This window comes from Sardina pilchardus, chromosome 3 (assembly GCF_963854185.1).
Source record: "Sardina pilchardus chromosome 3, fSarPil1.1, whole genome shotgun sequence".
NCBI lineage: Eukaryota > Metazoa > Chordata > Actinopteri > Clupeiformes > Clupeidae > Sardina > Sardina pilchardus.
Window position 1 is genome coordinate 22133752 of NC_084996.1, and position 70700 is coordinate 22204451.

General features: G+C 43.8%; 5 protein-coding genes and 1 pseudogene across 6 annotated transcripts; all 6 read right to left on the reverse strand.

The window, feature by feature from the left end:
* Positions 1-475: 475 nt before the first annotated feature.
* On the reverse strand, positions 476-9994 carry LOC134077066 (keratin, type I cytoskeletal 13-like). 2 transcript variants are annotated; one of them, XM_062532450.1, is made up of 8 exons: positions 9937-9994; positions 5741-6322; positions 5316-5398; positions 3955-4111; positions 3429-3590; positions 1558-1683; positions 1084-1304; positions 476-631 (listed from the first exon to the last, which is right to left on the reverse strand). In XM_062532450.1, exons 1-8 carry the CDS (start codon positions 9937-9939, stop codon positions 511-513), a joined length of 1455 nt encoding a protein of 484 aa, XP_062388434.1. In that variant the 5' UTR covers positions 9940-9994; the 3' UTR covers positions 476-510. The 2 variants fall into 2 exon arrangements, with proteins under 2 accessions (XP_062388434.1, XP_062388435.1); XM_062532451.1 differs by lacking the exon at positions 9937-9994 and adding an exon at positions 7233-7323.
* Positions 9995-13880: 3886 nt separating this feature from the next.
* Positions 13881-17540, reverse strand: LOC134077068 (keratin, type I cytoskeletal 13-like). Its single transcript, XM_062532454.1, has 7 exons — positions 16902-17540; positions 16564-16646; positions 16115-16271; positions 15509-15670; positions 15215-15340; positions 14569-14789; positions 13881-14072 (listed from the first exon to the last, which is right to left on the reverse strand). The coding sequence occupies exons 1-7, from the start codon at positions 17409-17411 to the stop codon at positions 13949-13951; spliced, it is 1383 nt and encodes a 460-aa protein (XP_062388438.1). The 5' UTR covers positions 17412-17540; the 3' UTR covers positions 13881-13948.
* Positions 17541-21668: 4128 nt separating this feature from the next.
* On the reverse strand, positions 21669-26246 carry LOC134077065 (keratin, type I cytoskeletal 13-like). The gene is made up of 7 exons (XM_062532449.1): positions 25679-26246; positions 24885-24967; positions 24169-24325; positions 23190-23351; positions 22902-23027; positions 22247-22578; positions 21669-22017 (listed from the first exon to the last, which is right to left on the reverse strand). The coding sequence occupies exons 1-7, from the start codon at positions 26201-26203 to the stop codon at positions 21909-21911; spliced, it is 1494 nt and encodes a 497-aa protein (XP_062388433.1). The 5' UTR covers positions 26204-26246; the 3' UTR covers positions 21669-21908.
* Positions 26247-34218: 7972 nt separating this feature from the next.
* Positions 34219-38745, reverse strand: LOC134077067 (keratin, type I cytoskeletal 13-like). The gene is made up of 7 exons (XM_062532453.1): positions 38186-38745; positions 37520-37602; positions 36225-36381; positions 35675-35836; positions 35363-35488; positions 34735-35012; positions 34219-34562 (listed from the first exon to the last, which is right to left on the reverse strand). The coding sequence occupies exons 1-7, from the start codon at positions 38702-38704 to the stop codon at positions 34454-34456; spliced, it is 1434 nt and encodes a 477-aa protein (XP_062388437.1). The 5' UTR covers positions 38705-38745; the 3' UTR covers positions 34219-34453.
* Positions 38746-54699: 15954 nt separating this feature from the next.
* LOC134077070 (keratin, type I cytoskeletal 13-like) lies at positions 54700-59596 on the reverse strand (annotated as a pseudogene).
* Positions 59597-63845: 4249 nt separating this feature from the next.
* LOC134077071 (keratin, type I cytoskeletal 13-like) lies at positions 63846-66993 on the reverse strand. Its single transcript, XM_062532456.1, has 7 exons — positions 66444-66993; positions 65953-66035; positions 65622-65778; positions 65282-65443; positions 65030-65155; positions 64532-64752; positions 63846-64105 (listed from the first exon to the last, which is right to left on the reverse strand). Exons 1-7 carry the CDS (start codon positions 66903-66905, stop codon positions 63976-63978), a joined length of 1341 nt encoding a protein of 446 aa, XP_062388440.1. The 5' UTR covers positions 66906-66993; the 3' UTR covers positions 63846-63975.
* Between the last annotated feature and the right edge of the window lie 3707 nt (positions 66994-70700).

Sequence of the window (70700 nt, forward strand, 5' to 3'; positions counted from 1 at the left end):
GTATTTGCATTGCCATGCATATAGGCCTACTTATCAAAAGTGAATCAACATTTAGTTAGTATATCAGTTCAAGCGTCTGTATCAGGAATTCAAATATGTAACTGAATCAGCTTTTCATCCCTTCAGCCCTAATCAAATTACAAATGACGTATTATATTTCAAACTTAAACTGTAGTGCCACAGATGATATTTATTTTACAATACTGCTTTTTTAATGCTTTAAGTCTAATGTTAGCACCTAGTCAAGTCATGAATCTATTAATCTATTGATTTATGACCATATAGTTTATGACCATCAGTGTCATTACTCTTACACAGTTCAGCAACACTGAACTCTACTGCTCTAACACTAGCCCAATGTTTTGATCTGAATTGATTGTTTTACATCTGTGAGTCCAAGGCATGTGATCAATAACTAGTGATCAATGAAAAATCACAATTAGTTTTTTTTCCAAAACCTTTATTTTGTCTCCATTCTCAAACAGTTGGCAAGAGGCAACAGCTGGGCAATTAGGCGATGCGGCCCAAGTAATTGGAACTGGACGACGAGGATGACACAACCTTCCCATCAACCACCTCTTCCACAACAGTGACGTATTTGGTCCTGGTGGAGGAGGAGGAGGAGGAGGAGCTGGTGGAGAGAGGACGCAGACCAGGTGGTCAGTTTCGACCAATCACAGACAACACTTCAGCTAGATGTTTCTCTCACAGTTGTCCCACACAGATACACAACTCCTAAATTATGACTAATGCTACACAAACCTATTAAGGTACAAATGTTCTCGTGTGCTGTATGAGGTGTGTTGCTAGTCTGGCTTTCACCATACTAAGTTCAATCTTTAAGGATTGATCATTAGTCTGGCGAGGCTGCGCTTTGTTTCTACTGCACTTCGCATCGCTTAAGTTTCGTTTTCGTCACGTCACCGGCCAATAGCGTGCCAGGACTAGAGTATGGCCATTTCTGATTGGAGCCAAAGGTTCTGGCAGTGAACAGAGGAAAAAGATCTGCTGGTTTCCAGGGTTCACCCAGCCTATAGTGTGTTGCTGTTGTTTTTGTTTTTCTAGGACATTTGTGTCACCTACCTGCTAAATTGACCATCCAGCAGTCTCCTGTACTCGGCGATCTCCAGCTCCAGCCTGGTCTTGATGTCCAGGAGTATCTTGTACTCTGAGCTCTGGCTCTCCAGGTTGATACGCAGCTGGGCTAGCTGGGCCTCCAGGCTGCTCACCTGAGACTGGAACCCAGAAATCATGCCTGCGTACTGGGTCTTTGTCTCAGCAAGAGTGGACTCCAAAGAGGCTTTCTGTAAACACACACACACACACACACAAAGATACACATAACATGAGGGAAATGAATACATGCACATAAATATGTGCGCACAACACACACACACACACACACACACACACACACACACACACACACACACACACACACACACACACACACACACACACACACACACACACACACACACACACACACACACACACACACACACACACAATGCTTTGCATCCCCCCATTTGACTGGGCTAAGATGTGTGGCCGTACCATGCTGGAGATGGACATGAGCTCAATCTGCAGGGCCTGGACAGTGCTCTTCATGGAGGTCACTTCAGAGCTGCTGACCTGCAGGGTGCTGGTGCTGGTGGTGACCTCCTTCTTCAAGCCCTCCGTCTGCAACAGGAGTTTGTGTCATGACATGAATCATCAGTTAAAAGCGCTCCACTACTGTAACCTGACAGTGTAATCTTATTAGGGGTAAAAATACCGTCCTGTTAGAAATGGCATAACAATAACATAAGCAATATGGCACGAGCGAGAGTGGTGTTGGTGGTAGATAAAGCGATGGCTGTGACACATGGGATGACTCATGGAATACCTCTCAACCAATCAGAAATGAATAAAATGTAATGTACTGTGCAGCACACTACCGAACGCAAGTACCGTAATTTCCAACTATTAGCCACAGCTTATTCATTCATTTGCTACATTTCTTCAGCTATGAGGTCAGTGCATAGGGATATTTATCAATATGGTTTTGCTTCTTTTAACTTCCATAAAACACTGTGCTGCGGCTTATACACAATGCAGCTTATACACAGGAAATTACTGTAGAAATTATTTTATGTAACCGGCAGAGTCATGAGGTGATGTTGAAAAAAACAGGGGCCGGTTTCCCGATAACGTTCACTCTTAGCGAGCTACGAAGACTCCAAAGGTATAACTTACCAAAGTTGTTTACCTTTCTAGTCGTGGTTCCCGAACTTTCACTTAGGAGTCTTCTTACGAAAAGCTCCTTACGTCCGACGTATAAGGCACTGTCCACCATGAAGGTGCTGAATTAGGTGACATCGATTGCTCAGAAATCGATTTTTTTTTTCACGCGGAGGCTTGACAGACTTATGAAAGCGTTCTTTGCACCAAAACCATTGCTTATAATAGCCTATCGCCCCCACAACATTCACGCAACTTCAACGTGGATGAACTTATTAGCACACAATGATAAAAAAACGTAGCCTAGTCTAGAAATTAAATGATCTACGTAGGTAAGTAGGTTATGTTTTCATCTGGGTTTGTTTGTTGGTGTGTTAGTTTGTTTCCCGCATGGATAAAAAGATTCGAACGCTTCATGTTTGAAAGCAGAGGTCTGCGCTCTCTGAGTGCTTTTCTAGTTTGTTTGTTTGTTTGTTTGTTTGTTTGTCCGTTTGTTTGCAAGATAGGCTAACTCTAAAAGTTAAAGATGGATTTCGATTAAATTTCCAGGGAAGATCTGAAATGACCCAAGGAAGAAACTATTTAATTTTGTGAGTGATTCGTATCACCGTCTGGATGCAGGAGGCGTAGGCTACATGTGTTTGCTTGGGGGAGATTTGTGCTTTTCTAGTTGAAATAGGCTATGTAGACTTTTTTTTAATCACAGCTGATTGACCAACATCCTCATTCAGTATTGTGTGCCTTTGGTTAACATTAAACATGACAGCAAGCCCGCACATTAGGCCTAAACATTGTAGGACGGTGGGGGGAAGCAAAGAATAAAGCGCTTTAACTATTTTCAAATGCGTGCACGTTTCATATTTGCATGAAAACATTTCCAGAAACTGTTTTCTAAATTAGCATACTTAAAATCATTGGCGAACCAAAATAGTGATTTTGTATCATATGAGTTGCATGCGTAACGGAAATTGCTGTAGGGTACAGTGGCGGCGACTAGCGTCGCGAGTCGAAACATTGCTAAGGTGCAGCTAAGAGAGGTCTGGGAGTGCTCCAGACCACTCGTACCAACGAACGACGTGCGAAAGACATTCGTAGCAAAGAATGTTTCTGGAAATGCGTGAGGTACTTAAGGTAGAGCTTAAGATAGAGGTTACGAACTACGTAGCGTTAAGAAGGCTTCGGGAAACCGGCCCCAGGTCTCTAACCTTGGCATGGAACCACGCCTCGAGCTCCTGCTTGTTCTTGGCGGCCACGGCTTCGTAATGCTGGCGGACTCCTGCCAGGACAACAGAGAGGTCCTGCTGGGGTGCAGCGTCCACGTCCACCTTGACCTGGTGCCCGACTTGGGCGCGCAGGGCGAGCAGGTCCTTTCAGAGTGGGAAAATTAAATGAACATAAGCTGAATGAACATCAAATCAAAGCAATCTATAGGCTTTATCTGAATCTATCCACTACAACAAGCAACAGCTACTGCTAGCATGTAGGCTACAATACTTACGACTACTTCTACAATTACACTGCTGCTGCTGCTGCTGCTGCTACTGCTACTACGAGGCCTACTACTGATACAGTTCAGTTTTCACGCCACACGATGACCTAAAATCAGCCATTCCAGCAGAATATAGCAGAAACATGGTTTCCTTTGCTCCATTGTCCAAAAGGTAAACTGATATGCTAGACGTCTACATAGGTGAAGCTGAGTCCTATTATGGGCTGTTTCATGTATAGTACCTCCGCGTGGTTCTTCTTGACGACGCCCAGGTCTTCTACCAGGCCAGTCAAACGGGCAGTGAGGTCCGACTTGGCGAAGGTGATGTCCGCCAGTACATTTTTCAAGCCGGCGACATCAGCCTCGATGGTCTGGCGAATGGCGACCTCGTTCTCATACCTGCAGTTCAGACAAGAATTCATCAAAGTCCTCTCAGACAGTGCTGGACAGTTTGATCAAGTTCATCTGTCGATCAACTAGCATGGCGACTGTTAGTGGAACAGGTGGACACTACAGGTATGACATCCTCACATGGACTCCATAGAATCAAGCATTTTGCAGTTCTGGCAGGCCGCGTAGCCAAGCCCGCTGTCAGCTGTCAGTTTCTTATTGGCTATGCCAAACCCATCTCCTCCCCAGCTCCACCTCATAGTGGTTTCACTTGCGATAATGACATACTGTTGTCATTGTTGCTTGCTCTGTTCTAGTGGGGACTAGAGTTACTCTCCCAGTTTAAAGTGGGAGAGTAGTTTCCTGAGGGTGCTGCTTGTTTCCTGTCTAGACTTTTCCATGGGAACTTCCTCTGAACAGATACCGCCGAATACAAAATAGTATTGCTTCTAAAGATATTTATCTCTTGTTTTTGACTTAAGTGGTCCTGACAGAATCACGTTTTAATAGTTGTGGAGGTACAGAACAGTACACTGCAATTTGCTATAGTTTCAACGAGCTTCGATCTTCAAATGTACAGTTGTGATGATAAGTTTATGAACCTATGCTCAAGTCTAAGAGGAGCAAAAACCCATGCTAGAGTCTAAGAGGAATAAAAATCCATCTTTTGGAAATTGATCTTAATGCCTTAAGTAAAAAGAATAAAAATAAAAATAGGATAACTCCAACCTAGCCTGATTACCATCGACTTTCAAAGGCTCTGCGAGACTTTAGTCTGACCAACAGCCTGTGCTAAAACGGTTTCTTGCAAGCGCTGGTTGACCCGCCTCCTTTCAGTGCCTCGATTTGCTACTGGTAGATGTCAGAAAGCGGTTTGCCGAGTTTAAACCAATAACAACACTCTTTCCTCTGCCTTGAACACGCCTCTACCCAGAGCCGTTGGAGCCGCTCAAAGTTGATTGGTTCTCGACCAAAGGGGGCAGTTCCGCAGATTTCGGGAACTCAGAAATCCTTCTCAATGAGCAGTTGACCAGACCAGCAGCAAAAGCCTGAAGGCGTTGCGTCACTGGGAGGGCATGCCAGGCTAACTCCAACCTGCTCTCTCTCACAGTCTCTCACAGTAAGGACACCAGTTTTCTTTGTGAATGATTGATCTAACATGAATAAATAAATAAACAAATACAAAATACAAGGGGCACATCTGAAATCTCACTTGAGTTTGTAGTCATCGAGAGCCAGATTAGCATTGTCAATGCCCAGGTGCATGCTTCCTTTGGAGTTGATGAAGCCATTGATCTGAATAAACAATAGACAACAACCACCTTAACATGAAGCAGCCAGTAAACATTCAAAAGAACACACTGAGTCAGTTACCATGATTACATTGCATTTAGCAGACACTTTTTTTGTCGAAAGAGACAAGAGTCAATTTAAGTCAACTATTTTACAAGGGATTACATTGTGCCTTGAGGTTAAATACTTTACTCAAGGGCACACTGGTGGAAGCTGGGAATCGAGCCGACAACTTTCAGGCTATTACACACTAGCCCAGCTGACTGTAACACCACCACTGCCCCATGGGAACCCCTATGTCTTGTGGTTCAAGCACAACGGCTGAGTGTGCTCTGTATAACACACCTTTGTCTGCAGGTCTGCGATGACAGTAAGGAAGCCCCTGTAGTCGTGAGCCTCAGGGGTGGCCCTGGTGTCCAGGAACTGCCTGATCTTCAGCTCCAGCTCGGCGTTGGCCTTCTCCAGGGTGCGCACCTTGACCAGGTAGGCGGCCAGACGGTCGTTGAGGTTCTGCATGGTGAATTTCCCGTTGCTGCTCACGACGCCTCCCTGCAACGCCGCCAGGCTGAAGCCGCCCCCAGCTCCTCTGGCGAAGCCGAAACCGCCACCGCCTCCACCTCCCATGGACAGCAGGCGGGACGAACCGGAGACGCGCACCCCGGAGCCGCCGGCGCCACCGTACACACTACCAGCACCGCCGCCGTACAGGCTACCGGCCCTCATGATGCTCAGACGGGCACCACCGCCAAGGGAGACGCGAGAGGATCCTCCGCTGATGGATCCAGCGCTGATGGATGCGCCGCTGATGGACCCTCTGCTGACGGATCCCCTGCTGACGGATGCCTTGGAGACCGACATGGAGAGAGTAGCCATGGTGATGTTGAGGAGAGGTGAGAAGCTTCTGTCAAGGATGTCCACGCCAGGGAGCTGTGAGAGAGACAGTCGGATCCACCAATATTTAAACAGGTGCAGAATCAGCATTAGCATAATTACTGTCTCAAAATTTGAATATTTGCCAACTCTAATCCTCTGAGATATTTTCGAGAAAGTGTCGAAAAGGTCAAGTTTAATGTCATTAGCCTTTTACAGTCCTGGTTCACATGAGGATGTCCTCAAAAAAACCCTACTTAACCAGTGGCTAATCCGTAAATCACTTTTAGATCATGGCATGCAGGTAAGCTAAATGCAAAAGGCTATTTGAAATATCTGAAAACAACATGAGCAAGGATGTAGCACAATGATTTATTCCTACCAGACAAATGGGAAAAAGTAGAAAAAGTAAAACATCAAATGAAAAGGTGAGGGTAAATAGCAGTAAACAAATGCTTGAATGGGCTTATAGGAGAGAGAAAGTGCTGGGACAGTTAAGCATTCCTGGCCTAAATGGCTTGGGGAAAGAAGCTTCTTCTTAGTCTTGCAGTTCTGGCTTTGAGACACAGACAGACAGACAGACAGACAGACAGATAGATAGATAGATAGATAGATAGATAGATAGATAGATAGATAGATAGATAGATAGATAGATAGATAGATAGATAGATAGATAGATAGATAGATAGATACTGTAGATAGATAGATAGACAGACAGACAGATAGACAGACAGACAGACAAATATACAGATACAGTAGATAGATAGATAGATAGATACTTAATTAATCCCCAATGGGAAATTCAAGAGGACTGGCGCTCTCCAGAGAGGGCATCCATATTGAGACTGTGGCGGCCTTGGCACTGTAGATTTCCAGTGGAGTGTGATGGAATCTCTGCTTCTCTCATCTGATGTCTGCCACCAATTTCTTGGTTTTATAAACATTCAGGTCTAGGCTGTGTCCTTACACTATGATGTCAGCTCCTCAACTTCATTCAGATTGGCCGTCTCATCGTTGTTGGAGATGAGTCTTAACACTACCGCATCGTCCGCAAACTTACAATTTGCAATTTGTAGGCTGTGCAATCATGCGTGTATAGAGAGAAAAGCAGGGGACTCGGTACACATCCTTGGGGAACACCAGTGATGAGGGTGATTGTATTTGAGGTGAAATGCCCAATCGTTACCCCCTGAGGCCTATCTGACAGGAAGCTGAGAACACAGGAGCAAAGTGATGTGCTATGTCTAAGGTGCTTCAGCTTTTTGACTAACTTTGTGATGAAATGCCAAGCTAGTCAATGAACAACAGGCGTGCATAATTCACCCTTTCCTTTATGCAGGTGAGAGACAGTGGTGTGGAGCACATGGCATCATCTGAGGTGCGTTCAAATTTGGCAAACAGTGGCGAACGTTCGTGGTGAACATGTTTTCTTCGAACAGTTACATTTGAACGATTTGGTGTTAACATTCCATTCTAACAGTAATTGCCTTGTTGTGTTCGTCAAACTCACGTCCAGGTCCACTGTAGGTCCGCGGCGCACCACCTCCTCAGACTGTTTGCGATTGTTAGCAAATGTTCGCCAAAAACTGAAGGCTAAAGGAATACTGTTCGCAAACGTTCACCTATGTTCGTGAACTTGAACGCACCTCTGTACTCCTATTTGGTCTGTAGGCCAACTGGGGGAGGTCTAATGAGTCAGTTGTTGGTGAACAGGTAATGCTCTTCACAAGTCTCTCAAAACATTTCATCGCCACTGAGGCCAAGACAATAGGGCGGCAATCATTTACGCTGGCAGGGTAGGACTTCTTAGGCATAGGAATAATGGTGGATCTTTTTTGGGGCACCATGGGAACTACAGAGTGAGCTAGGGACAGATTGAAGATGGTTGTAAATAATGGTGCAAGCTGATGAGCGCATCATTTTTAACAGCTCCCCAGGAATGCGGTCTGGGCCAGAAGCCTTCCTGCTGTTCACTCCTCTGGGTGATCTTCTCACATCATGCTCACAAACGGAGATGATTGGAAGAGTTGTCAGAGTTACCGTGCTAATCCAGGCCAAACTTTAAAGCGCAACATTATCGTGACAGTTTCCTGAAGCAAAATGTGTCCTTTGAAATATTTGGAGGTTGCCGACAGAGGTTTCCTAACAGATCTCACATGTAGATGTTCCGTCATGCGATCTCAAATGTGTTCTCTATTAGCATTAACAATGCACTAAACCAGTCCGGTAATGACTGTGAGATGACATTTCTAGAGTCTTTGCACAAGAAGTTTTGCAAGTAGACAAATTGCTCTTTTTTTTTAAGTATATATTTTTGGGCTTTTTGCCTTTAATTGTATAGGACAGTGGAGAGAGACAGGAAGCAAGTGGGAGAGAGAGATGGGGTGGGATTGGTAAATGACCGCAGGTCGGACTCGAATCTGGGTCCCCATGGGCATTCGGACCCATACATGGCACGAGTGCTGTAGCCTGTTGCGCCACAGTGCCCCCGACAAATTGCCCTTTTACAGTAATCGCACCATTTCCATTTCACAGTCTAATAGTTTTATATCTCAAATGTCTTCTTCTATGTAGGCTACTGTATGTGTCGAGTCCCGAGGAAGACGCAGTGCATCCAAACGTCAGTCGATTGTGCACCACAATAAACTAAGTTCTAAAGTGATCTGAGTGCTCCAGTCATCTCTGGGTTTAGTCTCTTTGAAGTAGTCCAGCCAGCTTCTATGATTTATTATGCATAAAGTAGATGGATACATGTTTAGCAGTTTCATTGAAATTCTGCATCCAGATTCTATGAAAGTATGTGATTGTAGTCGTACACCTGTAGGGGGCTTAGTTGTTCCCTCAGGCGGTTGTGTTTGACCTTTCTAAAAAAAAGGAATGGGACCAGTACATACACAATCTCAAACAATCCCATGTGATCGGTTGTGGAAGTAGGCTTGTTCCTGCACTCACACACACAACTTTAGCCCACAAAAACAATCCTGGACAGGTGATTGCATATACCCAAATACACATATTATACACAAACCCACAGACCTCGACATGGGATGCAACAAACACACACACACACACACACACACACACACACACACACACACACACACACACACACACACACACACACACACACAAACACACACACACACACACACACACACACACACACACACACACACACACACAGAGACACACAATCTCTCTCTCTCTCTCTCTCACACTCACACACACACACACACACCCACACACATTCGCAGTCACACACACACACACACACAGTCACAGTCTCTCTCTCTGTCTCTCTCTCACACACCTCGACATGGGATGCAACACACACACACACACACACACACACACACACACACACACACACACACACACACACACACACACACACACACACACAGTCACAGGGTTTCGCTGAATCATTTCTATGCCAGATTTGAGTCCACCAACAACACTTCCACCACCTGAGCCATAGTCATATATTTTAGAGGACATGCACAAGCACGCACACACGCACACACACACACACACACACACACACACACACACACACACACACACAGTCACAGGGTTTCGCTGAATCATTTCTATGCCAGATTTGAGTCCACCAACAACACTTCCAGCCCCTCCATCAGTGCCCCACCTGATAATACAGGTGATACACTCACCATCACGGAGGACGAAGTGCAACGCACTCTCAGTCAGATTAACATCCGTAAGGCAGTCGACCCGGATGGCATCCCAGGACGGCTGCTCAAAACATGTGCAGCACAGCTGGCAGGGGTATTCTCTAGCATATTCAATCTTTCTATCTCTCTTTGTGTAGTTCCTTCCTGTTTTAAATCTTCCATTATTGTTCCTGTACCAAAGAAGAACAAGGTGACATGTCTGAATGACTGCGACCTGTTGCCCTCACCCCTATAGTAAGCAAGTGCTTTGAGAGACTCATAAAAGATCACATTTGCACCCTGATTGCACCTACATTTGACTGCCATCAATATGCCTACCGAGGAAATAGATCCACAGATGATGTTATATCCATAGTACTTCATAACACTCTCACTCAGAACTCCTATGTTAGAATGCTTTTCATTGACTACAGCTCTGCATTTAATACAATAATTCCTTCCAGGCTGGTCTCCAAACTCAGTAACCTTGGATTTACTCCCAGTCTATGCTGTCTCATCCTGGATTTCCTGTCAGACCGCCGTCAGGTGGTGAGGATGGGGTCCACCACTTCTGCTCCCCTGACCTTGAATACAGGAGCTCCTCAAGGTTGCGTCCTCAGTCCGCTTCTCTACTCCCTGTACACACGTATGACTGTTCACCCACTCATCAGTCAAATATGGTGATTAAGTTTGCTGATGACACTACTGTGGTGGGAATGATCACAGATGGCATCGAGACTGCTTACAGGGAGGAGGTAGACCATCTCACACAATGGTGCCAGGACAACAACCTAGCACTTAATGTGGCCAAAACTAAGGAGTTAGTGGTGGACTACAGGAAGAGGGCAGGTGCAGCTCTAAACCCAATCACAATCAATGGAGCAACAGTGGAAAGGGTGAGCTGCTTTAAGTTCTTGGGGATGAACATCACAGAAGACCTTACTTGGGATGTTCACCTCAAGGAGGCTGTGAAAAGGAGGCAGCACCTGTTCCATCTCAGGCGGCTAAAGAAAGTTGACATGAGCCCAAGTACCCTCCGTGCCTTTCACAGGAGCACCATTGAGAGTGTCCTCACAGGCTGCATCACCTCCTGGTAAGGGAACTGCACCGCTCACAGCCGCAGAGCAATACAAAGAGAAGTGAATACCTCTCAGAAGATCTGTGGCTGTGAGCTTCCCTACATTGAGGACATCTATCAGGAGAGATGCAGGAGAAAGTCAGCTAAAATCATCAAGGACCCCAGCCATCCCAATAATGCCCTGTTTCAGCTCCTGCCCTCTGTCCGGCGCTACCGCAGTCTACGAGCCAGGACCAGCAGGCTCAGGGACTCCTTTTTCCACCAAGCGATCAGACTGCTCAACACCCTGTGAACTGTTGCATTCTCATTCAGCCTTATTAGTTACTGATTTTAAGATTTTAAGATTGTAATCCTCCCTTGCAATTTATTTATAGTCTGATTAAGTTTGATTATTATTATTTATCGGATTATTTATTGTTCACTTTTAAAGCCCCTAAGGCCCTAAGATTTGTGCTCTTTGATGTATGTAGATATACCTGAGATGCAACAATAAACTTACTTGAACTTGAACTTGAACTTTACTTTTGTAATTTGCGGATTTCCCTGTGGCCTCCACGGTAAATGTCAACACTTTGAACTGTGGGTAATTCCCTTCGGTGAAGTCTGCGTTCATGCATGGAAAGGGCTCAGTAACAGCTCTTAAGGACAGCCCTAAGCCCTTACGAATTTTGCGAGAATGCGCAGCAACGTGTGTGGGTCTGTGGCTCAGCAGACAATGGCCCTTGTGATATGATTGACATACTGTATATAAATAGAATAGAATAGAATATATACTTATTTGATCCCGTGAGGGAAATTCAGTTCTCTGCATTTAACCCAATTTAACCGAATTAGTGAACACACACGGCACACAGTGAACACACAGTGAGGTGAATCACACAACCCAGAGCAGTGAGCTGCCTGCGGTGCTCAGGGAGCAGTGAGGGGTTAGGTGCCTTGCTCAAGGGCACTTCAGCTGTGGACTGGTCGGGGACGGCAACCCTCCGGTTACAAGCCCGAAGCCCTAACCAGTAGGCCACGGCTGCCCAAAAAAGGATATCTACGTTGGCCGCTTTGTATAGAAAGAGTCTGCTAAATCAATAAATGTAAATGCACCTTTTCTTTTCACACCGAAACAGATGGCTTAAGTTAAAGAACACTACATTCTCTGTCATGTTCTGATTCACATAACATTAATGTAAAGCTTAGAATGTATCAAATCCATTTTCCAAATGAATCAATATTCAGTAATATAGCTCAATGTCACTGCAAATTTAATCACTGCATTACACACATATTAATTGTCTTCAACACCATACTAACTACATCATAACATAACCAACTCTTGATAGTCTGTTACCACTGCTAATTCAATTAATCTATACAAGTCATAGCTACTTTATCTATTTTGTTGCAAATACATGTGGATGTTTTATAACTGGAAACTCTGTTGCCTATTATAGTTTTATCAAGTTTTAGTAAATGGACACACACACACACACACACACACACACAAACACACAAACATACACTGCACAGACTGGTGCATACACAAACACTCACTGGGTGAGGTTTTTTGGATGCTGTATCTTTTCCTGTTAATGACTTGAATATGTGTCTTTGACCTTTATGAGTAATAATCATATTACTGTAGATGCCCTGACATTCATAAGTGAGATGACAGAAAGTCTGAGAAAGACAAGTCAGTATCCCAGATTTATTGCCCTCTGCAGTATTTTCCTATACATATTTAAAAAGAGCAACAACATGAGAAAAACGAAAAGGTAATTGCAATGTCATGTTCAGAGTCAGAACCAGCTTTATTGGCCAGCTTTGCGTAAACAAACAAGGAATTTGACGCGTGTCAATCATTGCTCTCAAAGTACAACACTCAACAAATAACGTAAAAAGAATAAAAATACGGAACAGTGAGAATAGAATGAAGGGCAGTAGAATAAGGCTATGAACTGTATAAAACTAAAATAATACAGTATGTGCATTTGCAAATTCTCATGCTTACAACTCCACTGAGGACACACAAGTGCTCAGCAGTCCACTCTGTTATTCCATCATTAAGGAGTCCTAATTCAAAAAAACTTAATGCCATGGGCATTTGGATAGTTATATACATGTACTTCAGTTTGTAGTAGCTACTAAGCACTGCCCTTGTTCAACTGAAAGAGAGCACCTATCACATGCTGTACATGCATACTTCAGCGTTCTCACACAGTAAGTCATGGATGAAAAGAGGATTTACTGTGCAAGGCAAGGCTTTGTTATTCCTGGCACAGTTCTGTAATCAGGGTTTTTTTCTCACGCTGTAGCGCTGAGAGGAAGAGGACGAGGAAGAGGAGACGCTGTCTTGCAAAATGATTTTTTTTAAATTGAGTCAAGGTTGAGAATGAGTGTGGGTGACACTTTATTTTAATGTGTCGCTGTTACAGTGTACCTACCTATTTAGGTACAGTGGTACAACCTGTGTAATAACATTGTACTATCAGGTACTATCATTGTTCTTGCATTATGTATTTGTGGGTACCTACATATAGTTGTTACATTGTAATACTGAGTGCTTTTACACAACTTTGCCAATTTACCTAAATTCTTCATCAGAGGCAAAGGGCTGACCTGAGACCTGCTGGGATGTTGTGTAAAAGCACTCAGTATTACAATGTAACAACATGTAACAACAACCAGTACATAGCACAGAGTGATGCTATAAAAGAGCCAGGTCGATGTTAGTTAACAAAAGTGGATATCTGGGCATGTCTTGAGCTGACACATAAATTGCCATGTTATCACACAATACCTTGGTGTTGGTCTCACAGGAAAAAAAACACAACAGTCAACCTTTTTTGGTTTGATTTGGCATCTTTATTGATTTCACTTTATTCTTTTGTTGGATAGGAAACGATTTGATTGGAGGAGTTTCGTAGGTCCGCGGAAGCAGGTTCATCAGTACCTGCGGATCGCAGAGGACGAGGCCGAACTGCTGGACGAGGAAACCACGCGGCCGTCCACCACTTCCTCCACCACTGTGACATATTTGGTTCTGGAAGTGGAACTTGAGGATGACGAGCTGTGGGGTGGAAACAATGGAACAGGGTCAGATTATAGTGAAGCATAATGGACAAAGAATAAAATAAAGGATGTGCTCTTTTGTGCCATCTAGTGGTGGACAGTGGGTATGAGAAGCAGAGCTGCACACTGAACTGGATGGAGCTGGTTAAGATGGATTGTATTTCTCTTATTTCTCTTCTAGTATTAACAGAGGCCAAGCCATCCTATTTCTACACCCCTCTGTGTGTGCTCCCTGCTGCAGACATGTCAACTCTGGAGAATACCTTCTCTGAGGAACCAAGGACTGGAGAGAGCTCCACACAGAAATGTTTACCATGAAATGGATGCAAGAAATATGTCAGACTTCAAACGTCAGTCTGACAATAAGGATCTATCTATCTATCTATCTATCTACAGTGTATCTATCTATCTATCTATCGATAGACAAATCAAGCATTTCATTTCAGAGAAAGGAATTGTAGAGAGAAAACTGCGATATCACAGTATAGGCCCACCTGACAGCTTCTCCGTCCAGCAGTCTCTTGTACTCTGCGATCTCCAGCTCCAGACGGGTCTTGATGTCCAGGAGCATCTTGTACTCGTAGCCCTGGTTCTCCAGATCTGCCCGCAGCTGAGTGAGCTGGAACTCCAGGCTGCTCACCTGTGACTGGTACCCAGCCATGATGCCAGCATAGCGGTTCTTCGTCTCTGACAGCGTGGCTTCCATGGACGCTCTCTGTTCAGGGGGGTGGGGGCAGAGAGAGAGAGGGAAAAAGAGGGAGAGAAAGAGGGGGGGAGAGAAAGGGAGATGGGGGGGGTGCTAATTTGTTATTTGTGTGTCAAATTCAGATTAAACTCAATGCTAGGTAGATACATTTAAATCTTGGATGTAATAAAGTGGACTCTTTGAGTAATGTTGCTGGGCACCATTCCTCGGTATGCATTCCCATTGACATTGGGCATCAATGTTTGTTTTTGTCTGAGCAATCATCAATATGCAAATATTTTGTGATTCAATTACAACACATCCAACCGGATAAAAGCTTGTCCAGCTACATAGCTGAACATACTTCAGCCCTGATGATCTATCATCACACTAGCTAAGCGTTGACTGATCATCTGTCAACAGCTCATCTATCATGATTCAGTGTGCAGCCTTACCATGCTGATGAGGCCTTGCAGCTCGATCTCCAGCGCCTGCACTGTGCTCCTGACCGTGGTGATCTCTGAGCGGGACGTCTGCAGAACCTCTGTGCTGGTCTTCACCTCTTTCTGTAGAGTCTCTGTCTGTAGGAGAAAAAAAAAAATATATGCATAAAATCACAATTCATCTCTTTTGTAAGCGTACAGTAGCATTATCTAAAATCTGACAGCGAATCATATCTGTCAGTAGTTATGATACAACGAGAGCGAATGCTGTCTTGTCAGTAGCTTACAGCACAATAATGGGCTCACCTTGGTCTGGAACCACGTCTCAAGCTCTTTCCTGTTCTTGGCGGCGACGGCTTCGTAGTGTTCGCGGATTTCTGCCATGACCTTGGTGAGGTCCTCCTGTGGAGCAGCGTCCACCTCCACGTGCACCTGTCCGCTCACCTGAGTGCGCATGGACATGAGGTCCTAAAACAGCAGGAGGGAAAATGACATCAGTTACATGGCAATGGGCCCGGAGACGCTCAACAATCACAAACTACAATCAGAAGCTGAATTCAAAGGCATTTCTCTCATCACAGACATACCAGAATGTTATTTAAACTTGAGGTGCCTCAACACGGCAATTTTGTCAGATGCATGCAATACAGACCTTGGACATGTCAAGTATATATATATATATATATATATATATATATATATATATACAGTATGCACACAAACAGCCTATACTGTAGGCTTCAGACAGTAAGTCATAATATAGCATTATAGATACAGCAGGAGCAGAAAGACTTGAGGTATGTGTTAGCATGTTTCCCAGTGATAAACAGTGATGCACAGTGTTTGAATGCAGGATTTGAATCACGTAACAGGTGTGTGATCTGCACAGATTGGTATGCGGCTCTACTCTACCTCCTGGTGGGTCTTAGTCATGTACGCGAGCTCGTCCTTCAGGCCGGAGATTTGCATGCTCAGGTCGTTCTTGGACAGGGTGAGGTCCTCCAGCACTCTCCTCAGTCCTCCGATGTCTGCCTCCACAGACTGACGCATGTTCAGCTCAGCTTCATACCTGAATCAATCAATCAATCACTCAAATTCAGAAATCAGTGAAGAACATGCAGATCATTCCCCACTTTTCTGTTGGGTATATGCTCACTGCTGAGGTTTGATATGCTATTGTAAGGTTAGTGTTATAATGTCAACAAAGGTAAATGAATGCTTGTGGATTACTGCAGTGTCCATACTTGCTTTACATTGTCATTCAGCATCCGAATAGCATTGCTTATCATCGTGCACAAGATAAAAGGCACGTTTGGGAGCTGCAGTATAAGGATGCAGGAGATAAATGGAGACGCACTCACTTGACCCTGAAGTCATCCACTGCCAGAGTTGCGTTGTCAATGTTGAGGTGGACACTGCCCTTGAGCAGAAGAGCTGCCTGGATCTGGAGCCGTCAACATGAACATGATCAGGTCATTTCAACAAGCTCACAAGCATCACTCATCACTCAAGGTCATTCAAGGTCATTTACAGTTATCATAGTCTACTAAATTTCTGTACACAAATGTGATTGACTTCTGACATGGCACATTGAAGAAAAAAATATATATTCCAATATATTTAAAAAATATATAGGTTTTGCTCTAATATTATAATATTAAATATACAATACAAGTTAATATAGAGTCACTAGACTGACCTTGGCCCTGAGGTCACCGATGACTCCAAAGTGACCCTTGAAATCATGGGTAGCAGGTCCAGTCTTACTCTCCAGATACTGTCTGATCTTCAGCTCCAGCTCGGCGTTGGCCTTCTCCAGGGTGCGCACCTTGACCAGGTAGGAGGCCAGGCGGTCGTTGAGGTTCTGCATGGTGAACTTCTCGTTGCCGATGACGCCCCCCTCCATGCTGCTGGACATGCTGAAGCCTCCGTATCCTCCGCCGGAGGAGAAGCCGTAGCCGCCGCCGCCGCCGCCCATGGAGAGGGTCCTGGACGCGCCAGAGATGCGCACGCCAGCGCCTCCTGCCCCTCCGTACACGCTGCCGGCCCTCATGACGCTCATGCGGGCACTGCCCCCGGACATGGACAGACCGGAAGAGCCCATGGACATCCCTCCTCCACCCATGGACATCCCTCCGCCCATGGAGGACCCTCCACGCATGGAGCTGCCGGATGAGGACATGGAGACACGGCTGTAAGTGGTGGCCATTGCGAAGGCAAAGGTGGTGCAGTAGCTGGCTGGCAGGACCTGGGCAGTGGAGAGCGAGAGAACAGAGTGCAGACGAGGTGTCTGGAGGTCCTTTATATCAGAACTCGCCGTCTGCGCCGAGATTACACGCCCCAGTTGCACCAGTTGAATGCAGACGCTGGGTTAATGTCAAAAATGTATCAAGTGATTGTAAATGGTAATTTAGTTGAAAGCAAAACAAAGCAAAAAAATCTAGACCAACAAGTCACGACAAGCTCAGGTGTTATGGCAACCCCGCTTTGTTACAGTATTCCGCTGACATTTTACTTTAATCTGAGACAGTCATAATATGAAGGTCAGCCAAGCCCTGTGGCATTTAGCTTGCATCTGAATAGTTGAGGTAATGTAAGGGCAATAAACTGTAACAGTGGAAAAAAACTTTTGGCACACAAACCACTCTCACTCACCAGTCTGCACTTAGCATAATATATTAGCAGCTCCTAGTCTCGATGAAAGGTAGCTCACTAAATATAGCAAGTATGTCTCTTGTCTGATTTTGATGTTGTAGGTATAAGGTATGTGTCTGAGAAGTATGCAAATGCTGCACACCTTGCATGCATGCGGAATGGTATTTGCACGTTTGTTTGCTCCTTAACAATTCATTGATCATTATTATTATTATTATTATTATTATTATTATTTCATTAAACAAATACATTTATAAATAAATTATCAATTAATCAACAGCAAACAACCATGGGTGAACGAGACAGTTTTCTGTCCACAACAGTGGGGCATTGGTTTGAATACTACTGTTGCATTAAACGGACACATTACAGTGAACTGCTTTTGCTTTTGCTGTTGGTGTGTTGGTGTTGGCTTCTGCACTGTAACACATACCAGTATAACAATACCAGTATACCACTGTAACAATTCCTTGTGTGGTTGATACTGGTTCTAAAACCTAAGCATTGGCCAAGTCCTGCCACAAGACCCCCCCTCCCCACACACACACACACACACACACACTCCCCAACTAGTGTCAACACCAAAAGCATTCATTTCAATCTGGTTTATTATCAAATAGGAGAACCAGCACTTTCAAGCACTTTTCAGAACATGCACTTTCAAAGGAACATTATGGAATCACTGTGAATTGGAAGCCTAATTATCTACATGTAGGGCTACTGAGTATCCCAGTTTTTAAACATGTTGGTCCAAAGCCTTTAGAAAAATGCATTTGACTGCAAATCATTTCGCGACCCCTCCCATACTGCATACATATACATACAGTATACAGTATGTAGTACAGTACACTCTATACACATATCTTACTGTACTGTATATAAATTAGTGCAGCCAAAGGATCTGACATTATTGAATTATCAAACATTATTGAATTATTTCAAACTCGACATAGCTTGAGTGTTTTTTTTTTATATACTGTATATATATACTGTAGGTCCTACAGTAACACCAGACTTGCACTCTACTAAATGAACTTGTCGTGTGAAACCGCTACCTTTTTTGATCCTCTTTGGTGTCATCGGAGGGTTATAGAGGACAATGCCAGCGAGAACGAAAACAGGTAAAACAAGAGGCACTCTGCAGCAGGATTTGAGTGAGCTCTAACTGACATTCTTGACATTTAAAGATAATCCTTGCTGAGGGGCGAGGGACGCCTCAAACTCCCAAAGGGCATTTTGGGACTTCATTCAAAACTATAAATCAGCCAAAGAGCAACTCTCTTTGGTGATACACATACATGTATGCTCGACATGCTTGAGCTTGATCACACGCGTGTTTATGACTTATAATTAAAATTGCTATAATTACTTACCGATCATTTAGTTTAAAATCATCAGTCTTCTCTTCTTCTCTATTGCAAGTGGCTTATTTGTTCACTATCCACAAGTGCAATTTGAGTGAAGTTTTAAGATGGATGCTATAGAATATTTACAGGGTAAATGCTACAGTATATGCTATAACATATTTATAGATAGATAGATAGATAGAAAGATATACTTTATTTCTTCCCAAGGGAAATTACACATTCAACATACATACAAAGATAGATAAATAGATAGATAGATAGATAGAAAGATAGATAGATAGATAGATAGATAGATAGATAGATAGATAGATAGATACTGTAGATACTGTATATACTTTATTCCTTCCCAAGGGGAAATTAAACATTCAACATACATACAAATATACTGTAAATACATGCAAACTTAAATGATCTAACATGTTATTCCTTTCTCTCTGCTCAGAGAGACATTATATAAAGTGCTATTGCAGCAGGTAAACAAGTCTTTCTGTGTCTGTCTCTCTCACAGCGTAGTTGGCGTAGCCTCCAAAGGAAAATACTTTTTTTGCTTGAGTAAATAAGTAGTGTAGTGGATGTGAGGTATTGTCCAATATATTTAACAGCATGTGCAGCATCCTTCTCTCCTCCACCAGCTCCAGGGGCTCTAGGGCTGACCCCAACACAAAGCCAGCCTTCCTTATTATCCTATTCAGTGTTTTAGTGTTTCTGGCTGTAATGCTACTTCCCCAGCAGATGGCAGAAAAGAAGATTGCACTTGCAACAACACTCCAGAAAAAACATTTGCAACATTTTGCTGCCATATTCTATAGCCTAGCATATAACAGGGTATATGGTGCATAGAATATGTACAGGGTATATGCTGTATCCTACATAATATTTAAGGATATACAGTAGCCTATGTGATATGCTATAGAACATTTACAGGGCACATGATGCATGCTATATAATATTTACAGGGGTTTGAGAGAGAAGAGGAAACCCTTTATTTCCAATGATGCAATAATGCATATGATACGTCTTATATATAATATGCAAAACAAGCATCCAGCACTTGATGTAATGACCTATAGACCTATAGACAAGTGTTTTTTGTGTGCATCATTATCAACATGTGTAACCCCTCTGGCTTTCTGGAAGAGGTTGAATTGTTGTTGTGCAAGTGGCTAAGGCTATCAGGTTATTCTATCAGGCTTTCTGAATTGTTGCTGTGCAAGTGGCTAAGGCTATCAGGTTATTCTATCAGGTTGTACTAGTGCTTGTGCTTTCAATCTGTGACTGGTAGAATCTAGTATTTGTGATTCTGCATTCTTGACCTTACGTTACAGGAACCACGGAGATGGCTTATATCTTAATAGGATGGGTTTTCTTTGTTTTCGTGACATTTTAGTGGTCCCGGAAAGCAGTGTTTATTTGTGTTTTACTGGAAGAGGTGTGTGAGATCTGTGACACAGCATACAGTAGGTCACACGTAATCTGACTAACCGGCAGCTGAATCTGCTGTGGTTTTGTCATCAGGGTTGGGTCATCACGGGCCTCTCCCTTAAAACGGGTTCTTCAATGCATGCGGTTGCCCCAGGCCCTTCTCTGTGGAGGAGATGTTATCGGGATACTTTTTATTAGCGCTTCTGCTGTTTACTGTATAGCAGCATTGCTCACACCAAGCTGCATATTTCAAGATTCCACAATGTGGGCGTATCAAGCCTACTCCTCATATCTAGGATAATTAGATAATGCCCTACAGCTAAACCTTAGAGGATAAGGGTTTGACCTTTTAATTTCCGTTCAGTGAATATATAGTCGTCTGTTGCACTTGCTATTTTATTGGTGGTTATAGATTTGTATATGAGTATATTTGCTGTTCTTGGTTTATACATAGCTTATGCTTGATCTATATGTCTGTTTGAATTATAGAATAGCACACACTTTTCAATTATTGAGTTGCAGAAGAAATATACAAAATATTCACTAATTCTATTAAATTCATTGTGTCCCATGCTGGTTGGGATTCCTGATACTCTACGAGTAGTCTATGATAGTAGTCATAGTGAGTTTATGGCTAGGCCAGTGCTTCACCACGGCCCGATCCCAATGTGAGCCCTGAGGACTAAGGACTAAAGACTCACAGACTTAATTGATCTCAGGTAAGTGAGTGAGTGTGTGAGGCCACATGGGCTCAGATATGTACAGTATTTGGGATACATTGTGATTGGGCCCATGACAAGCTGATTTTTGAGTAGGTCAGGGAACAAGTCTCATTTGTAATGAAGCACTGCCATACATAGCGTAGGCATAGCCTGTTTAGCCTTTAGCCATTCTATCCATGATTAGCTAACTGCTGTCTACAGCTTGCAGTGCCTCATGATGTCAACTGTCCACTAGAAGTCACTAATATGCATCAGAACTATAAATGCATTTGAAAGAATGACACACACACATTTTCGCTGTACTTTTAAGCTTGTCCTCTTTATTGCCCAGCATACTGAGGGGAGGCTCTCAGGGGACTGGGCTAAAAAAAACACACACAGTAGATTCTCCCGTCAGACAAGTGATTATGGTTGGTCCTGACAGAGGCTGGTTCTGGACGCCATCAGGCTCTTCCTGGGTCTGGACCCGTGGGCCCCACGCCAGTCGGGCCAGTTTGGGCCCAGAACCGGCTGTTGCCAGGAGGGCTTGACGTGGGTGGGTTACAAAACCCCAGATGAGGAGGAGGACACCACCTTCCCATCAACCAGCTCCTCTACGACGGTGATGACCTTGGTGGTGGTGGTGGTGGTGGTGCTGGAGGATCCCATGCTGGAGGAGAGCGAGAGACAAAGAGAAGACATGTCATACTCTCATTCTCATTTTTTTCTCAGATCAAAATTCTCTCAAAAGATCTTTATCATTTCATTTTTTCTTGCCAATTCCTTTTTTTCCCTCCTCCACATTTCCCCATGTCCGTTACTTTCTGAGCTCATGTTGTGGTTGCAGTTATTGGTAAATAAGCTAAATGATGATAAGTGATTAGCGTATTAGCGCTTACCTTGAGTCGACCATACTGCCGCTCAGACTGAGGCCTCCGCCGCTCATACTGAGGCCTCCGCCGCCTATGCTGCTGGTGCTGATGCTGATGCTTGAGCTTCCGCCCGCGCTTGCGACTGCGCCTCCGTCCATCAGTCTTCTGTACTCGGCGATCTCCATCTCCAGCCTGGTCTTGATGTCCAGGAGCATGGAGTACTCTTGCCCCTGGCGCTCGAGGTCGGCGCGCAGCTGCACGAGCTGACCCTCCAGGCTGCCCACCTGCATCTGGTAGCCCGAGAGCATGCCAGAGAAGCGTGACTGCGTCTCCATCAGTGTGGCCTCCAACGACGCTTTCTGCGGGGGCGTGGGAATTAGGAGAGTTTGGATTAGAGGTGTTTTCTGCTGTCTTACTACTGTTAAAAGGTGGTTCATCAAGTGAAAGGCATATGTGTCAAAAGAACAAAGAACAGAAAAGTCGGGCAAGTTGCCAGAAAAAACAAGGTCAAGCACTAGATTGCTTCAAACAGAAGTGCGTACTGTAGGTGGAAGTGCAAGGCATGGGAGAGGAAGGAAGGAAAATTATCTCTAATGGATCATGACGAGATCTCACTGCATGGCCTGACTTGTCCTATCAGCTGCCACAGCGCAGTGTTATGGAGCTGACGTGGTAATCTCACCATGCTCATGAGTGACTGAAGTTCGATTTCCAGGGACTGAACTGTGCTCTTGATGGAGTTGGTCTCTGTCCTGCTGGTCTGAAGGACCTCTGTGCTCGTCATGACTTCCTTGCTCAGCGTCTCCGACTGCAAAACAGCAGCAGACAGAGAACACAGTGTGTCAGAAAATAGATCACCATTGTATGTATGCATGTATATACTGTATGTATGAATGTAAATATGTGTGTGTATGTATGTGCGTGTGCGTTTTTATAAATGGATACGTGTACATTTGTGTATGCCACCCACCTTGGCCTGGAACCAGGACTCAAGGTCCCTCTGGTTCTTGGCGGAGACGGCTTCGTAGTGTTCGCGGATGTCGGCCATGACCTTGGTGAGGTCCTCCTGAGGAGCAGCGTCCACCTCCACGTGGACCTGGCCGGTCATCTGTGCGCGCAGGCTCACAAGTTCCTGCCAAAGAAAGATACAGTGACATATTCAGTGTGCTGTATGTCTTCTCAAACCCAGAGGTAACACTGTGATACAGGAGGTAGATGGTGCAAGACGACACTAATCACAAAACAATATTCACTAGCTACGTCACTCTTCTCAAGACTTTGTTTCTGGCAGTGTAGTCAAAGAAGTAGGCAGATATTTATGTGTATCTGAGTGTATCTGTGGAGTGCAAGGGAGAATACTGTGGAATGCAGAGTCGGATACACCCTTTTGCCCACAGTGTGAGTGAGAAACATACACCTATGCCTGGGGAGGGTCCTGTGTGAGTGAGAAACACACACCTATGCCTGGGGAGGGTCCTCCTGTATAGTGAAACTACGGGCTTATGCAGAGCCCCACTCTGCCACCTGCTCTGCACAGCGTGTTAGGACAGCGCAGAGCAGTTGGAGTTTGGGGCCTGAGGCACCAATCACAGCTTGGGCCACTCAGCCATGCTGACGTTGGCTTGGCTCTTTCTGAGAGAGACGAGAAGGAGAGCTAAGCAAAAAGGCCCTACAAAGCAAAAAGGCAGTAACTATGCACAGTGCAAACTGAAAAAAAAACCCTTGAAGTTATCCTGTTGTCCAACCAAAGTAATTGTAGGTGGATTTTTGGACATGTGGAGGTTGTGTTACTTGACATGAACTTATTTTTGGTAAATATCAATCTTCATAACAACTCTAATGTCATGAAAATTATAAAAACACATTTTCGACCAAAAATGCAGTTACTGCCTTTTTGCTTTGTAGGGCCGTGTGATCCTGCCGCGTAATTAGCTTTGCGCACTGCTCACCTCCTCGTGGTTCTTCTTGAGGAAGATGAGCTCCTCCTGCAGGCCAGTGATCTGCATGGCCAGGTCAGCCCTAGTCATGTTGAGCTCGTCCAGCACCCTCTTCAGACCAGCAATGTCCGCCTCCACAGACTGACGCATGGTGAGCTCGGTCTCGTACCTTACAAAGATAGAGGTGGAGTTATGTCTTTTAGTCTTTTATCTAATTAATATAACAACTTCCGGGCTAAAATTGTCATATCAATCTTGAAATGGAAAATGCTAGTTAAGAGGAATGCATTGATGAATGTATTGCCATGTACTGTATATTGCTCATTCCATGTGCATTTGGAAACATGCATGCAGACTCTTGCACCAAACACTGCATTTAGTAACTTTGTGTGTTTATGAGCAATCTACTGTATAGCATTATGATTAATTAAATTTAGCCATTTTCCTATAGCTTATAGCAACAGGTTTTCTGTCATTTGGATTAAGCCTTATAAAATGATTGCTGTTTTTCTCTCTGAGGTAAACTTACTTGAAACCTATCAAGATAATTTCTGTTTTTCTCTCTGAGGTAAACTTACTTGAAAACCTAACAAGAGGATTCATGTTTTTCTCTCTGAGGTAAACCTACTTGAAAACCTAACAAGAGGATTCATGTTTTTCTCTCTGAGGTAAACCTACTTGAAAACCTTACAAGAGGATTCATGTTTTTCTCTGCGATGTAAACCTACTTGACTCTGAAGTCGTCCATGGCGAGGCTGGCATTGTCAATGGCCAAGTGCACTGATCCCTTCAGCTGAATGGCTCCCTGGATCTGAAATACATCAGTAACACACCAATTCATTAACTTCAGTTGGTTTGCAATGTAAACTGCTACTGCACATGGTTTAAAAAGATGCTTAGTACACTCTTAAAATGAATATGTTGTCCTATCTGGACACAGAGATGTGCTTCAAAAACAGCGCAAGTTGTGTTGTTTTCAACACATATAGTGTAACAGATCACAAAAGCAATGTGTTGGAAACAACACAAACTGTGTTGTCCCTATCTGGACACAGATATGTGGTAAAGAAAACAGTGCAAGTTTTCAAAGCAAGTTGTGTTATTTTCAACACATATTGCGTAGCAGATAACTAAAGCAGTGTGTTGTCCCCATCTGGACGCAAGTCATGTTGTTTTCAACACATTCATGTTCAGAGTGCAGGAGAGCAAGGCAGAGTGGGCGTAGTCAGTGCACTCTGCAAGTCAGACCTTAGACACTAAGGGAAATCGGCTTGATGTAGCTGTCTTAAGACGACCACAAACGCGATAGTTTCTGAGATTCTGATACGTTTTCAACCATGACAGCCATGTATGCACAATTCCGGTTTGAAATCCTATCAGAATCTCAGATATAATCACCTTCCACCTACTACGAACCTCCCTACTGACAAGCGGAAGAGCATCACTGTGCATAGTGCTCTGTGGTGCAGCCTCCGCTGGAGGTGGGGTAATTAGGGTAATTAGGGTAATTACAGCTGCTCACCTTAACCTGCAGGTCAGTGATGCTGGTCATGAAGGCGCCGTACTCGTGTCCTGCAGGGGACGTCCTGCTCTCCAGGAACAGTCTGATCTTCAGCTCCAGCTCGGCGTTGGCCTTCTCCAGGGCCTGCACCTTGGCCAGGTAGGTGGCCAGACGGTCGTTGAGGTTCTGCATGGTGCCCTTCTCGTTGCCGATGACGCTGCCCTCCCCTCCCATGGACATGCTGAATCCTCCGCCGGCACCGCCACCGAACCCAGCGCCACCGCCGAACCCGGCACCGCCACCGAACCCGGCTCCGCCGCCGAAGCCGCCCGCTGAGCCCAGGCTGGAGGCGCTGGAGATGCGCACCCCGGAACCGCCGGCGCCGCCGTACACACTGCCGGCCCTCATCATGCGTCCGCCGCCGAGGCCTCCGCCGAGGCCTCCGCCGAAGCCTCCGCCCATCCCCCCTCCAGACATGGACATGCGGGACGAGCCCATGGAGAATCCGCCTCCCATGGAGGAGCGGCTGGCGAAGACTGTTGCCATGGTGAAGAGAGGCTGGGAGGCTGGGTACTCTGGCTCTGACAGGAGAGGACTGAGTGGTGAGCTGGGAATCTGAGGGCCTTTTTATCCTCATTCCCACTCCCACAACCCCCCCTCGTCTGGCTCAGCCCTGCCCACCTCTCTATCATGCTCCCAACGCACAGAGACATCTGTCGCCACAAGGCACACACACAGCACACACTGCACGCCCCCCCCCCCCCCCCCACCAACACACATGCACACACATACACACACACACACACACACACACACGCTATCCCCAGCCCCGCTGGGAGTTTTATGTAAGCTCTAGCTTATGCACTGCCAAGTGCACAGCATTCACCATTCATGTGGGGCTTTCAATCAACAGGAGAAAGAAAACAGTCGATCTGCTCTGGTGAATGAAGGATGTGACAAGAGCGTGACCACCGGAGGCTCTGATCAGACGCTCAGATGAAGAAAAGCCGCGGGGACCGAGGAGCACTAGCCCTTCTTGGCAGATTTGCCGTTTTCTCTCTCTCACACTCTCACACACAGGAGTCACACACATCCCGGGCTCACACACAGCGAGAACATTTGCCAAACTTGAATCCTACTGCTTACACTGCCAGTGGCTGAAATTCCACGTTGTCAAGTTAGCACAGGTTGAGTACCCCTAAAACTACCCATCAACTCCACTTGAATGTCATCTCTCCTTTCATGGGCAAAAGACCTCCGCCATTTCCCTCACCTGCTGCTTGCTGCTACATGCTCAGAGCAGCAGCTCACTCTCCCATCCCACTGACCTTTAAAAAGCACCTCCTCCAGACATGGAATCCGAAGGCTTTAGGACCCTGGCGCTACATTTGCCCCTCGGCAGTGTCCCTCTCTTCAGTTTAGAGAGCTGTGCAGGAAAAGAAACGACTTGTGAACACATTCAGGTCCGAGGCCTTTCAGACACTCTGAGGCAGATTGCTTCAACTTTAGATTTTTAAGATTTTTGTCTAACTGAAAACATCCATGCAAAAGTCACACATATGGCTATAATCTAAAAGTCTCAAAGGTCTTCAAACTTTATAAATGTAACAGAGGTCGTCTCTCCCCTCCCTCGATCACTCTGCGTTGTGTATTTAGTGATGGACGCCACAACCGAATAGACTCTATTTTGCTTTATTGCTCTTGGCTTGGATGTGAAACAAAACAAAGAAAGACAATCAGACAGGGAGCGAGCCAGTCCCTGTCACAGCTCCTGCCAATCAAACAGGTAAACCACATTCACATTTACAGTCAATTCACACTGGATGGCGGTACGCTAACTAGCTTATGCCACTACACCTGCAGCCACGCTAAGACACTGCAGCATTTGAAACTCACGCACGTAACATGGAACCCAGGAACCCATCAAACCCAGGAATTAAAACACCTTTATTCGTGTACACCAGAAAACAGTCTAATGTGTTAAGTGCATAATATAAGTAAACATAGCATAAACAAAATACATAACGCATTGTATGCAAAGCTCCACGTACCTCTGCCTCAAGACAGTAGCAAAAGAGGCAGAGGAGGGGGCTACATGGAACCATAGACCTAAAAGAATTGGACAAACAGACTCCGTTGTTCTCAATGGGAGGGGACTGAAAGCTCATGTGTATATAAATGAGTGCGTGCATGTGTTTGTTTGCTTTTGTTAATCAGACGGTGTGTCTGTCTGTGTGCGTGTCTGTGTGTATATGGATTCACATGTGTGTGTGTGTGACTAGGCTAAACACATTCAAAAACACTGTTCGCTCAAATAAACTCTATGACTCTGTTCAAACATGAACATAAACGTGTAACGTACAACTTCAATATGACTTAAAACACAGGCATAACACACATCAATAGTGCAAAGTAGTGCAATGTTTCACAAGTTTAAGCATGTCCAATCTGAGTCACTGAACTCAAATCATATAGGCACAAATAGCTTGGCAAAAGATGCTGCAAAATTCTTACAATGACTCTAAGGCTCAAAACAATAGCCCGTGCACTTGCCATTGAAAGCTGTAGTAGCCTATGTTCCTGCTGGATCCTGCAGCCTAGCTGGCAACCGCGACTATGAGGGGAGGGGGAGGGGATGCATCGCTCTACAGTATTTTGAAAGTAATTGCAGTACTCATTTTGGCCAAAATCCTACATACGGTTCCTTTAAGCTACTCAGATATTAAAATGTTCAAAACCATCTCCCTGAACACATCGTTAAAGGCAATTCCCAGTGCTCCGAACAAGCAGCATGCTTTAGTTCATCCATACACTTGATTGTGTACAAGTGTCTGCTGTTTTTTTTTATATTTTCAATGTCATGTTGTCATGCTAATGTCATGTTGGTCAAAAGGCACTACACTGGTTGTTCCATGCTGAATAATAGTTGTACCCCACATGATAAATAAGCCTTATTTCATTACTGGAGTCATTACATGCAAAAGTGTTGACTAGCTGCCATAACTACAGTAGTTGTCATAGTCTGTCTAACATATTATGTGTGCATACATGTAACCTGGACCATACAGGAACGCCAGGATATACAGAAATATTTACTTATATCATAAATATGGGTTCCCTCTGACCAAGAGGGGTTTTACTGTATGCAATTTCCCCTTTGCACAATACTGTATAAGTCTTTAGGCTATACTGTCACAATGTCTGTCCATAGTAAAAACTTTGAAACATATCTACTCTCTTGCAATCAACCCCCTCCACAAACAGTAATGTGTAACTTTGGACTTTTTAAAAAGCTATGTCACATCAGAAGTAGTGCTGCCCTGTGCACCTCAACGGCACCTTCCAGACAGCCTAAAAGGCACTACCTTTACCCTATTCCTAACCCTAACCCTCTCAACCCTCATCCTACCCCTAAACTGAGGGGAGTAGTGCCTTGAAGGCAGCGCTGCCTGGAAGGCACCATTGAGGGCATATAATACCAAAGACCTATTCACTCTCTGGAATACACTCGATGTCAACAGGCTTCTGTTCATTCCGCGAAAGCAGCCCTAGTTAATAGCAAGTCTGTGCTAAACAAGACTTTCATCGTAAACAACTTTTTTACGGGACATGACTTGGATTCACTGTTTTTAAGTTTACTCTTTTTGGCACTGGACCCGGTGAGTCGTCTGTTTTTGGTGAACTTTGTCCAATGAACTGCTCCTGCATTGGCACCCCAAGATGCGTCGCAAGAGGAGGCAGAGTAGCTCTGGTTTTTAAATCACAATCGACGACACAGACTCTTTCTGTTGGGACTTACTCTAGCTTTGAGCTACAATGCGTAAAAATAGAATCCACTACAACTCTGTTGGTCTGCGTCTTAGTCTACAGGCCTCCTAAGCCAGACAAGGACTTTATTAGTGAATTCTTTGACTTTTTATCGGGATTTGTACCATTATATGACCGTTTGCTGATACTGGGTGATTTTAATATCCATGTCTGTTGTCCAGGCCGACTCATGGTCAGCAATCTCCTGGTTCAGTTTTCTCCAGCACATAAACAAGGCCACTCATGTACTCGGTCATACTCTCGATCTGATTCTGTCCTACAGAGTTTTGATCTACAGCATAAACATTGAGGACGCATCTTGCTCTTATCACAAGCCCATGGTGTTTGATATTACTCTATCTAATCCCCTGAGAACAAATAGAACCTCAGGCTACTTTTCCCGCTATATTAACTCCTTTACTTCAATCCAGTTTTCTGAAATGTTCCCAAAATCTGCCTTTTCAACTGCTGATGGGCTTTCCTCAAACCCAGATGAATTGATTGCCCTCTTCTATTCCTCCTGCTCAGATACCCTAAACTCTGTGGCCCCTCTCAAATATAGGCGGCCTAAGCTCATTTCCCAACAGCGGTTACAGTAGATGAACCCACCCGCTCTCTCAGACGTCATAAATAATAATTCTCACAGACCCCACATTTGGCACCATAAACTGTATTATCAGCCCCCGCTTAGCTCCAGAGGCTGAAGCTTCCACTGCCATCTGCGAGAAATTCTTAAAGTCTTTCATTGACAAAATTGAAAACATTAGATCTTTGTTTAACCCCTCTCTGACACCTCACCTAGTTGCTCTGGTGCTATAGCTACTTTTAACAGGTTCTAACAGGTTTCTTTATCAGAGTTGAGGGACATATGAAATCCACATCTTCCCCTCACAATGTTGTCCCCTCCCGTATCATTAAGGATAGTTTTGATACCGTTGGCCCCAGTATACAAACCTCATGTTTTAAGCATGCGGTTGTCCAGCCTCTGTTTTAAAAACCTAATCTGGATACTAAGTGTCTAAAAAACTACTGTCCCATTTCCAAGCTCCCTTTTATCTCAGAAGTGCTGGAAAAGGTTGTCCTGTCACAACTGCAACCTTTTTTAGACTTGAATGAATTATTGGAACCCTTTCAGTCAGGTTTCAAAGTTCGTCACAGCACCGAAACAGCTTTGCTAAAGGTGACAAATGATCTGTTACTCACATTAGACTCATGTGACAGTGCTATCCTGGTTTTATTTGGACCTTAGTGCTGCCTTCGATACAGTGGACCATAACACTCTTCCGACCCACCTTGAACAGTGGGTTTGCATCAAAGGTACAGCCCTTCAATGTTTCAGCTCTTATTTGAAGCACAGGACTTTCTCAGTATCTCTAAGTCAGTTCTTCTCATTCACTGCCCCTGTTTCCTGTGGTGTCCCCCAAGGGTCTGCCCTTGGACCAGTCTTCTTCTGCCTGTATATGCTCCCACTAGGCAACATTATCAGGTAACACAACATCTTATTTCACTTCTATGCAGATAACTCACAACTTTATCTCCCACTGAAGTCTAGAGACTCCCTTCAGCCTCTCTTGGACTGTCTGGATGATAAAGGCTGGATGGCAAACAACTTCCTCCAGCTAAACAGCGACACAACCGAAGTCATGATTTCTGGCCCTTCCAAATCAAGACACACACTTCTCAGTCATCTAGATCACCTTGTCCCACATGTCAAGTCCCATGCTAAAAACCTAGGTGTCATTCTTGATTCAGACCTTTTTTTTGACAAACAAATCTGTGCTGTTGTCAAAAACAGCTTTTACCAACTAAGAGTGGTTGCCAAAATTAAGCCTTCCCTGTCATTTAGTGACCTAGACAAAGTCTTCCACGCCTTTATTACATCACGGGTGGACTACTGCAACTCTCTACCTAACCCTCCCCCAGTCCCTACTTAATCGACTCCAGATGGTCCAAAATGGAGCTGCTGAACTGCTGACAGGCACCAACAAACATGCCCATGTAACCTGCGTTGTGTGGAACCACCGTGGTCCAGCCCTGCACACGCCCGGACTCGAACCCGCGAGACAGCAGCACCTCGGATCAGGAGTCGAGCGCGCTAACAATCCAGCAAAAAGCCCAGGCTACTAGCTTTCATGCCAGCAGCGCTCTTGAAGCACCGGGGAGTGAGGTTTACTAACGTTCCACAGCATAGCTAACCAGCTAGCACCCGTTACACCCACATTACCTCAGTCCTGACTTCCTTGCATGGGCTCCCTATTCATTTTAGAGTCCAGTTCAAGGTCCTTCTGTTTGTTTTTAAAGCTCTAAATGGGCAGGCCCCGAGCTACAGCACTGACCTTCTCCACCTGCAGCAAAGTCAAAGTCAAAGTCAAGTGTAACCCTGTAGAAAATACATTGTTAAGTTTCATTTTGGGTGGTATGCCTTTAAATGCAAAAACACTGTCTGGATTTTATTTTCGTGTTCAATATTATTATGTACAATTTCATGTGAAAGAGAGGTACTTTTGTTTGCACTAAAATGCACAGAAACAACTGTAAGATTTAAAATAATTAATTCATGTGTTAAGAAGTAAGCCAACCAATGGGCAAGGTGAAAGGTCACAAAAGAGGAAAATCCGGTGGAGAGGGGTGTCTCACTCTCTTTGGCTGCAGACAAGACACGGAGAAGATCACGCCCGAAAACAAAAAGTGATAATCCTACTTTTCATGCTTAGTGGACAATTTAGAGTTATCAGACCGATAACTTATTCACTACTTTGTATGCGGAAGAAGTCGGTATCACATAGACTTGATCAAAACACGCTTGTTTGACTAGTGGCGTTTATAGCGTTGTATGAAAAGTTAGCAACTCAGTTCGGACTGTATGCTCACTGGCTACGACAGCCAAGGAGTTTACACGGAGGGACAAGACTGCGAGATCGACCGAAGGAAGGCAGCTTGCTGTTGGAACTGACACCTGCTCGAGAGTGCGCGAGCCTGGCTACGGTGCATGGACCCTCTCTGTGCACATCGTCATCGGCTGCGTGAGTTAATTGAATTTTCTTTTGCTGCGCCATCAGCGCGAAGTGGCCATAACGTTTTAAGGCCTCCACGCACTCAAGCTACATATTCAGGCCTGCAACGGGAACTGTACTGTGTGGGTTTCAATTTGTGAGTGCCGGCTTAGTTTACTATTTGGGCCCATAGGTTTAAAGTGAAACTGATTGATTGTGTGTGTATATATGGGGTTATATGTAACCTGTTGAGTTTGATTATTTGACTGTGGAGGTATACCATCATTATACCATTTTGAATACTTCTCATTTTATGTTTGATACAAAGTAATTTGTGCTAATACACATACTTAGACTTTACACGGGTGTTGAATTCATTATTGATTACTAAAGTGTTAGATTAAGACTTGTGTTCATTTGAAATAGAATAGAGTTTATACATTTAAAAAAGTGTGGTATTATCATATAAATACATTTAAAGCTTGAATATAAGGAAAACATTCACATAGTTATTTACATCCAGTTTATTACATTAAAACACATACAAAGGGAATTACACAATATACATTAATGTTGGATAGGGTAAGAGAACTCAGGGCGTACTTTGCTGCACTACTTATATAGGCAAAAGTCCGCTACACAAGTTTATTTCTATAGCACAATTTACAGACGGCTGAGCCGCACCGTAAAGTGCCGCACCGTAAAGTGCAAGAATGCAGAGAGTGAATAAAAAAGGCATAAACATTTTAAGGAGTTAAAAATAAAAAAATAAAAACAAAAACAGGAGATATTAAAAGGTAACCATGGGACACTGTAAACAGGTGCTTTAAAAGAAGGGGAACCCTAATTAAAATCAAGTGAAAAGTGGTGGGTTTTTAGAAGGGAGTTAAAACTGTGCACAGACTGGGCCGCACGGATGTGGAAGGAGAGGCAGTTCCAGAGACTAGGGGCTGCAACCGCAAAGGCTCTATCCCCCTTTGTTTTTAGCCTGGTCCTGGGCACTTCCAGTAGCAGTTGGTCAGCAGACCGTAGTGCTCTGTAGGGGATGTGGTGATGGAGGAGATCAGAAAGTATGTGGGGGCCAGACCATGGGATTCGAAGACGGTCAGTAGGAGTTTGAAGTCGACGCGGTAGTGGGTGGGTAGCCAGTGGAGTGATGCAAGGCCCGGGGTGATATGTTCACCTTTTTTTGTACAGGTGGGGAGTCGAGCTGCACCAACTGTAGGCGGCGGTTCCATCTGTAGCCTCCAGGTCTCTCAGGTCAAATGACAAAGCTCTCCTCCATGTGCCCTGGTCAAGGCTCAAACAAAAAGGTGACCGAGCCTTTGCAGTGGCTGCACCACTGCTGTGGAACAAATTGCCCATGGACATTAAAGTGCTCCCTCCATCTGTATTATTAAGTCTAGGCTCAAAACCCATCTTTTTACCTTCCCAGCTCACTAAACCTTCTGCCTGTTGTCCTGTCTGTAACTTTGCCCTTGTCACATGTGCTTGTCTCCTGCTGTTATTGCTGAACTGTGTCTGTCTGCTTTTTTGCTTTATTTCTTTATTTTACTCTGTACAGCACTTTGGTCAGTGAAAGCTGTGTTTAAATGTGTTTTCTGAATACATTTTATTTACTTACTTAGCTAACTGCTGTCTACAGCTTGCAGTGCCTCGTGATGTCAACAGTCCACTAGTTGACTAGTTGATGATGTCACTAATATGCATCAGAACTATGCATGCGTTTGAAAGAATGACACACACACACTTTCACTGTACTTTTAAGCTTGTCATCTTTATTGTCCAGTATACTGAGGGAGGCTCTCAGGGGACTGGACTAAAAAAAAACACACAGTAGATTCTCCCGTCAGGCAAGTGATTATGGTTGGTCCTGACAGAGGCTGGTTCTGGACGCCATCAGGCTCTTCCTGGGTCTGGACCCGTGGGCCCCACGCCAGTCGGGCCAGTTTGGGCCCAGAACCGGCTGCTGTCAGGAGGGCTTGACGTGGGTGGGTTACAAAACCCCAGATGAGGAGGACACCACCTGCCCATCAACTATCTCCTCTACGACTGTGATGACCTTGGTGGTGGTGGTGGTGGTGGTGGTGGTGGAGGAGTCCATGCTGGAGAAGCGCGAGAGACAAAGAGAAGACATGTCACACTCTCATTCTCATTTTTTCCTTTTTTTTCCCTTCCACATTTCCCCATGTCCATTACTTTCTGAGCTCATGTTGTGGTTGCAGTTATTGGTAAATTAGCTAAATCATGCTAACCGATTAGCGTATTAGTGATTACCTTGAGTCGACCGTATTGAGGCCTCCCATGCAGTCAACGATGGGCGTGATGCATGATGTGACTGCGCCTCCGTCCATCAGTCTTCTGTACTCGGCGATCTCCATCTCCAGCCTGGTCTTGATGTCCAGGAGCATGGAGTACTCTTGCCCCTGGCGTCCGAGGTCGGCGCGCAGCTGCACGAGCTGACCCTCCAGGCTGCCCACCTGCATCTGGTAGCCCGAGAGCATGCCAGAGAAGCGTGACTGCGTCTCCATCAGTGTGGCCTCCAACGACGCTTTCTGCGGGGGCGTGGGAATTAGGAAAGTTTGGATTAGAGGTGTTTTCTTCTGTCTTGCTACTGTTAAAAGGTGGTTCATCAGGTGAAAGGTACATGTGTCAAGTGAACAAAGTGTTTCCATGAAAGAAAAGTCGGGCAAGTTGCCAGAAAAAACAAGGTCAAGCACTACATTGTTTCAAACAGGAGTGCGTACTGTAGGTGGAAGAGCAAGGCATGGGAGAGGAAGGAAGGAAAATGATCTCTAATGGATCATGACGAAATTGCTTCTGATTTCATTGCATGGCCCGCATGGCACGAAACATTGACTGTGTGCCACAGCGCAGTGTTATGGAGCTGACGTGGTAATCTCACCATGCTCATGAGTGACTGAAGTTCGATTTCCAGGGACTGAACTGAGCTCTTGACGGAGTTGATCTCTGTCTTGCTGGTCTGAAGGACCTCTGTGCTCGTCATGACTTCCTTGCTCAGCGTCTCCGACTGCAAAACAGCAGCAGACAGAGAACACAGTGGGTGAGAAAGTTCTTGAACATATTTCACAATATCAGAAAATAGATCACCATTGTATGTATGCATGTATGTACTTTATGTATGAATGTAAATATGTGTGTATGTGCGTGTGTGTTTTTACAAATGGATACGTGTATATTTGTGTATGCCACCCACCTTGGCCTGGAACCAGGACTCAAGGTCCCTCTGGTTCTTGGCGGAGACGGCTTCGTAGTGTTCGCGGATGTCGGCCATGACCTTGGTGAGGTCCTCCTGAGGAGCAGCGTCCACCTCCACGTGGACCTGGCCGGTCATCTGTGTGCGCAGGCTCACAAGTTCCTGCCACAGAAAGATAGTGACATATTCAGTGTGCTGTATGTCTTCTCAAACCCAGAGGCAACACTGTGATGCAGGAGGCAGATGGTGCAAGACGACTCTAATCGCAAAACTACATTCACTAGCTACGTCACTCTTATCAATACTTTGTTTCTGGCAGTGTAGTCAAAGAAGTGAGTGAGTGTCTGTTTGTTAGCAAGATAACTCAAAAAGTAATGGATGGATTTCGATGAAATTTTCAGGATAGGTCTGAAATGACCCAATGAAGAACTATTAACTATTACATTATGGGAGTGATCCGTATCACTGTCTGGATCAAGGAGGCGGTTATGTTTTCGCTTGGCGGAGGTCTGCACTCTCGGAGTGCTTTTCTAGTTAGCTTTGCGCTCACCTCCTCGTGGTTCTTCTTGAGGAAGATGAGCTCATCCTGCAGGCCAGTGATCTGCATGGTCAGGTCACCACTAGTCATATTGAGCTCGTCCAGCACCCTCTTCAGACCAGCAATGTCCGCCTCCACAGACTGACGCATGGTGAGCTCGGTCTCGTACCTTACAAAGATAGAGGTGGAGTTATGTCTTTTAGTCTTTTATCTAATCCTTAAAGCGTAAGTTTGGCGGAAAATGAAAATAAAGCTATTTTCTGAATGAAAATACATCAACTAAACCGTGGAGGAAGTAATTTTCGCTCATCACGCAGTACAGGGCTAGCACTGGCAAAAGCTGCAGCCCAAACTCGCAAACAGTGGGTTAGCATGGGGCTTTCAGCCATGCGCTTTCAAAATCGCATTTTTAAACCACTAACATTGCTCAAAACAGCGGCAAACCTCGTCAGCAGCTTGCTCTAGGTGTCTACACATAAAACGAAGCACCAATCAGTCTGTAAACTTTGGAATAGTCTGTATACACGTAGAATCAGCAAACCAATCTGAAGCACAGAAATGTCACGCGAGATCTCACACGAGAGCTCGTGGACTTTCCTTTGTGAGGAACTGGAGTGATGAGCAAAAATTACTTCCTCCACGGCTTAGTTGATGTATTTTCATTCAGAAAATAGCTTTATTTTCATTTTCCGCCAAAATTACGCTTTAATTTGCTGCTCCAATGCACATATGCTAATAAATAATAATCTCCCGGGCTAAAATTGTCATATCAATCTTGAAATTGAAAATGCTACAGAGGAATACATCAATGAACTTATTGCCATATTTGGTCATTTCATGTACTGTACAGTACATTTGGAAACATGCAGGTAGACTCTTGCACCAAAGACAGCATGTGATATCAACTTTATTTGGTCACTTTGTGTGCTTACAAGTCTGTGAGCTATCTGTATCATTATGAGTTTATAGCATTTAGCAATTTCCCTATAGCTTACAGTAATAGGCTTTCTATCATTTGGACTAAGCCTAGCAAGAGGATTTCTGTTTTTTTTCTCTGAGGTAAACCTACTTGAAAACCTAACAAGAGGATTTCTGTTTTTCTCTCTGAGGTAGACCTACTTGAAAACTTAACAAGAGGATTTCTGTTTTTCTCTCTGAGGTAAACCTGTATACTTGAAAACCTAACAAGAGGATTTCTGTTTTTCTCTCTGATGTAAACCTGTATACTTGAAAACCTAACAAGAGGATTTCTGTTTTTTTTCTCTGAGGTAGACCTACTTGAAAACCTAATAAGAGGGTAAACCTACTTGACTCTGAAGTCGTCCACGGCGAGGCTGGCATTGTCAATGGCCAGGTGAACTGATCCCTTCAGCTGAATGGCTCCCTGGATCTGAAATACATCAGTAACACACCAATGCATTAACTTCAGTTGTCTTTCATTGTAAACTGCTGCAGCACATGGTATAAAAAGATGTTTAGTACACTCTTCATATTAACTTGTTGAAACAACACAAACTGCTTTGTACCTATCTGGACACAAAAATGTGCACAAGTTGTGTTATTGCTTTTGTGTTTCAACACATATAGTGTAACAGATTACAAAAGCAATGTGTTGGAAACAACACAAACTGTGTTGTCCCTATCTGGACGCAAGTCATGTTGTTTCCAACACATTCATGTTTAGAGTGCAGGAGAGCAAGGCAGAGTGGGCGTAGGCAGTGCACTCTGCAAGTCAGACCTTAGACACTAAGGGAAATCAACTTGATGTAGCTGTCATAACACGACAGCAAACGTGATCATTTCTGGTACGTTTCCAACCATGACATATGCACAATTCTGGTTTGAGGAATCTCAGATATAATCACATTCCCCCTACTACGAACCTCCCTACTGACAAGCGGAAGGGCATCATTGTGCTCTGTGGTGCAGCCTCCTCTGGAGGTGGGGTAATTAGGGTAATTACAGCAGCTCACCTTAACCTGCAGGTCAGTGATGCTGGTCATGAAGCTGCTGTACTCGCGTCCAGCAGGGGAGGTCCTGCTGTCCAGGAACTGTCTGATCTTCAGCTCCAGTCCGGCGTTGGCCTGCTCCAGGGCCTGCACCTTGGCCAGGTAGGTGGCCAGACGGTCGTTGAGGTTCTGCATGGTGCCCTTCTCGTTGCCGATGACGCTGCCCTCCCCGCCCATGGACATACTGAATCCTCCGCCGGCACCGCCACCGAATCCAGCGCCACCACCGAACCCGGCACCGCCACCGAACCCGGCTCCGCCGCCGAAGCCGCCCGCTGAGCCCAGGCTGGAGGCGCTGGAGATGCGCACCCCGGAACCGCCGGCGCCGCCGTACACGCTGCCGGCCCTCATCATGCGTCCGCCGCCGAGGCCTCCGCCCAGGCCTCCACCCAGGCCCATCCCCCCTCCGGACATGGACATGCGGGACGAGCCCATGGAGAATCCGCCTCCCATGGAGGAGCGGCTGGCGAAGACTGTTGCCATGGTGAAGAGAGGCTGGGAGGCTGGGTACTCTGGCTCTGACAGGAGAGGACTGAGTGGTGAGCTGGGAATCTGAGGGGCTTTTTATCCTCATTCCCACTCCCACAACCCCCCCTCGCCTGCCTCAGCCCTGCCCACCTCTCTATCAAATTCAAATTCAAATTCAAAGGGTGCTTTATTAGCGTGACTGTTTGTTACAGCGTTGCCAAAGCTACAGTAACTATCACACTCCCAACGACAGATTCCCCCCCATCCCCAGCCCTACTGGGAGTTTGGTGTATGTGGGTTCTGCAGAAGTGGAGATGCTTTGCATTTAAGCGTGGGAAAATACTTGAAACACAGGCAATGCCTTGAAACACAGCCAAAGAAATGCGCTCTCAGCTTAGACTAGTCTTTGAACTTTCGCAATCGATTGCGGATACAAAGGAATGTTCATATTTGCCCTGTAGCCCTGTTTCTCCTGTATGACTGTATGACGTAATGCAATCCAAATATGGACACTTTTCTCATTATAAAATGGGAACTTTTGGGGAAATGTGGAGAAATATATAGGCACGAGTAGACAAAATGTAATGAAATAAACATCTAAATGTGTAAATCGGACCTTGTTGTAGTAGTAGGGTGATAAAATACATGCTAAGGTTGCAAATCAGCACAAAATCTCGAAATTGACCACTGCATTCAAAAACAATGTTTTCACCTGCCATGTCTCGCCGGGACACACCAACCCGAAAATCGGCCGTCGGACAGTCGGGGGGCGGTTGGGTGTGTCCCGTGCCGTTGCCAGTTGGCGTCGGGGTTAATTTTGGCCAGTTTTGGCCGACTTGACATTTAGAGTCGGCCAGTGGCCGTCGCCCTCAATGACCAATCTGATAGGTGGAGTCCTAACCCTTCCAAAACCTCGATGTAGGTTTCGAACCCATTTTGATAAACCTTCCTAACATATTTAACATAAGTATCTGAACGTGTGTTATTTCAGGTTATTTTCCATTCACTTTTCGTTTACTTTGCTAACATTAGCTAGCTAGCTAGCTAGGTTAACGGGCGAAAAGTTATTTATTCCGTGCCCAAGAGAGTGTTTCGTTGGCATCACACACAAGCAATGGCAATAAAATAATACACACTATATAATTATAATTATATTTTCTTATTGCTTAATAAGTCCGAAAACTAGTGCAATTAGTTCCGCAAATCCAGTATGATATCTACTCGGCTGACTCTGAAGCCTGCAGTTATGGGTAATGTATCCCACCTTGTGCACGCGCAGAATGTACAATCTGCGTCGGCATCGCTTCGGTGTGTTCAGAGCTGGCTGGTTCAGAGGCACTTTCTTGACCGACCAGGGGAGAGGAGAGCCTGACTGATAGTCCAACTGCTTTTCTGCCGACGGTCGGCGGTCGGGTTGGTGTGTCCCGGCCTTTAAGCTCTAGCCGAGCGCATAGCATCAGCCATTCATGTGGGGCTTGCAATCAAAGGAGAAAGAAAACAGTCGGTCTGCTTTGGTTAATGAAGGACGTGACAAGCTGCAAATCTCTTATGATCTTCTGCGTGATAGCCTAAACCACTATCAACTTGCTGTTAAAAAGTCAAAAACTGATTACTATGCTGAGATAATTAATAAACAAGCTCATAGACCCAAAGTGCTTTTTAAAACTATTAATTTAATTTTGAACCCTGCTGCCCACAATATTGACAGCTCCACTGAAGCTTGTGAAAACTTTTTTAACTCATTTTATTTTAAAAATGGACTCAATCAGAGCCAATATACTTAGTTCTTCTCTTGACCCTGCAGACCCTCAACCTCCCACCAGCTGCCATCTTCAGCACTTTGCACCAGTTTCTTCCTCTGAGCTCCCTCCTTCCGTTTTCTAGGCACCACTATCCATCAGTCCCTATCATGGAACCCGAACACCAGTCTCATCATTTCCAAAGCCCATCAAAGCCCATCAGAGACCTCCGTCAGCTGAAGAAGTTTGGGGTCAGTCAAGCAGGCATGATCCACTTCTATCGGGCTACCATTGAGAGTGTACTCTCCTTCGCCATCTTGGTCTGGTATGGTAGTGCCACCAGCCAGGACAAACAACGGCTTGAGAGGGTAGTGCGCAGGGCCTCAAAAATCATTGGCTGTAGTCTGCCTACTATAGCCTCACATTACATCACCAGAATCTCCAGGAAAGCCAAAAACATCATCTTTGACCTCTCCCACCCAGCACACCATCTATTCACACCCCTTCCATCAGGGAGAAGGTTCAGGAGCATCACATGCAAAACATCACGCTTCAGGGATAGTACCTATCCACAAGCTATTCGCCACCTGAACATGCACTAAGCACTTATGGATTACATACCAGGCTACCTCTCTTTGCACTTGTACAACTGTACTGAACTGCTGCTTTCTGTGATCCTTGCACTTTTTTGCACTTTTTCTGTATATATATTAATATATTAAGTGTTGTTACCCCTGTGCTATTGTGTTGTCATTATGTGTCTTATATGTGAGCATACCAAAACACATTCCTATCAATTGTATTTCATACTGTTGAAATGGTTATAATAAACTTGAACTTGAACTTGAGCTTGAGCTATCTTAGATAGTCTCACGGATGAAACCCACTCACTGCCCCTCAGATGTCATACCCTCTCAGCTCTTTAGAGACATATTTTCCTCTATCTGCCCTTTCATTGTGGCTATAGTAAACAGCTCACTAGCCACTGGTGTTGTCCCTTCCACTTTCAAGCATGCTACTGTGCAACCTCTCCTAAAAAAAGTCTTCCCTTGACCCAAGTGACTTGAAAAATTACAGACCTCTCTAAACTGCCTTTTATCTCTTAAAGTGGTTTTCCAGCAACTCACAGTATATTTGAACACTTACATTATTAGATACATTCCCATCTGGTTTTAGAGCTATCCACAGCACTGAATCTGCCCTACTGAAAGTTTACAATGACATTCTGCTTTGCACTGACTCCTGGTTCCTGCGCCATTTTAGTGTTATTAGATCTTAGTGCTGCATTTGACACCATTGATCATGGCATCCTACTGCAGAGGCTGGAACATACAGTTGGGCTAGAGGGCACTGTTTTAACCTGGTTCACCTCTTACCTGAAAGACAGGACTTTTTCAGTTAAATTGGGTCATTACTCCTCTTCCTCTGCCACCATGAAATGTGGGGTCCCCCAAGGCTCAATCCTTGGCCCCTCCTCTTCTCTCTCTACATGCTGCCCCTGAGTTCTATCTTTGACAGATATGGCATCCATTACCACTGCTATGCTAACAATACCCAGATCTACCTCCCAGTTGCCCCTCAGACCACATGCACACTAGACAAACTGTATAGCTGCCTCAATGACATTAAATCTTGGATGGCATGCAATTTCTTACAACTCAACGATAGCAAAACTGAAGTCATTATATTTGGTCCCCCTTCCTCTGTCACCAGCCTCAGCAGTGCTCTTGGTCCCCTCTCTAATAAACTGCACTCTGTGGTTAGGAATCTTGGTGTTATGCTGGATAGCTCTCTGAATTTTAATAAACAAATCAATAGTGTGGTCGAAGTGGTTTTTATCAACCTAGAGTAATATCGAATCTTAAATTCCTTTTATCACAGAAGGATCTTGAAATTCTTATACATGCTTTTATTTCCTCCAGACTTGATTATTGCAATATTTTATACACAGGTCTTACTCAATCCAACATCCACAAATTACAGATGGTCCAGAATGCAGCAGCCAGATTGCTCACTGGCACTAAAAAGAGAGAGCATATCACACCAGTCCTGGCTCAGCTGCACTGGCTCCTTGTCAAATTCAGAATTGATTTTAAGATTTTACTCTTTGTTTTCAAAGCTCTTAATGGCTTAGCCCCCCCTTATATTGCAGAAATGCTTTCCCCACACTCCACCCCCAGGTCGACCCGGTCATCTACAAAACAGCTCCTATCTGTCCCCCATACTCGTCTCAGAACGAGATGTGACCGGGCGTTCTCTGTTGCTGGCCCAAACCTTTGGAATCCCCTTCCACCCCATATTAAATCCTCTACCACCCTTGCCAGCTTTAAGTCCAACTTAAAGACATACCTTTTCACTCTTGCTTTTAACAACCTTTAACTTCCTCCCATATTCCCTACTGCTTTTTATTTATTTTTATATCTTATTTCATTTATTGCTCTTAACCTTGCTCTTATTTTTGTACTACTTTTATTTTCCTGTTTTATTCTATTTTACCTGTTTTACTCTATGTTGTTGTTAATATTATTTTCTTTTTACTTATTATATGCATTATTTAGTCAAGACCTGTGTATTCTTGGGCCCCCTTTTTATCAACTGCCCTGCCCAATTCTGACTTCTTCTGATGTAAAGCAATTTGGGTCAACCCCTGTTGTATTTAAATGTGCTATATAAATAAAAGTGACTTGACTTGACTTGAAGAGCGTGACCGCCGGAGGCTCTGATAAGACGCTGAGATGAAGAAAAGCCGTGGGGACCGAGGAGCTCTAGTAGTGATGGGAAAACCAGATCAGTGACGCGAACCGGTTCAACCGAAGGGTTGTTGGGTGGCCTACCGGGTTAATTGATTCGGTCATTTACTCCCTCCGCCACAGCCGCTCCAAAACATGCAGCCTCAAAGCCTCAAACTGCAAGCAAATGTCTTGCTCGCCATGTCTGAAATAGGCTGACATTATTAACTCATTCATGGCTGGCCACTGTTTACATTCGGTCTCGTTCAGTTACCTGCGTGGTCTCCTCGAGACAGCCTAGCCGGTAACCTTCGCCTCTAAAACTCAAAACGGCTGCAATGTAGGCTAATGTAATACTTTATGAGTTTACATAAACACAATTCAGTAAGATAAACGAGAAATAAAGCCTTCTTGATCGGTTGCTAAATTCAGCTTGCCGTAAACCATACAGTCGTTTGATTATATACTGATGCAGGACCCGCAGTTACAGGCTGTCTCATTCAGTAGCCTGATGCGCGGTCTCCTGACATACTGTAGCCTACAGCCTGCAACATTCACTAATAACTACCAAGATACCATTACAGGGATTAAAGCAAAAAAAATCCTGAGCCTGAACTTTTTTAGACTCGTGCATGCGACTCTATACGACACTATGTTGGTCGATCGATTGGAAACCGGTTTACTTTTTGGAGTGTTTGCACACGACACAGGCCTTGTTTGTGATGTTGGACCCCAAGAAAAGCCAATAGGTGGCAATAGTAGTCCAACACACTACAATATGCTACATGTAGCATTTAGGATTTCTTTTTATATCAAGTTTTGCTGCTAATCTTTGTCTATGACAGGTTACAAATTGACCTACAATCATAAGGTGTCATGTTGTCAGGATATGTGAAATTGGAAGGCAGGCATTTGAAGAATAAGATTTAGTTGCAACCATTTAAGTTATGGTATTCAAAAAAAGACAATGATTCTCTTTCTAAAGAGTAATAACAGTGTTTCCCACAGATTAGAAGGCAATATGTGGTGGTCGCCTCATGTCTGACACTTTGCTTTCACATAATGTGAATTTATTTATTTAATGATTTTTAACAAGATGTAAAGCACACACACACACACACACACACACACACACACACACACACACGTGTAATTATTTATATACATTCTGTATACTGACATTTCTGATATTCATAACAGCAAACTTTATGCAGCTTATAGCCTGCTATTCATATTACAACTCCACCTTTTAAATTCAGCTGTTTGATTGAAGCCTCAAAATATTGTAAACAAAGTAGCATAGTTGGCTAGTTTATCATACTCTAGCTGGTTGGACTGTTCAGTGTCCCCACGTGCGTTTGAGTTTCAAGGTAAGCTCATACTTTTACTCCTTGGGACAGGCCCTTTAAATCTTGGAGTTGAAAAACATTGGTATGAGATGGTCAGTCAACTTGAATGCAGAGTTTTAATCAGATGTGTGCAGCATAGCCTACTAATGATGCTAACCGTATTTAACAATAATTCAGCTAGTCGTCTTCTGTGCGTCATTGGGTTCACGATTGTGAATGTTTTGTTTGGATTAAATGTGCATGTGGAGGGGCGTCCATTGAGTGCGCACGAGAGCGGGCCAAGGAGAATTCGTTTACTTCTATACGGTTTGGTAAAGTTGCACGCATAGTCTACAAAATTTGCGGAAGAACTTATTCTTCCACCCGCAGCGTCAGGTGCATTAGTGCGACCGCGCTTCCAGGGATGATGTTATGGAGACAGAAGCGGTGTGCACGAAGGGGAGTGTCTGTGTCTGTGTGTGTGTGTGTGTGTGTGTGTGTGTGTGTGTGTGTGTGTATTAAAGGGTGCGTGACGCTTGAGTGACAGAGAGGGAGAGCAGGGAAAGGAAATTCAGCTTAACGAATGCTGCGTGTTTTTCAATAGCGTTAACACATAAATAATATTTTAAAAAATGAACGCAGTCAATGGCCGCACGCCGGAATTCCGGCACGGTGCCGGAAAACTTTAATCCCTGTGCCATTATGTGTATTTACATGTGATATACTTCCCCATCGATAATGTATGGATATCCATGAATAATCATCTTGTTTACTTTACTGAATAGGCTTATGGGTTGATATCGAACTTGCCGAGGACCTAGCGAACAGTTTGCTAAGTACGGGTTACAAGGCTCCTTCAGCCACGGTTACGCGTACGAGGCTCATTCAGCCCACACAGGTAGAGGCGCTAATGTGCAATAAGACTGAAGACGAGACAAGTAAAGCCAAAGAAGTCAGTGCTGTGTGCAGTACTGTGCTGTGCTGTGTGCAGTGCTGTGCTGTGTGCAGTGCTGTGCTGCATGATGAAAACCTATGGAATGAGGAACAGTGAGTCGGTTCATTGACGTTTGGCACCCGATTCACCCGGCTCAGTGCCAGTGGCACGAACCGGGTAAATTAACCGACTCATCGGTCTGTTCGTCATCACTAGCCCTTCTTGGCAGAGCTTGCGTTTTCTCTCTCTCACACTCTCACACACAGGAGTCACACACATCTAGCGCTCACACACAGTGAGAGCATTTGCCAAATTTGAAGCCTGTTGTCAAGTTAGCACAGGTTGAGTAGGCCTACCCCTAAAACTAAATGAATGAAAGAAGCTGAGGACAGCACTCTTCAGATTTTCTTTGTTTATTCGCCTACAAACGTTTCGGGCAGAGCCATTCTTCAGTGTGTAAGGGCTCTGCCCGAAACATTGGTAGGCGAATAAACAAAGAAAACCTGAAGAGTGCTGTCCTTAGCTTCTTTCATTCATTTATGTTTTACGTGGGATTCAGCACCCAGTTAAAAAACTTGGATTTATCAGAAGGCGATAGTGTGAGCGCGTCTCCTCCACTTCACAAGTTACCCCTAAAACTACCCATCAACTCCACTTGAATGCCATCTCTCCTTCCATGGGCAAAAGACCTCCGCCATTTCCCTCACCTGCTGCTTGCTGCTACATGCTCAGAGCAGCAGCTCGCTCTCCCATCCCACTGACCTTTAAAAAGCGTCTCCTCCAGACATGGAATCCGAAGGCTTTAGGACCCTGGCGCTACATATGCCCCTCGGCTGTGTCTCAGGTTTTTATATGACCGTGAAACCATTATAAGCTCCTTGCTAAATCTGTGTATTAAGGCAAATGTACAAATGTCGGCTGTTTTTTTATATTTTCAATGTCATGTTGTCATGCTAATGTCATGTTGTCATGCTAATGTCATGTTGGTCAAAAGGCACTAGTTGTTCCATGCTGCATAGTTGTACCCCATATGATAAATAAGCCTTATTTCATTTCTTGAGTCATTATAATCTGTAGGCCTATACATGCAAAAGTGTTGACCAGCTGCCATACATTAACTAGTCATAGTCTGTCTTGCACATGTACATACATGTCACCTGGACCATACAGGAATGCCAGGATATACAGATATTTACTTATACAGTAAATAAGGGTTCTATCTTACCAAGGGTTGTTTTACTGTATACTGAATGCAATTTCCCCTTTGCTCAACACTGCAAAAGCCTTTACACTGTCACAATGTCTGTCAACAGTAAACACATGAACATATCTACTCTCTTGCAATCAACCCCCTCCACAAACAGTAGTGTAACTTTTTTTAAGTTTTGAAATAGCTATGCCACATCAGAAATAGTGCTGCCCTGTGCACTATTTGAAAATACTTACACATACATACTTACAGTACAAAGCAGTTTGACTATCTTGTTCATGCACAATGGTGAAAGAATATGTCTGGACAGTTTCATTGGTATACTGTACATACAGTACTTGCTTTTATAACATGGACTAAGCATTTTTAGCAAAGTACGCATTTGACCAGGTAATCCACTATGTGGTGCACCAATTGTTTTGAGAAATGAAACTGCTGTGCAAACCTTAATGATGATTTGAAAAATGCACCGAAGTGACTGAGAATAACAATGCATTTGTTATTTGGCAAAACCTTCAGTGAATCCTTATTTTTCCATAAAGATAGAGTTGGTGCATATGGAAAAGCCATAAAAACAGTATACAAACTGATAACATTTGGTAGAATTGTTTGGAGACATGCCTATTCCTGAATTTGGTAGCCAAGCTTTTACAAGGAAAAATGTTTGTTGCCCAAGGGGGGACGCACTATTTGTGCTTTCAAAGGCTTATAACACCCAGGCCACTTTGGCATTCAAGCCACGGGCATGAATCGTTATTCTAACTAATGAGCTCAAGTCAAGTTGTTGATATTACAAAATAACGATATGAACTCAATTCATAATTGAATCTAGTGCTTTTTGGCATTTCAGTCATTGTGGTCTTTTCATAACAACTGGTAGGTTGCATTCCTTCAAACCGGTTCATTATCACCCAATTATGTTGTCTCTGGTTAAATATCAGCTACCCTCTACTATAACAGGCATAAACAATATAACACCTTCACATGCTTGCAGGTACATGTTTGGAGCCGAACACACACCAGAAGCTTATCTGTCTGACCTTTAAATCGTCATCTCGAGAGACACGGCTCTCTGCTGTTAAATGTGAAGCAACTTGTCAAAGAGGCCTTTCAACCTTGTACTTCTCCTGTTTTCAAAGTGCACAGGTCGGGGAACCACATCACCCATAATGTTCAAGCGTAGAGAAATATGTCTACATGTGGTTGTGATAATGATTCCTATTGACATATACAGGGAACAAGGCTTTTATTAGTCAACCTTTAAGACTATTACAGGTTTTCCTCAGAGACTTTGGTTCATTTCATCATCAATCATCAATCATCATTAATGCTTGCACAACAGTTAGTGCCTTTCATAAAACAATTAGGGCAAAGATGGTTGAAACTCACATTTAGTCTTCAACAGTCTTGTTGAAAACAATTACTGTATATCTCTTTAACCAAACTCAACGCCTAATCCTACCCATATGGAAAAACGTATATGCCAGCAATGTGTTTTATATACAAAACTTGTATGATTTACTCTTGAAAGTGGCCCCTTTCTCGCTTTCCTCATACAACGTCATATATAGTCCTTACAGTTTACAATGTTTTATATGTTTCAGGTTACACAGATTTAGCAAGGATCTTATAATGGTTTCACTGGCATATAAAAATCTATCAGGTTTTTATATGACAGTGAAACCATTATAAGATCCTTGCTTTATCTTTTCCATATGGGTAAACCAATAGTTTACGATCTGAGAATCTGCACTTAATCAGTGGAAGACCCTCTGAGTGAAGTGTGACCTGTTAGCCCTTTTACCTGTTAGCCCTTTTCCTATTTGGCTAACGCAGGGATAGTAAAGATTCTCACGCATGAATTTGCATATAGTGTTGCAGTGCAAGACAAGTCTCAACACATACATGTATAGAGGCAATACCTTGCCAATGTGTGTAGGGGTGGGTGGGACATTGTAGCCACATTCAGGAACAGGATTGAAACCAAAGGATTCGCGGTATTTCCTTTAATATTTGATCATATAAGCTGTTGTTTTTTTGAAGGAAAAAAATGCACTCAGGTGACAGGTGTTTAAAGTCAAGATTTGGGTGTGGAGCATATCTGACGCCTTGCCAACTTGGCTCAGGTGCAAGAGTGTATTGGCTCATTGCAATGCAGCGTCAGCATACCTGCATGCACGTTGCATTTTGTACGTTTGTTTAAGTTGCTTTGGTGCATTTCTCAAATTGTCATTAATGTTTGCACAACAGTTACAGCATTTCTCAAAAACAATTAGCGTTAACTGCATGACATAGTGTATTGCCTGGAAAGGCAAATATCTTGCTCAAAATGATTAAGTCTATGTCTCAAAGCAAGTAGGCCTATTTATACCAATGCAACTGTCAGTGCAATCAAAATGACAACTCTTCATGCCATTGCTTTCTGTCAAGATAGTGAATATACTTTACTATGTTGTCAATAGGATAGTTTACACTGTAAGTATCTTGTCTTTGAGAATTTCAATTCTGATCTGAGAAATGTATCAAAGCAATTGAGAAAAACTGTAACCCACACACATATTTATTTGTTCTGTCTTTTAGAAAGCCTAAAAGCAGCACTAAACAATATTTGCTCTTGGGGTCCATACAGTGTAGTTGAGAAGTGCAATAATACATGAACGAACTCTGCATCTTTGCAACAAACTATAAGCATAACTCTGATACAAAATACAATAGAGGGAATCAGTAGTCTGTAGAAGGAGAGCTCCCTGAACTCTGTAGCCTAAATAGCAGCTCTTTTGGTTATGGTTATGGTTATTTAGCAGACGCCTTTGTCCAAAGCGACATACAAATAAATAACAATACAAATTAAATAACAGTGAACAACTACAAAAGGGAGAATAGCAATATTATCAATAAAACAATCATTTAAGCACTAACCTAATGAGAAATAAAACAATGAAATGAGAATAGCAATCAAATAAGTCACTCAGTTAATTATATAATAACAATAACTATAACATGGTATGGCTAAATATAAGGACAATAGCAGAATAAATGTCAAATTCTAACAATGGACAAATTATAACAAAACAATACTATTATACAAACCATAACACATAACAAACGCTCAAAAGACTAAGTGCATATTAAACAAATATGCCTTAAGACTCCTCTTGAAAGATCCAAAACTGTTGCTGGAACGGAGAGCATGGGCAACTCATTCCACCAACACGAAACCACTGAAGAATAGGATCTACAGTTTGACCTAGCATGTATGGTTTGTCGACATAACAGATGTCCATTTAGATGTGTTTCTTTCTGCCCACACAGCGTTTTGCAAGACCTGTTCAGAGTGCAAAAAAATTGGCCATCTGCTCTCTCTATTAATTTGGAAACATTGATTTATAGTAAAAAAAAAAAGTTATGGGGGGCTTTGTACATTTGCTGCAAATCCAAATTTAGATTTGGCTTGATGTGATGTGTTGAATGGTGTCAAATGGTGTCTACCTCTAAACGAATGGCTGCACTAGTAGCCTTGTAAGTAAGCAAGCTACTGCAGAAGACGTGAAAATCATTTGTGTGTGAGCAATACGAAGCACAGGGAATGCATGGGAATGCTTTTAAAATCTGCTGACGGTGCAAGTTGCTTAACGCCTTCCATGTAACCCCACAGATAAATCAGAACAGATTCCTGACAAACCCCAGGGGGTACACGCCTGGGCCAACAGGCAGGTCTTCCGCTGAAGGTCGTGTGTCATTGTCTCTCCAAACGCTGGGTGGCGAGAAGCGCACGGTAGCCGTGACAGGATAAGGTCAGAGGTCAAATCCTTGTGTAGATCAGCATCTGCTACAGAACGTTGAGTCTCTTAGAACTCTTTTCATTTAGTTAGACCTGTGGAAACAAAGTATTACATGCAAAGTTACTTTCATAAAGAGATTTTAACATGAACGATTGCAGTGTGCTTCACACTGGTCCAAAAGTTATCACTTGATCTTGAGTGTTATGGTACCTACTGCTTATTATGCCATAGCAGTGTATGCATCACACTCCTCCTGAATGTTGTAATCACACTGTGTGTGTGTGTGTGTGTGTGTGTGTGTGTGTGTGTGTGTGTGTGTGTGTGTGTGTGTGTGTGTGACTTCAAAAGTTCAAAACACAAGGTAAAGTGTTACCATGTCTCAGACCTCATTACATGATGCTCCGGATTGATGATCTAGATCACTTTTTTCACTTTCTTTACTGACCAATTGTTGGGACGAGAGTCAATGAGAGTCGTGTTGCCTGTCTGTCTGTCATTGCACACAGCATGGCCACATCTGTGGGCTGTAGCAGGTATAGAGGATGGCCACAGGGAGGCGATGTAGGTCTTTTCAGTATTTCTGCGCCTCGTAGGGTATTGCCTGCAAAAGCAGGTATCTTTCTCAAAATGTTTAGTCTATGTCTTGAAAGCAAGCATTTATACCAGAAGAACAGCCAGTGCAATGTCTTTATGCCATTGTCTAACAATATAGCCAATATACTTTGTCATGTTGTCAATATAACACTTTTCTGAGGAACAATGTGCATGGCTATTTTAAAACAATGAAGTTACACATTATTGTGAGCAGAGAGGGTTGATTGCAAGAGAGTGAAACATTTTACCGTTCAGACATTGTGACAGTATACAGAAAGCAAAGGCTTTTACATCATTGTGCAAAAAACAAAATGCAAATATACAGTATAACACCCCTTGGTCAGAGCTGTACAGCACTGTAAACCAGATTTATTGTATAAGTAAATGTGTCTGTACATCCTGACATTCCTGTCGTCAGGTCACATACAGTTGGCTATTTATATATGCCAGAAAGACTATGAGAACAAGTTATGACTCCTAGTTCAACAATTATGCATGCAATGACTCAAGCGATGAGATAAGGCCTATTTGTTTTATGGGATAGAATATGACATTAGCAAATTGAAAACGTAAAAAAGAGCAAACAAGTGCATGGATGTACGAAAGCATTTGCGGTTAGTTCAAAGCAATGACAATTGTGTTGTGCAAAAGTGAGAGGATGATATGGACCTTAAACTAGCCCTTTTGAGAATTCCAGTTCTCATCTGAAAAATGCACCAATGGGACTGAGAATAGCTGAGAAGTGCTCTATTGTGCCATCATCTGAAGTAATTACAGCAGATGACCACAGGGTGGCGATGTGGATGATTCTCTATATAAAAAAAAAACCCTTTGTGATATATTTACAACATTTATGCATTTAGCATACACTGTTTCCAAAGTAATGTATATTGTGAAGCTATTGTTACATTGCCCCTGGGCCTGGAGCAACTCTTGTGCTTTGCTCAAGGGCACAATGGTGGAAGCCAGGAATTGAACCCACAACTTTCCTGGCTAATCAGAAGCAGAATCAGAATCAGAATCAGCTTTATTGGCCAGGTTTGCGCAAACAAACAAGGAATTTGACTCTGGTTAATCGTTGCTCTCAAGTACAACACTCAACACAACAATAACATAGAAAAACAGTAAGAATAAATAGAATAGAATAGAATAGAATAGAATGTATACTTTTTTGATCCCGTGAGGGAAATTCAGTTCTCTGCATTTAACCCAATTTAACCGAATTAGTGAACACACAGCACACAGTGAACACACAGTGAGGTGAATCACACAACCCAGAGCAGTGAGCTGCCTGCCCAACCAGCGGCGCTCGGGGAGCAGTGAGGGGTTAGGTGCCTTGCTCAAGGGCACTTCAGCCGTGGTGGACTGGTCGGGGATCGAACCGGCAACCCTCCGGTTACAAGCCCGATGCGCTAACCAGTACACCACGGCTGCCCACAGAATAAGGGCAGTATAAGAATAAATACGTACATTTACAAATAAATAGATGATAATGCATGCTAGCCCAGCTCTGGAACCACTTCTCTAACACTACTATCACACTAGCATTTATAGTGATTCTGTGGTTCTAACCCACTCACTTATTGTCCAATTCAGGTAATTGTTCCAGTCCTGTACCGTCATTTCCCGACTATTAGCCGTGGCTTATACATTGATTTTGCAAAAATTTCTTCACCTATGAGATTAATACAGGGGGGCAGGTAATATGGGCTCCGTTCTAATCGGAAGGTATCTGCCTACTGCCTCCCTCCCTAAATAGAGAGCTCTCTAACTAGACATGACTTTAGATTAAACGCGTCGTTTAAAAATGAGCGTAGCACTCTAAAATCTTTGGTTAACACTACGGTATGACGTTAGCAAATGCCTGACGTTAAACTAAATTAGCCTACGTAAGCTAGCAGGCTAACGGAATAAAATAGTTTCACTGGCAGCTAATATATCAGACCAGGCGTTATTAGTGGGTACAACAATGGTATAACCAGGTAGTAAATCGTTTATTTTCAATCTACTTTCCACAAATCCAAGCTAAATAACGTCACACAAATGACATTTCAACAGATTCGGCAGTCATTTACCGATATCGGCAGCCATGTTTGTTTTGTTTTCACAGAGATTCAGACGTGGCCGCAAAGGATTATGGGTAGAAGGCAGCTTGAAGTGTACATCGATGCTGCCTTCAAAATTGACCGTTATTCAGGAATTCTAAGATATCTTAGAAGGCAGTGAAAATCGTTTGTTCGGTTTCGAAAGGCCTTCGCTGCCTTGCTCTCTAGTTAGATATCTTAGAAGGCAGCAGTTTTTCCCGATTCGAACGGAGCCATAGTGTTGATTTGGTTTTGTTTCTTTAAACTTGCATAAAACACTCTCCTGCGGCTTATGCACAATGCGGCTTATACGTATGCGGGAAATTACTGTAACTGTTTAGTGTGTATAGTCTAAGAAGCCAGTGTCAATAGTCTACTGGCAAGCAAATATTGGGGCGCAGGCCGTACCGTAAACATTTCCATTCAGTCTACACTTTACTCTGAGTGCACAGATGGGTCAGGGGTTAATTAGGTGATGTCATTTGATGGACTGTTGAGCTCAAATGTCAACATTTTGCTAAAATCACAGACTGCCTGAATTACTGCAATGTACTGTATTATTTGGGCCCATGAGCTACATGTACCGAATATGGCCACTAGGTGGTGATAGGGGTCTCTTTTCAAAGTTTCTCCACGTGTTTCCAGGGTGAGCAATAATGCTACAACCAATCTATGTTGTTATTTTAAGGTGGTAGGGAAATTAACATTATATCTGTTAAGAGCACAGTAACCATGCCACAGATTTGTTTTTGAGGGTTATATCAGCTTAGTGAATAGATACATGTCACATTGTGCAGAAGCTGAGATAGCGTTTAAGGCATTGGGCACAGGCAGGTAGACCCAGAAATGGGCCTATGCTGGAGTATAGCACACTTACCAGTGCTAGACACAAATAGGCCATCTGCTACACTGAACACTGATACCTTCTACTTTTTTTTTTGAAACATAGTGTTGTTTCTCTTACCTTTTCTTTTCTGTATATGTTTATCTTTCTAATGTATGTTGTATGCTATGCCTGTGTCTTCTGAGTGGAACTTGAGCCTGGCAATACATGTTGATGATGATGATGCTAAGGTGTTAGGTGCAGTTACTGTTGATTACCACTGGGTGGCTATGTCACTCCGTCTCTAAAGTGTGAGTCAGCAGTGTCACTGTTTTCTGTGTCAGTACATTAGTGCTGTAGCCTGACCAGCCAGACCCACATCAAGATGTAGGGTCTGGGAACTCACCATAGGCAGGGCTCAATCGGAGGGGTGGGACAAACAGTTGTCTTTCAAATTTCCTCTCCACACACACTAAACTAATCTTCTTGTTTTCAGGATGTGTGACCGTCGCAACTTCTGGTCGCATGTCAGTCACCATCATGTAAAGCCCGCCCACCGACTCTATCCACAATATGATTGGTCCGGTGATTCTGCCAAAGCCCAGCTCCCAAGCTCTAGGGAGAGTTGCTAGACTGACCCGGGCAGCAAATTAAATTTGCTGCTGCTAGGGGCGTCTAGATTTCTAGGCTATTGGTGTTGTATAATGAGCACAGTAGAACATATCAAGTAAGTTAAATGTTTTCATTTTATTATTATTATTTGGTACTGGTTGTAACAGAGAAGAAATATGGTTGCTTTTCAGAAGTCTCAGTGTTCTAAAGTCTCTCTGTTCCCTAATATAGGACTTTTGGGATCCGTAGTCACTGGCCCGAGAGTCAATTCTTCTGACAATTTGGTTGTGTTGGCAAATGTATATATACACAGGTCACAATTTATTAGGTACAAATAATGAACAGAATCTTAGAAATACAGCTACAGTTCCAATCAGTTTGCAACGTCTGAAGTTAAGCAAGTGACATTTCATAAATGCCCCACTAGGGGGCACTATTGTTTGCCTCCACTCATTACACTCTTCATCCAGTTCAGGTTTGTTGAGCAGGCCTCACTTCTCGTCATGCGTTGTTGAGGAGGACGAACTGACCACCCTTCCATCAACTATCTCTTCTGTAAGAATGACAACCTTACGTGCAGCGCTTGAAGAGGAAGAGGCAGACGGAGATCTGTGAAAAGAACAAAAAAGAAAACGTTTCAAAGGACGTAATGGATTAGAAGATGGCTGCAGCACCCCATTTGTGATGTGATGTCAGTTTGGTTTGTCATGATGGAATGTCGCAATCTGATGTGTACTGCAGGGTGCTGGGGCCTAGTGGGACACTTAAGGACGTACTGTACTCGCACTGGGCACGGTTCACTTGTACCGTGCCGGAGTATGGTTGGTTCTGTCCCATTCTCGTCCTGCACTCACACTGCATATTATCAAACTGTACCCAGGCAGTGAGTGGCTGTGAATTGTACAGTCTAGACTGTTGGAGGGCACAGCAAAGGACTCATATAATCAGCAACATCATGCCCTTTCACTGTAAGATCACAAAAATCAGCCTGGCCTCTAATCGTGACCACTGGGATTCCTCCCGCTCCCCCCAATCTCCACTCCACCACTCGAGGGGAGAAAATGCACTGAGCCCAGTCCACAGACAGTGCCTTTTATTGGATCTGTTTTACTGTACTGTATGTCTTTCAGCATACAAAATACAATATTCATCATGAATCATGAATAAATAAATAAGCATGTAAATGAATAAATTAATACATAGATCGATAGATAGATAGATAGAGAGATACTGTAGATGGACGATACTGTATATAGATAGGTAGAGCGAGAGTTGGATGGATATATAGCTAGATAGAAAGATAAATAAATAAAATTCTTTGTTGGTGCATGTTGGTGGTATTTTCACTGCCTGGTGTATACTGTATAGTGGTGGTGATCATGGTGCATCACTCTTACAGGAAATCGTCATTCAGAAGCCTCCTGTACTCGGCGATCTCCATCTCTAGCCTGGTCTTGGTGTCCAGCAGCCGCTGGTAGTCGCTCCTCTGCCGCTCCAGGTCCGCCCTGAGATGGGACAGCTGGTCCTCCATCACCAGCACCTTCTCCTGGAAGCCGCCCAGCATGGAGGTGTAGCGGGACTGCACATCCTGTAGTGTACCCTCAACACTGAATTTCTGAGGGCAAGAAAAGATAAGAGACGGATGAATGGATGGATGGATAGATAGATGGATAGATAGAAAAATAGATAGATACAGTACATAAATAGATAGATAGATACATAAATAGATATATAAATAGATATCCTACATAAACAGAGAGGTAGATAGATAGATAGATAGATAGATACATAAATAGATATATAAATAGATAGCCTACATAAACAGAGAGGTAGATAGATAGATAGATAGATAGATACATAAATAGATATACTGTATAAATAGATAGCCTACATAAACAGAGAGGTAGATAGATAGATAGATAGAATGAGGTACTGGTGGCTGATTAAGGCTTAGATAACACTTTCATGTCTGATGTGTGATGTATGAGACAAGCCTGTAAGTGTTGTGTGTGATGAGCCTGTGGATTTACCATGTTCATCTGTGCCTGAAGCTCAATCTCAAGGCCCTGAACTGTACGCCGAACCTCTGTAATCTCCGACTTCGTTGTCTGGAGGGTTTCTGTTTTGACAGCAACTTCCTTGTTAAGTGATTCAGTCTGGAAGCAGAAAGATGATCAAGAATTTAAAGTGTGAGTATAACAAGTTATTCTCAGAACTTCTTTATTGTTAGCATGAACATACTATGGAGAACCTACAGACATATAGTCTATGTGTCTCCTACACTTTTAAAACAAATGTGTTAGAAACAACACAAACTGTGTTGTCCCTATCTGGACATAGATATGGGTTCAAAATATTACACACTATGGAGAACCTACTGTACATATAGACAACAAGAGTGCCTCAGGAATTGAGATCTACACTCAAATCAACCACCTGCAAACACACATCCCATCATGCTGTACTGTAACCTTTACAGTAAGAGGTTTCCCTTGCCAACATTTTACCTTGTTCTGGTACCAGGTCTCGAGCTCTTTTTTGTTCTTGGCGGCGACGGTCTCGTAGTGTTTACGGATCTCAGCCATGGTTTTGGACAGGTCCTCCTGAGGGGCGGCGTCCACCTCCACATGGACCTGCCCGCTCATCTGGGCGCGAATGTCTATCACGTCCTGGGAGGAGAAAACGTACAACCTCAACATCATTCAGATTAACATACAGTAATTTCCAGCATATAAGCCGCATTGTGTATAAGCCGCAGGACAGTGTTTTACAGGTATGCATGTTAAAATAAACAAAACTATATCAACAACATATTAACTGCGCCCCTGTTTTAACCTCATAGCTGAAGAAATTTAGCAAAATCAATGTATAAGCCGCGGCTAATAGTCGGAGTCAATTTGCTCGTACTGACTTAACAACAAATTATCCTGTAAGAAATGTATAGAGGAACCAACTGACAAAAGATAGAAGATACAGAAACATGCTATTGATAAGGGTGGATTCACATCATATTATATTGATCATGGACCAGATGTTCACATCACATGCACTCTAAAAAGTGATTGCATGTTAGTTCAGAGACCACAGATGGTTCAAATTAAATGAGCTGTATGGTGGAGTTTGAGAGGACCCAAAACTGTTTTATATCATATATCATATCACATGGTGTGAATGTGAGAGGTCTAATTCAGATGAGAGGCCAGGTACTGCCATACAGTACTGGGAGAGCTGTAACTTTGAATGGTTTATAGCTGCTCAAGCTCAACTCAGCTCTACCCCCAGGCAGCCATTTTGGACCTTATACCTCCTTGTGATTCCTCCTGACTGTGATCAGCTCGTTCTGTAGCGCCTCGATCTCCATCTCCATGTCAGCTCGGGTCAGCGTCAGACTGTCCATCAGCTGCCTCAGCCCAGCGATGTCGGCTTCCACAGTTTGCCTCAGGAGCAATTCGTTCTCATACCTGTAAAATCACAAGGGAATCTGACTGAGGGAATGGGCGCACATTTTTGCAAAGCTAATTACATGCGTCACTTAAAGAGTTATGACATTCTCACGAAGTTGCTCATTTTATTCTTCGTCACGCCTTGAATTCCATTCACCTGTTTACCTTATCCAACCATTTATGAGTGGTTCAATGAACAATTAATTTGAGTCATATTGAGTAAAACAGTCTACAATTCAAATGAACTACAGTACATTCATCAATATACAGTGCTTTATTCAACTTCATTTATCCTTACTTGATTTTGAAGTCATCCTGGGCAAGCTTGGCGTTGTCAAGGCTGAGGAAGATGGCTCCATTTACATGAGAAGCTTCACGAATCTGTAACCAGAGACGGAGAGCTCTTACATTGTAGTCTCAATCAGATCCCATTCATCTATTATTTCACATTTTTATGAGGTTCTTCTGTTCTTGTTGGCCTACTCTCCTGACAATGTCCTGTACATTACGTCATCCTTAGGGGAGAGTGTGTGGATGTAGTCGGATGCCACCTCTCACATTATACTCAATAATAAAAGCACAATTGGGATTAGTTGGGTACGATTTCAAGGGCCAGGTTAAAAAGCATGGCAGAACAACACCTATTGATGAGGCGAATCTCATAGGAGAAGCTGGGAAATAAAGAAGTGCTTTCTCTAGAGGGAGGTACAAAAGAAGTGAACTTTAAACAAAACATAACGCCTGACCTGAATGAATCTGTGGTTGAGCAATTGAATAACCAAGATGGATATTAGAAAAGGGAAAATATAGTACAATGTGGGTATAAGCACAATGGAGGAACTATTTGTATAATATAGCCATTCAATAGGGTTGGTAGGGACAGAGGACTATGTCATGAAAGTTCATTCATTCATTCTTTCATGTTATTGTGTATACAGTAAGTTCTGATTCTTTCCATTTAGACTTTGTCAAGTCTTTACTTGCTTAACTTCAGTGTGTTTAACCAAGCTAAGAGCAACCCTTGCAGAAAGCTAATAATTTATACTGCAAAAAACCTCCCCAGACTGTACCCTGTGCCTGTAATTTATGGTAGGCTGTACTTTCTGGTATGACTATGGCAGTGTTTCAGCCTTTGGTCTTTGATAGTCTCGTATTTTCATTCATATCTTGTTTATACATGTCTTTGAATAAAGCAGGTGTGTGTGTGTGTGTGTGTGTGTGTGTGTGTGCGTGTGCTCTTGGGCTCACCTGGGCCTTCAGGTCACTGATTTTGGCAAATTGAGCGTCGTATTCACGCTCGGTGGGCAAGGCCTTGTTGTCCAGAAAATGCTTGATCTTCAGCTCCAGCTTGTTGTTGGCCTTCTCCAAGGAGCGCACCTTGTCCAGGTAGGTGGCCAGACGGTCGTTAAGGTTCTGCATGGTGCCCTTCTCGTCGGCCGTCACGTCACAGGCGTCCGACAGGCTGAAGCCGCGGCCGGCCGAAAGCCCCATGGGGGCAGTGGAGATGCGTACCCCGGTCCCCCCGGCACCCCCGTACACACTACCGGCCCTGATGCCCGAGGTGCGTCTGCTCCTCACGGATCCGCCTGAGGAGACGAGGAAGCTGCGACTGGAAAAGGAACTGGCCATTGTTGTGGTGCCTCTCTAGGCTGATGGTGTTATCCTGCTGGTCTGGGATTATGTGCTGAGTGAAACCTGGGGAAAATACTTGAGGTGCTTTTATGCAGAAAATGAGGGAGGGGAGAGCGAGTGCTAAAGGGTAATTGCTACCCAGGATTAGTGTTGAGGCATCCTCACCCACACATACACACAGACACACACACACACACACACACACACACACACAGACACCACTGTACCCTCGAGCGAATACTTGAGTAGAACAAAACCTGTCGTGACACACGTTCTTTGACCCAGCTGGGGAACTCGGGTCAGGTGAACGACGCAAGGAATCTCCAGGCACACAGATCCATAGCACTGGGCCCCCTCAGGCACAGCTGTGCTGCGGACAGGAATAGAGGCTATGGAGGGGAGGGGGGGGGAAACAGTCGTGACTGATCACCAAGACTGGACTGAGGGGTGAAAATGTAGACAGGCTGGTTTTCTGAGAGATCCTCAGTGAGGGAGCTATGTAAACAAAGGCACTGTAAGCTATAAGGCTGATTGACCCTAAGCGTCAGACTTCCTTCCTCTTCCAGAACAATAGCTGCTTGGTTGCAGCGTAGATATTGATCTAGGACTATGCACATGTCTGTTTTTACTTTGTCATTTTTGTTTAGATGTTAACTTGGTGGGTTAATATGTACATGTGATGTGTGACAGTAAGGGTGCTCATCCTGTGCGTAAACCAACATGTTGTTAGTCAGACAGAGTGAGAGGGCCAAAGATCAGACACTGTTGTTGTCATTTGCATTTCCAAAACCCAAAGCTGCTGTCAGATTATTATGCTCCAATGACACAATTTGCCTATTGTGTATCATCAATCATGTGATGTGTTAATCAAAAAAAATTCTTCTTAGTGGCTGTGCACCTGCTTCCTTAGTTGGGTTTTGAGTTGCTAGGTTGAAATTGAAAGTAAGTCATTGTGTAGGCTATGTGAAGGGTGTATTTCATACACAATTGAATGAATGGATACTTGAGGGCGCCAGGATAAGACCTTGATTTACAGGAGAAACCCGGGAAAAACTGGAGCGTTAGCATATAGGATAGGCTTACATGACGTAAGAGAAAACAAAAACACCACAAACAGCAGGGATCTTTGATGACCTTGGTACAAATACACAGACATGTACAGTAACTGAAGGACCACAATGATGACATTATGACTCTATCTCCTACCTGTGCAGGGCTGAATAACGCATTCAACACAACATAGGTCAAATATACAGTATTATTTTGTATCTTCCCCTGTTTTGTTTGGTATGTGTATGAAGATTTGGAAAACACCTTCAGGGTATGGGACTGAGACTCTTTTTTACTGACCAGGGTCAGGTGAGGTCATTTGTCCCAGGTTGTTGGAGGCTAAACAAGTCGTAATAATCACCTGTAGGCAACAAATCCATCTTAGTCCTGTTCCCACCAAACCTGCCTGAACAGTTCCCAGAATAGTATTTTAGTATGATAAATCACTGAAAAACAGCTTGGGATCATATTTATCTTTTAATATTAGAAAGAGGGGAAGAGTTCAAATGTCCTATGGCACAATTTTCCATCACTGATACACGGGGGTGACAAAGTCCTTTTATGGAATTGTGTATTGTGTATCAAATATTTTTAAATGTATTTTAAAGATATCCAGGGTACAGTAGTCTGGTTTTCACCATACTGCTCAATCTTTTAAGATTGAACATTAGCCTGGGGAGACTGTGCTTTGTTTCTACTGCACAAGAGGCGTGATATGGGCATCGTTGAAATGTCTCCGTACGCAATTGCCACGAGCGGGGCTAGTTGGTAAATTAAACTTTTACCAAAACCGGTCGGTAGAATCACAAACACGTCCTTATGAACTGTTTTTGTTCTGTTTTCAAAGAAAACTTGCCTTTAAAATCTTCCAAAATAGAAGCCACGGTGGCATCGATAGGTTGAGTGTGTACACAACTGCTGCTTCGCATCGCTCAAGTTTTGTTATCGTCATGTCACTGGCCAATAGCGTGGCCGGTGGCCGTTGTAGTATGCATGTTTCTGAGTGGAGCCAAAGGTTCTGGCAGTAAACAGAGGAGATACCTAGATCTGCTGGTTTCCAGCCTGAGCTGCCAGGCGAAATTCAAATTCCCCGTAAGTTCAGGCAGGGTTCACCCAGCCTAAGGGTACTGTGCAAAAGTGCAACAAAAGGTGCAAAGAACAGTGCAAATGTTTCAGTCTGTGACCTCTTATATCAGAACAACCTGTTAGACCCTATGCAGTCTGGTTTCAAGAGTGGTCTTTCTATTGAAACTGCTTAACTGTAGCATTGTGAGTAGCCAAGTCCTCTGCTCAGTCTTTAGTAATCATTTTACTTATCTGCAGCCTTTTGTAAACCATGACATTCTCCTCCTTTCCACACTATCTGTGAATTTCTGAGAACGCTCTTGACTCATTTGAATCCTATCTTAAAGGACGTTCTTTGGAGTGTCTTGGCAGGGACAGGTATCAAAGTCTCATGACCTCAACACAGGTGTGCCTCAGGGATCAGTATTAGGGCCCCTGCTTTTCTCTATTTACACCTCTTCCTTGGGTGAGACCATTTGCTCCCATGAATCACTGCGATGCGGACGACACTCGACTTTTACCTCTTTCCCACCTGAGGACACTAGTGTTTTTCCGATTTGATTTCTGCATGTCATAGATATTTCAGTCTGGATGAAAGATCAGCACCTTCAGCCTAATCTGTGGTGAGCTTCTGTTGTGTCGACCAGCCATAATAAATGCTAGGTCAAATTCAAGAATCTTTTCCTCAGTGGTTCCTTGCTGGTGACAGGAGATAGTTGGTGACTGGCAGGTGACTGGCATCAATGTAAAACCTCACACCAGACAAGAGGTGAGCAAGTGCTTCCAATGTAGAAAACAAGTAGCACACACATCAAATATGCAAATTTGACAACGCACATTTTTTTCTGTCTCTCCCCAGGGGCCTCTGGATTTAGGAGCTTGTGTGAGCTTCTTATATTGAGGGGAACAGCCAGTTACTCCACATAATGGTCCATTTGAATGTTTAAGACTTTGCCTCTGTCAATTGTCCCTTTGTGGGAAACATGTATTGTTCGTGCAAAGTAGCATTACGTTAGTGCATATGGAGGAGGTGGGTCATCGAATTGAAAAGGTAAGTGATTGTTTGGGAAATAAAAATGGTGTGTTGTCATTTCTAGCATTAGCAATGCATTATCAAAGCCCGTTTCTCGCTGAGGAAAACTTGACTTGAGAAGAGACACGTTTTAAATGGGAAAATTACCGGAAATCTTTGTCACTTTTAAACATGATGCTAGCAGGTGAGATGCTAATGGTCTAATCCGATTCAATGATCTATGCTAGGCTGAAGCTAAACATTGTATTACCAGTCTCTATCTTTCTTTCTGTCTATTTTACTTTGAAACAGTAATCCACGCCTTTGTGACCACTCGGCTGGATTACTGCAATGCACTTTATATGGGGGTTAGTGGGTCCTCCATTGCCCGTCTGCAACTTGTCCAAAATGCTGCTGCTCGTCTCCTAACAAGCACTAAAAAGTATGAGCATATTACACCTATTTTAGCCTCACTTCATTGGCTGCCTATTCATCTTAGGATTCATTTTAAAATTCTTTTGTTTGCACTTAAAGCCCTGAATGGCCTTGCCCCACTGTATCTCTCCGAGCTGCTACACCCCTACACTCCCAGTCGCTCTCTCAGGTCAGCTGACCAGCTGCTTTTGACTGTGCCTAAAAGTAGGCTAAAACTCTTTTGCTGTTGCAGCTCCAAAACTGTGGAATGTGTTGCCACTCCACATCAGACAAGCCCCTTCACTACCTCTTTTTAAATCACTACTAAAAACCCACCTTTTTTCACTAGCTTTTAACACCAGGTAGCGTGTTTAATGTTGTGATGTATATGTGTTGTGTGGGCAGTGATCCATATTTAATTACTTATTTATCTGATTTGTTTTTACTTGTTTTATTTCTTATTTTATTATTTGTGTTATTTTAATTTATTGTATTACTTTTATCCTGTTTATTTTTTCTACCGTTCTACTGTTGTCATTATTGTTGTGTTGTACAGCACTTTGGAAACCCTGTGTTTGCTTAAATTGTGCTATATAAATGAAGTGGATTGGATTGGATTGGATTGGATATTTAGTACTTTTCTTGTTACATTATGTTCATTGATCAATCACCCAACTGATTAGGAATAAAACCACCAAACAACAGTTTAAGACTGAACACCACAGGGCACTTTTTATTGTTTTTCTTTTCTTTTCTCTCTGGTGTTGTGCTGAGAGAGGCTCTACTTTCTTGGGCTTATTTTCAGTGCTGTGCTGTCGCAGTGTGCTGACATATCTCAGTGAGTCGCAGAAATGGACTGGGCGGAGCTGGACGAGCTGACCACCTTGCCGTCCACCACTTCCTCCACGATGGTCACCACCTTGCGTGTTGTGGTCGACGAGGACGAGGTGGAGGTGGAGGAGGTACTAAAGGGAAGGCAGAAAGATGGTGGTTTAGTTTCAAGAGTCAATTGGGCGTTAGAATTACTGGATTCATGAATTGAATTTGAGCTCAATTCAAATTCACATTTGATGTATTTGTATAATATTGAGACTGGACGCCGAAGTAATATCACGTTAACTCCTTTACTACTGAAACCGAAACTTAATGCATACATCCATGCGTACTTATGGGCAATGTAGTTTACCGCTATAGCAGCATTAAAAGTGAACACTATCTCAAATCACTCTACAGAAGCATCACAACTCTTTTCATTAGTGTAAGTGCTATTCTATCAGTAATAATAAGAGTTTTTTTGTGAAAGGGTTTCACAGTTTGTACAACTGACCCATGAACTATCGGTTAAATGACAATCTTGCTAATTTGCCTTGCTCGCAGTCTTTTCCCCTTACCTGATAGCTTCTCCGTCCAGGAGTCTTCTGTACTCGGCGATCTCCATCTCCAGACGGGTCTTGATGTCCAGGAGCATCTTGTACTCGTAGCCCTGGCGCTCGAGGTCAGCGCGCAGCTGGGTGAGCTGCTCCTCCAGGCTGCTCACCTGTAGCTGGTAGCCCGAGAGCATTGACGAGTAGCGCGCCTGTGTGTCTGCCAGAGTGCCTTCCAACGACGCTTTCTAAAGAGACCAAAGGATACAGATGATCAGAGGTTAGCTCATCTTAGCCCTAGCATTATCCTACATCAGGTGTCATCGAAACTAAGACTGCGTGATATAGTTATTAGTTAAAGGTAAGATATAGGTACTTTAGAGATTGTGTTTATAATACATCGATTTGTTAAATGTTGCCTTTTTTATTATTGTTAATTAATATACAGTCAATTTTAAACCACAATCCGAAGCTTATTGTAACTTCATATGGTAGCTGTTGTATGCTATCATGCTAATTGCTTACCATGCTGAGCTGTGACTGAAGCTCGATTTCGAGCCCCTGCAGCGTGCGTTTGACCTCGTTGATTTCTGACCGTGATGTCTGCAGCGTCTCTGTGCTGACGGCGACTTCTTTGTTCAGAGCCTCAGTCTGTTTGAACACAGCACATGTAGCGTGTCAGTTGCCACATTTAGCCAATCAAAAGATATAGAAAATATACATTGATGTCTTATACTGGATGTTCAGACTGCCAAAGTACTATCAGGCGTACTGTACCTTGCTCTGGAACCACGACTCAAGCTCTCTGTTGTTCTTTGCGGCGACGGTCTCGTAGTGTTCGCGGATCTCGGCCATGACCTTGGTCAGGTCCTCCTGTGGTGCGGCGTCAACCTCCACGTGAACCTGTCCGGTCATCTGTGCACGCATGGCCAGGAGCTCCTGAGACGAGAACGAGACGAAAGGGCATTCGTGAGACACATGCTTACAGTATATTATTATAGACAGTCATAATGTGCTGTGGTAATCAGTGAACAGTGAGAGGGGAGTTTCTGTGATTATGTTCTAACGGTGTCTCTATGACACGTTCTCATTCTGATTCTGATTCTGATGTTCTCACCTCCTCGTGGTTCTTCTTGAGGAAGATGAGTTCCTCCCTCAGGCCCTCGATCTGCATCTCCAGGTCGGAGCGGGCCATGGTCAGCTCGTCCAGGACTCTCCTCAGGTTGGCGATGTCGGCCTCCACTGATTGCCTCATGGCGAGCTCGTTCTCGTATCTTAACACAACCAAAATCATTCCATTTAGTTATGAATGGACATTACAAAACCTTGTTATTTGTGCCATTCATTGGGTAGGAAAAGTCCTTGTACAGTATCTGGTCAGGATGGAAGTTAAGTGATTCTAAATCCAGAGTGGAATATGGAATTTTCAATTCTGGAATATGACTCACTTGACTCTGAAGTCATCAGCAGCGAGCTTGGCATTGTCAATGCTTAGGTAGATTCCTCCATTGACACGGGTGGCATCCTGAATCTGCATAGACCAAAAAACAAACAAACAGAGAAATCATCAATAAAAATGTCTTCGTTTAAGGGTGAGAGGCACTGTAAACTCTCACCATGTCTGCAGTGCTCAGGGACATTACTCCTGCTGTGCAGTAACACAGAGGACCAAATGGAGTCAGTTTGATTCAATTGTATTTGAATATGAATGGCATTTGATGCATGCGTTTAATCAGAAACACAGTCATCATCTTCTTTCAACTACAATAAAGTCAACTTGCTATATGATAACAGCAACGAATGGACTACTCTTCAGATTAGTTAGCACATATAATTTCATTTCCATTCTAATATTAGACAAGATTTTAAGACTAAAAACTGTTGTTGACTGTGTGACACACTAATGCGTGAAACCAAACAGAGGGCCATGCCAACCTACCCTGGCCTGGAGGTCGCTGATGGTGACATGGAAGGCGGTGTAGTCGCGAGCAGAGGGGGATGTCTTGCTGTCCAGGAACTGTCTGATCTTCAGCTCCAGCTCGGCGTTGGCCTTCTCCAGGGAGCGCACCTTCTCCAGGTAGGTGGCCAGACGGTCGTTCAGGTTCTGCATGGTGGCCTTCTCGTTGACGCTCACGGCGTCGGAGAGCTGGAAGCCACCGCCGCCGCCGCCGTAGCCGCCGCCGCCTGCGGAGAAGGAGCTGGACGCGCTGGAGATGCGCACGCCGGACCCTCCCGCGCCCCCGTACACACTGCCGGCACGCATGGCCGAGATGCGGCCGCCGCCGTAACCGCCGCCGGACATGGAGGACATGGAGAGGCGAGAGCCGCCCATGCCGGCGCCGCCGCTGGCCCTCATGGAGCCCCCGGAGGAGGAGACGAAGCTACGGCTGGAGTAAGACATGTCTGCCTGTGTGTGCGTCTGTCTGTCTGCGTGCGAGCGTGTGTGTCTGAGAGCTGCCCTGACTGCCGAGAGGAGGGAGTGAGTGGAGAGGGGAAGATTCAGCCCGCCTTTTATAAAGGCCCTGGAGAGGAGGGAGGTGGGGTGGAGGTGTGGTGTGTGTGTGTGTGTGTGTGTGTGTGTGTGTGTAGGGGTGTGTGTAGGGGGGTGAGAGGAGGGAGGTGGTGTGTGTAGGGGGGGGGGGGTGTGCGGTTGGATTTGATTATCTAAGCTGCAGGGCATGCATACATATTCACACACAGACATACACACACTCACACAAGTACACACACGCACACATACAGATAACACAAAGACACACTCCCATGCTTTTATGCTGGCAAAGAAGGTAAATACTGGCATATATTGTCACATACACACACACCTTTTCCCTTCAGAACCGGCTATCACTCATGATCACACCCACACAGAGTATAAAGGCAGGTGTGGCAAGAGTCTATGTAAATCTTGACCAGTCTGACAAGATCTGCTGCGCTCACACACACACACACACACACACACACACACAGCAAAATTGTCTTTTAAATGTGTGATGTTGCTCTACAAGTGCGTAGGAAGCTTGATAGAATAATAACTTGATATGCATAATTGGACTAAATTATAGGTTGATAGATTATATTTACATTACATTACACACACATAAACAACCAGTGTTATGATTGTTTGGATATTAGAACAATTACAGAAAGTTAAGAGTAAAAGGAAAAATAGTAAATGTAAAAGAAGGTTCTTCTGTCACACACCTGTTCTGTTCTGATCTGTTCCAATTCCACAGATGCCTAGACACTAGAGTTCTCATGTTAATGTTTGAAGAGAATCGATTTCTCTTCGTTTAAACTGGTGGGAAGGAATCTGTCCCCACAATGGCGTGGAATAGAATGTGAGCCATATGCTGATGCCCCCCTGATCTTTAACCCCTCGTTGGGTTTGTTTACTTGACTGAATAAACAGAGCCCCACCACAAGAGATGCCATCTACTGTAATGAGTTCAAAGGTTATGTAAACCAGGCTAGCCTAGAGAACCGGCCCGACACAAACTGCAACGCTGTGTCTGCTCTCTTGCCATTCTCTCCTGTCCCAGCAGATACAGTACAGGAAGGACAACTGGCATGGTCTGCTGGGCTAAAACATCTGCATGCAATTTATCCGACATTCATAACTTACTGCATCCACTTTTGGAGATGAGTGTAGTTTGCAATGATGTCATTCTGAATGAATAAATCACAGATTACAGCAGAGTGAAATGAAATAGAATAGATCTGTAATGTATGCACGTTATTCAGGTAATGCTAAAGTATCGCACGTTGGTTCCCACTCTGAGTTATTTCTAAGTATTTCTGTGAAATCATTTCAGAAGCTGAAGGGGAAGAGTTTGAAGTGGGAAGCTCTTGGACAGACTTGAGAGAGAAGATGTAGAGAGAACAGGCTGAGGGGGATTTTACTTCTCTCTGTTCCCGTGTGTTTGCCAAGGCCTGGAGCCCTTGAGAGAGAGAGAGAGAGAGAGAGAGAGAGAGAGAGAGAGAGAGAGACAGAGATACACACACACACACACACACACACACACACACACACACAGATAGAGAGATAGGAGACCCATCAATGAACCTGTTAGCTGTTAGCATTGTTGAGTGCCAGCAACTGTTGCCAATGTGGAATGTAGTGCGAGCATGTGCTCCTTTCCTGGTGAACAACCTGCAGACATGCACAGACATTAGAGTTGCTGTCGTGACAATGGAACCAAACAAATTATATTCTTGGAATATTCCCGAATCAATCATTTGTCAGATCCAATCATACTTTGGTTTCTACAAGTCATATAATTTCCTCATATTCTTATACGTGAGAACGGGATTTATTCGTTTTTCTCAGTATATATTCACAGGACAGCGCGCAAGCAGGCAGGATTAAGAGGAGGACAAATGAAAATATGTATTAAATATTTTTTTTCACAAATACATGTGCACACATGCCCACTCCTCAGGTGACCGCAACCGCATGGGGTTTCATGCTTCTGACGGTGAAGCCTGAACACGATTCCTTAACACTCTCACTCACTCATTCTCTCTCTCTCTCTCTCTCTCTCTCTCTCTCTCTCTCTGCTGACTGAGCATTTCCGGCATCTTAAAAGTCACAGACTGCAGGTTTACATGCGTGATTACAGCACGCCCACAGCACGGTTATCACCAATATATAATGGGCCTATATATGAAGTATTCTGGACATATCTACAACGGATTGTTAATGTACTGAGGCAGTGTTAGTTTAGCGGTTAAGGAGCTGGGCTAGCGTGCAGTAGCCTGAAAGTTGTCTGTTCAACTCCTGGCTTCCACCGTTGTGCCCTTGAGCAAGGCACTTAACCCCAAGTTGCTCCGGGGACAATGTAATCCCTAGTTATATAGTTGACATACAGTATGTAAATCACTTTGGACTAAAATAGTGTCTGCTAAATGTAATGCAGCCTAATGTTAATGGTGAGAGATGTTTTTAATGCAGATGATATACTGCTAGCCTAGGCTACTGATAATAGACGGTTAGGATGCACACATTTGAACAAGAAACACTCTGCTAGCATGGATGTCTGACATCCCATAATATAACTGTATGTGAACAAAACTATCTAACTTATTAATAGTTTACCCAGCTAATCTCTGTGAAGATATTACAATGGACTGTGCCAAGTCATTGTGTTTTGTTTTTTTTACAGTATGAAAACAACTGTGTTATGCCTAACCCACATGCAAACATTGTTTGTTTGAGGTCCACTTGAATTTGTTGGTCAATTGCAAAATCGTAAAACTCTTGATATCAAATTCACCTTTCCCTTTGTAACGGCTTTGCCTACTTTCATCATACCACACCCTCTCATTTGCCCACACAATAAAAGTGTCTTTCACCGATTTGGGTCGCATGAGTGTATTTGCAGAGCACTTGGTTTCCATTGACCATGCATGGGAGTGATTGGAGAGGGTTAGTTTAAATGCTATGCATTGCAATTTCTTTCTTTTTTTTTTTAATTTCTTTTACTTGACTTGCTTTTTACATCCCAAGACTTACACAAAGTATATGGCATAGTGAATTAAAATGTCAAAACATGTTCCCTTTGTATATAATGATCAGAGTTGCATTCTATTGGCAAGTTAAATAGCTAGCGCTTGGGATTTTCCAGTTTATTTCAAATAACGCCTCTGTTTAGGCAGTGTTGCCAGAACTGTTTTCTTAAGACAGCCACACCTGCTTTTGCCTAGTCATTCAAAGCACATATCATCCAAATGTTCAGAGTTTTACGGTTTGACATAAATGTACAAACAAAGCATGCTGGGTTTCTGTCAGACTAAAGTATATATATAGTATGTTAATCCCCATTAAAGGAATGTTAATGCATCACTAACTGGCACCACTCCCTACCCTGTGTATAACGAGCAACATGAAAACTGTTGTATAGAGACTGTACTGGATAGAGCAGTTGAGCATTTAAATACTAAAATAAATAAATCATTATCACATCATATCAGAGTAAATATTGGATATTTGCATTCCCACAACAATCAATCACTCTTAAGTTATTGCACTTAAAAAGCAAACGGTTTTTAATTCTTAATCTTGGCCGTTAAGTTCAAAGCACATACATGTATCTCCTCATCAGTCAAGAAAGAGGTTTACATTTCATTTGACATGCACTGTTCCTACAGCCCACTCCCCTCCTCTCCTCTCCACTCACTGTCCAAAGCTCACTGCCTG

What these genes read in the sequence shown, in the direction of transcription:
- LOC134077068 (XM_062532454.1), bottom strand. Translation starts at nt 17,411, where the DNA reads ATGGCCACCACTTACAGCCGTGTCTCCATGTCCTCATCCGGCAGCTCC. An exon ending in AGACGTGGTTCCAGACCAAG is followed by an intron (nt 15,341 to 15,508) that starts GTGAGCCCATTA and finishes TTTCTCCTACAG; the next exon opens with ACAGAGACTCTACAGAAAGA. An exon ending in CTGGACGGAGAAGCTGTCAG is followed by an intron (nt 14,073 to 14,568) that starts GTGGGCCTATAC and finishes TCCACCCCACAG; the next exon opens with CTCGTCATCCTCAAGTTCCA.
- LOC134077071 (XM_062532456.1), bottom strand. Translation starts at nt 66,905, where the DNA reads ATGTCTTACTCCAGCCGTAGCTTCGTCTCCTCCTCCGGGGGCTCCATG. An exon ending in TCAAGAAGAACCACGAGGAG is followed by an intron (nt 65,444 to 65,621) that starts GTGAGAACATCA and finishes TTCTCGTCTCAG; the next exon opens with GAGCTCCTGGCCATGCGTGC. An exon ending in AGTCGTGGTTCCAGAGCAAG is followed by an intron (nt 65,156 to 65,281) that starts GTACAGTACGCC and finishes GTGTTCAAACAG; the next exon opens with ACTGAGGCTCTGAACAAAGA.
- LOC134077065 (XM_062532449.1), bottom strand. Translation starts at nt 26,203, where the DNA reads ATGGCAACAGTCTTCGCCAGCCGCTCCTCCATGGGAGGCGGATTCTCC. An exon ending in ATGGACGACTTCAGAGTCAA is followed by an intron (nt 24,326 to 24,884) that starts GTAGGTTTACAT and finishes TATCTTTGTAAG; the next exon opens with GTACGAGACCGAGCTCACCA. An exon ending in AGTCCTGGTTCCAGGCCAAG is followed by an intron (nt 23,028 to 23,189) that starts GTGGGTGGCATA and finishes GCTGTTTTGCAG; the next exon opens with TCGGAGACGCTGAGCAAGGA.
- LOC134077066 (XM_062532450.1), bottom strand. An exon ending in CTCGATGACTACAAACTCAA is followed by an intron (nt 4,112 to 5,315) that starts GTGAGATTTCAG and finishes TCTGAACTGCAG; the next exon opens with GTATGAGAACGAGGTCGCCA. An exon ending in TCAAGAAGAACCACGCGGAG is followed by an intron (nt 3,591 to 3,954) that starts GTACTATACATG and finishes CCACTCTGAAAG; the next exon opens with GACCTGCTCGCCCTGCGCGC.
- LOC134077067 (XM_062532453.1), bottom strand. Translation starts at nt 38,704, where the DNA reads ATGGCAACAGTCTTCGCCAGCCGCTCCTCCATGGGAGGCGGATTCTCC. An exon ending in GTGGACGACTTCAGAGTCAA is followed by an intron (nt 36,382 to 37,519) that starts GTAGGTTTACCC and finishes TATCTTTGTAAG; the next exon opens with GTACGAGACCGAGCTCACCA. An exon ending in TCAAGAAGAACCACGAGGAG is followed by an intron (nt 35,837 to 36,224) that starts GTGAGCGCAAAG and finishes TTTCTGTGGCAG; the next exon opens with GAACTTGTGAGCCTGCGCAC.